We start from the raw sequence: 72,089 nt of genomic DNA, 5'->3' as shown, positions 1-72,089 counted from the left end.
TTATAGCTTGATATTTAAGAAAATATATAGTGTACTACCTTTGTAGTCAAGAAGTATGTAGATTGTACGAAGTTGCCTTCTGTAAGTCTATTTGTCCTTTTTTGTTCTCCATACTGCAAGTTCAGAAACTTGTTTCTCCCAATTCCATCACAAGTAATCAGACTCTTGGAAATTGAGCCACTTGAACTGAACTCACCAAACACAATTTTATAAACCAGAATGAGTCTAGTCATTTACACAAATGGAGAAATAAAATGTCAGCACAAGGGAATAGAACTTTATAGTTAGGCCTGCATTCGATTCCTAGCTTTCCAACTTGTTTTGAGACTAAATTCCTGAGCTGTTTTGAGAATCAGTCTTTTTAATAAAAATGAAAATAATGTTTCCAGACTCTGTAGGTTGGTGTGAAGATTAAATGTGACAATACAATATAGGGCCTCACATACTATAGGGCACTCCATAAGCAATTGACTGCTTACTACTAAACCAGCTGGATAAACGTTTTAGAACAGCAGTAGCTTCGTGATATAAAGATGCTTGGGTAACCTAATAATACTTATAGGTCACTCACTAAAAATAATTTAAAAATCAGAGAAAAGGGAATTGATCTTTTTATGGAATACTTTTCAGGAGGCCATGATAGATTGTTGTATCATCTTTCTCCACAATAGGAATAGAGCTGTCCGACTGATCATATGTAGGTCCCATTTCAGAAAATGCTCAGTTCTGGAAAATGCTGGGCCTTTTTTTTTTTTAAGCTTCCCAACACCTGAAAGTATCTTTCACTTACGTGCTGACATTCCTCACAGTTTCATCTTCTTCCCCTTTCTTTTCTCTCTTCAAGGATTTATGAAGGTACTTTAAAAAGCTCATGGAAAAATAGAATTAAAAGCTAATGTGAATCTTTTCATGAACTTTTCGAAGTGTCCTTTCACTTTATCCTCTTCTATTACTACTAGGCGGATGCTTTCTGAATCAATACTACAAGCTCTGACTTCTCTTTTGTGCTACTAAGTGCTAGGCCTTGGGGCTATATAACAGTGAACAAAGCATATGTAGTCCCTGACTTCAAGGAACTCACAATATCTGCAGGAGTGTCCCACCCAAGCCTCAGCTCAGCAGGCAAGTTCAGGGACATGGATCATGCTTTCATTAAGAACCACTCAATGATGGAGCTGAAAATGACCAACCTTTCATTTTATAATTCGGAAGCTGATGTTCATAGAAGTTTGGCAACATGCTGCCATACAGAAGTTGTCAACAAAACTGGGATTAATATTATTATTCACATATAAATAATTGTGAAAGACGTATTTTGAAAATTTTATTAACATAACCACAAAACGTACCATTTATAAAAATGGCATTAAGTTATCCCAAATAGACATCAAGGTACTTTAATTTTATTCTTTGCAAATGAGACCACAGGGAGAAGGCAAATTACTAGCTTGGAATTTATTGGGCTTGGATAGTGGGAATCAAGATTTTATTTAGCTTTTTTTCAGGTGTGTGCCTATGTGCACATGTGTGTGCATTGTATATTTTAACAGAAAGGAGAAAGAAGCTTTATTTTGAATGCCCACAATAAGCACTCAGTACACTTGTGTTGATAAAAAAGATTCTGAAATAAGACTAAAATTTAAAAACATGATTGTTATAGCCAAGATAGGGAACCAACCTAAATGACCATCAGTGGATGACTGGATAAGGAAAATGTGGTAAATATACACAATGAAATACTACTCGGCCATAAAAAAGAACAAAATTCTGTCATTCACATCAGCATGGATAAACTTGAGGAAAATTATGTTAAATGTAATAAACCAGGCACAAAAAATACCACATGTCCTCACTCATAAGTGGTAGCTAAAAAAGAAAGAAGGAAACAAGCAATAAAAGAAACCACCACCACAATAATATATTAAACTTTCAGAAGGTGAGAACAAAACTGTGGTTACCAGAGGTGGGAAAGGGGGAGGGGAAGGGGGTTAGGAAGAAATTGAGTAATGGACATAAAGAATAATTATGTTTTGTGATGATGAATATGCTGATAACCCTGATTTGATCATCCTATATTGCACACAAATACTGTTAGTCAACTCTGTACCCCACAAATATGTATAATCAATTATGTTTTAATTTAAAAAATAAAGACATGATTGTTACTAACTAAAGGATTTTAATTGTTCACTATAAAATTAGTTTATTAAGATTAAATAAAACGTCTTTGTTTTAAACGTAGCTGTTTTGTGAAGGCTCCTGAGGCTGTCTTTGCAGATTCAGCTTTTATGTGACCTCATGAGTGAAGCCTGTCCTGGCTGCCACAGGGGTTTCCAGACCCCTCCTCTGTGCTGCCATAGCACAGCCTTTATGTTTCCATTTAGCAACCCCTCTATTGTACTGTAAATATCTGTTTGTGTGCCTATCTCACTATTAGCTATATATTCCTGGAAGGAAGAACCATCATCATCTAATTAAATAAACTTAATGAAGTTATATGAAAATTCAGTGAAAGAACAGGACACAAAGTGAAGAGAAAATTGACTTCCAGTGTTGTTTTGTAATTAACACAGTGGAACTATGAGAATTTCAAATCAGTGTAATCCTTTAACTTAAAAGCTTTTAAAAATGAAGTTAATTTTTTCAGTAATTCAGCATCATTCAGTCAGCCAGTACTTATTCAGCATCTGGGGTTTGCTAAGCACTATTTTATACCATGGGAGAGAATAATAAACAAAGCGCTCCTTCATTTCCTAGAGCTTAATAAACTCAATTACATGAGGTATTGCTTGCAAAGAAAACACATTCACAGAAAGACAGGTATATATGCATGATTCAGGCAACATTAGACACATTTTCAGGAAGATGAATGATAATTGCTACATATTATTAATAAGAACCGAACTTTGGTATTATTTCTTGAACTGACACTTAATATCTAGAAATTCTTGAAGTAGGAGTTATATTCACTTAGCCAAAGGTCAATTTCACTTAGGATAATTTCACCTTATGCTTTTTTGTTTTTGCTATGACTAAATGGCTATTTAGATCATAGGTGACCCATTGTGGGGTGTCAGTGTTTCACTGGTGATACCAAGGTGGAAGGAAGAATGGGGCAGTAGATCAATATAACTGTAGGTCAATATAATTGACCCAGTTAGTTATTACCATGATAATGCTATGTAACAAGTCACCCCCAAACTCAATAGCTTAAAATAATAGGAATTTATGCTCATGAATCTGTGGGGTCAGTTAGGGTGGCTCTGCCACATGCTACAGATCTTCATGTCCCAGTGTGTTCCACATGTCTGTCATCCTGCTTGAACAAGTGGGCTAGCTGGGGTGTGTTCCCCTCCCGGTGATGAGACAAAGGGCATTTATAAACATGTTCTCCTAAGTACGACTAAGGTTCGGAACTGGCACATTTTTATTTCTGTCCACATTCTTTTGGCCAAAACAAGTCAAACGACAAAGATAAAATTGAAAGGCCAAGAAAGTACTCTGGGTTATGTTAGGAGGGTGAAGAATTGATAATCAATCCATCATAGCAATCCTGTGATTTCCTGTTGTAGAATATTAGATTAAATAAATGAGAAACTGCATTTGTTCAAGCTATACATTTGGCTCCATTGAAAGTTTTGGCTCCATGTATAGAGGATCATTTTGTAAGTTTTATATACAGGAATTAAAAAACTGATGGGAAAAATATGTGACATATAACTTCTAAGGCAGTGTTTTTTAATTGTGGCTAGTAACATTCTTGGGTTGTAAATCCCACTAATTTTTAAAAATGAAATAGAATAGAAAATAGCAGAGTGAATTAAACAAAGTAAGGGTGTTTTGAAATGAAAACTTTTGCTTTTGTTATGGATGCATACCTACATGTGTATTAAATCAGGATATAAATTGTATTTCTTCTTATATGTTGTAGTTAAAAAAAGTTTGGAAGCCATTGCTTTAAAGTATTTTCAGACTATAAGATGTTATTGGGTTTAAGTACATTATAATTTTTAAAAATATTTATTTGGTGGGTACAAGTTATCTGTTATGAAAATGAGTTGTTTTTTTTTAAGAGCTAATTATTTCCTTTGTACAGATGTCTAATACAGGAGTATTTTTCTTTCAAACCAATGAGCAACTAAGGTAGTTTTAATGGACATGAGATTTTATTTATATGTTGTTAACACTCACAACTGTGGTTGGGAGTGGCCCATGCTTGGAACTATTTTTAAAGTAATGGTAATATTTACCTTCTCTGTTTAGCTTACTCACTACTAGCTTCCTGATGCTTGTTTAGAATAAAAGCACCTCTCAGTTATACTTCTTGATAACATATGTCAGCTTGCTTCAGAAAGATTTATTATCGGCTTATCTTCTTCAGATTTTAATATTTACATCATTCTGTCTATGTTAACTGTGACCCATTATAGACCAGCAGTGGCTCTAACCAGCAGCAGGTGTACAGATTGACGCAGGTGGCCTTGGCCCTAAGGCGGTGTTCCTGCTGTCATCCAGTGGCTCTGTCCACTCTTTCCTAAGAAGGTAGGTCTGAATACACTGCACAGCCACACCCAATCCTGGAGACTAACCTGGAGGCCTAGAAGAGTCTTTTATAGGGAGAACACTGAAGACAATGAGACTTAACAAAGGCTTGATATTTATTCATATATTAATAGTTAGGATTATTTAGTGCAAGGGTTAACAAGGTCTTTGTAATTTAGTTACTTAATACCTGCTTTAGGAAGAGAAGCTAACAAAAAAGTTATATAGTTTTAAATAGCTTGCTTTACATAAGCTTTTGAAAATGTTTCTCTTTTATTAAAAAGTCATCTATGGAAAACTAGGAAATTTGAAAAGTTGAAAACCTGTTCTTTATCTCTTTCTCTTGTAAAAGAAGAAGGAATTCCCATGTTATGTACATTGGCTAGTTTTTTTGGGTTTTTTTTTCTGACTGGTAAGGGGATCGCAACCCTTGGCACGGTGTGGTCTGCACCACGCTCAGCCAGTGAGTGCACGGGCCATCCCTATATAGGATCTGAACCCGCGGCCTCGGCACAACCAGCGCCACACTCTCCCTAGTGAGCCACAGGGGTGGCCCTGCATTGTCCTGTTTTAACTTAATATAAGGAGGTTTCATAGAGATTTTAATAGGTTTTGAAATTAAAATATATTTTACTGTTACTGTATACTAAACTACAGAACTGAAATCTTATTTGCACAAATATATTTGGTTGGAAAAATCCTGGCACATTTACAAACAATCTCACTCGTGAGTGTGCGTGTGTGCGTACGTACCATATATTAGATCAATTAACTTAAGAATCTTTGAGTTTTGATTATCTCTATCTGATTTGTATTACCTTATGCATATCAAAATAGCAGAAATATTTTCATGTAGTCTATTAACCATAATATTGCTAGAGGTTGACTTTCTCCTTTATCTCTTGGTCTGTGTTGACGTACAAGCAAACAAATGTATTTTGCCACATTTCCTGTTTCTTTGCAATGGAGACAGTTGGCTTCAAATGATGTCTCATCTCAAGAATAGTGATTTAAACAATTAGAAATGCCATTTCCCCCCTTTACGGATAAGTATTTTTAAAAAAACATTTTTAGCATTTTAATAAAGATTACTGGATAAATCACAGGGCTGCAAACATATTTTTGGAGAAAAATTATTATCAAGTCCATTTCTAATTTTGTTTCCAAATGTGTGTAGTAGAACCAAAGCAGGATCTGGGTTTAATTCAGAAACTTAGCAAAATTGCAATTTTAACATGGAGGTAAAATGGATAAATAACTTATGTAAAGAATTATGCAAGTACAAGAAACACAAATAATATAAATTTATTAATAATTATTCACCAATAGTATTTTTTTAAATAAATGAAACTTAATTCATAGACAATACATTTAATTTCATTAAAATTTTTTTCTGGTTATGAAAGTGAAACATTCTCATAGTAGGAAACTTGAAATATGTAGAAAAAATAGAGGAGAATGTAAAACTTACCCATTATTTTAGCACCCAGGAAAAATATTGCTAAAATTCACATTATTTCTTTTTTTGTTATTGTTTAATTTTTTTTTTGCGTTTCAATCTTACCATCTCTGAGTAAATAATGTTGAGAATTTAAAATATACCATTCCATACCTATTTTGTATGCTTATACAAACATAAATATATGTGTGTTCCTATATATGGTATTTTAAAACACTCTGAAAATGTTTTTTTCTTTATTTGATAATATATTGTGGATATCTTTCTATATGTCTATATAAAAAGAACCAACTCATCTTATTTAACATCTTATCAAACATATATATATATATAACTGATATGAGTTCAGACTATTTTACCTTTTACTGCTGTTGCTGTTACAAAAACTATTTCACTGAACATTTGTTGGGTCAAACAATGTGAGCATTTTGAACTTTAAGAAATGCTGTTAGCATTTACATTTTAGCTATGCCTCTTGCGGTCCAGTCAAGTTTAACTTGCCAGCGCCTCATCAAACCTGACAGCAACTGGGGGTTATTGAGATAGTTAAGAATTCAAGTTCCAGGATAATATTGTATCCTTAAAATTCACTTTTTTTTAATCTCAAAATCTTTATTTAGCAGGCATTGCATTGTGTCACATTATCATACGCCTTTTTGATTTAAAATAAATCTTAAGTTAGAGAATATTACTTATTGTTCCTTTTATTTTTCATCTCCTGTTATTTAGAAATTTTTGTTTTGATTTAATTTTTACATTGATAGAATTTCCTAGAGTTTCTCTGAAGGTGGTCGTAAATGTATATATTTACTGTCTTTCTTTTACCTTCTCTTTACCTTGTTGAATTGCCATCCTATTTCCTTAATAGTTTCTAAACTTACTCCACTGCCTTCTGGTTTCCAAAATTATAGATGAGTAGTCTTATGTTAGCCTGATCCTCTTTCATTTTTAAATAAGCAGTTTTTTATATCTGAATACTTATAAGATTTTCTCCTTTATCTTTGGAATTCAGAACCAGGCTAGGTGTATGAGCATTAATTTTTATTGGCTCCAGGGGGCACAGAAATGAGTTAATGAACTCCTCAGTTCATTTGCTCATTCGTTTAATCTTTTATTCATTTTGTGCTCAGTACATGCTCTAAGCATTTTTCCAGGTCCTGGGGCTATAACAGTGAATAAAACACAGACCATTCCCTATTACACACAACTTCTATATGTTTTACTTTATATTCTTATTTTATCTCCATCTAGATCACTTTTTCTCTCCTACCTCTCTGCTTAAAATGACCCACTAGAGTGCATTTTTTAATATTGATTTAAATATATACGTATTCTTGAAAAAGTTTTACAGTGCTTCTATTTTTCCCTTAACACTCCTCTCGGATACTTACTAATTTGACAAACACTATGTGCAGGATGCTATTGTAGCCACTTTATAAAAATTAACTCATTCCAGCCTCATAAGAGCCCCCAGAGATAGATTTTTTGTTCCCACATGAGGAAACTGCAGCCTCAAGAACTTGGGTAGCACGTCCAAGGCCATGGAACCAATGAATGGCTGAGCTGGGACTTGAACGGAGGCAGCTAGGTACTAAAGGCCATGCTATTTTGCACAGAGCTCCAACCTCAAAAGTGCAAAACAGAGCTCCTGACTGTCTCCTATCTCTTGCCCTTCTCCAGTCACGATCTTCCCCATCTCAGTACCTGGTACCTCTCTCTTTCAGGCTGCTCAAATCAATTTTTACTTCCCTTGACAACTTTCTCCAAACCCATAATCAGTCTGTCTAGAATTCCTGCTTGGCTATGTCTTCCAAAGATGTCCAAACTTGACCACTCCTCTACACACTGACAGTGACCATTCTGGTCCAAACCACCATCATCTCTCAGCAGGTCATGGCAGCAGCTCCCTCATCAATCTCCTTACTTACGTCTCTGCCTCTCTGCAGTAGTCAGAGTGATCCTGTTAGAACATGTCAGATCATGTCACTGGGTTTAAAACCTCCAACGGCTTCCTGTCTCACTCAAAGGCTAAGCTAAAATTCTTAGCAACCTCTACTACTACCTCGTTCAGTGCAGCCTCCTCCTGTTTTTTGAACAATCTAGGCATGTTCCTGCCTCAGGGCCTTTGCACTTGCTGAATCCTCTATCTGGATTACTCTTCTTCCAGACATCCACACGGTAGTGCTTCATTTTTTTTAGATGTTTAATCCAGAGTCTCCTCATGTAAGTCTTCCATGGCTACCCTATACTAAATTTCAGTCCTCTCCCCAAACAGTTTCTATCTCTCTTCCCTGCTTTATTTTTTCTCCTTAGCAACCATAGCACTCTAACCTTTTATTTATTTATTATGTTTATTGTTTGTTTCCCCAATAGAATCAAAGTTCCCCAAGGGCAGGGATTCTTCTTACTTTTGTTCACCACTGTCTCCTCAGCACCTAGAGTATTGCCTGACAGAGGGAAGGCATTCAATAAATATTTATTGAAACAGAATGAGTGGATTTCTATTTCTTTATATTTTAGTTTAGTATATGTATTTCCTCCATTTTATCCACCAGATCCATGATTCAGTTTTCAGTTGTGATTATTCTCTTTTGTAATTCCTTTATGAATTTTTTATTTTTTATTTTTTTTATTTTGTTGATATACATTGTGGTTGATTATTGTGGCCCATTACCAAAATCTCCCTCCCTCCTCCCTCCCCCCCTCCCCACCACCAATGTCCCCTCTGTTTGCTTGTCCTATCAACTTCAAGTAATTGTGGTTGTTATATCTTCTTCCCCCCCCCACCCTGGTTTGTGTGTGTGTGTGTGTGTGTGTGTGTGTGTGTGTGTGTGTGTGTGTGTGAATTTATTTATTTATTTTTAGCTCCCACCAATAAGTGAGAACATGTGGTATTTCACTTTCTGTGCCTGACTTGTTTCACTTAATATAATTCTCTCAAGGTCCATCCATGTTGTTGCAAATGGCAGTATTTCATTCGTTTTTATAGCTGAGTAGTATTCCATTGTGTAGATAAACCACATTTTCTATATCCACTCATCCGATGATGGACAATTGGGCTGGTTACAACTCTTGGCTATTGTAAAGAGTGCTGCGATGAACATTGGGGAACAGGTATACCTTCGACTTGATGATTTCCATTCCTCTGGGTATATTCCCAACAGTGGGATAGCTGGGTCATATGGCAGATCTATCTGCAATTGTTTGAGGAACCTCCATACCATTTTCCATAGAGGCTGCACCATTTTGCAGTCCCACCAACAATGTATGAGAGTTCCTTTTTCTCCGCAACCTCGCCAGCATTTATCGTTCAGAGTCTTTTGGATTTTAGCCATCCTAACTGGGGTGAGATGGTATCTCAGTGTAGTTTTGATTTGCATTTCCCAGATGCTGAGTGATGTTGAGCATTTTTTCATATGTCTGTTGGCCATTTGTATATCTTCCTTAGAAAAATGCCTACTTAGCTCTTTTGCCCATTTTTTAATTGTGTTGCTTGTTTTCTTCTTGTAAAGTTGTTTGAGTTCCTTGTATATTCTGGATATTAATCCTTTGTCAGATGTATATTTTGCAAATATTTTCTCCCACTCTGTTGGTTGTCTTTTAACTCTGTTAATTGTTTCTTTTGCTGTGCAGAAGCTCTTTAGTTTGATATAATCCTATTTGTTTATTTTTCCTTTTGTTGCCCATGCTTTTGGGGTTGTATTCATGAAGTCTGTGTCCAGTCCTATTTCCTCAAATGTCTCTCCTATGTTTTCTTTAAGAAGTTTTATTATTTCAGGGTGTATGTTTAATTCTTTAATCCATTTTGAGTTGACTTTAGTGTATGGTGAAAGGTATTGGTCTAGTTTCATTCTCCTGCATATTGATATCCAGTTCTCCCAGCACCATTTGCTAAAGAGGCAGTCTCTTCCCCAGTGTATAGGCTCGGTGCCTTTGTCAAAGATCAGATGGCTGTAGGTGTGTGGTTTGATTTCTGGATTCTGTATTCTATTCCATTGATCAGTGTGTCTGTTTTTATGCCAGTACCATACTGTTTTGGTTATTATAGCTTTGTAGTATAGCTTAAAGTCAGGTAGTGTTATGCCTCCAGCTTTATTTTTTTTGCTGAGCATTGCTTTGGCTATGCGTGGTCTTTTATTGTTCCATATAAATGTCTGGATAGTTCTTTCCATTTCTGAGAAAAATGTCTTTGGAATTTTGATGGGGATTGCATTGAATTTGGAGATCACTTTGGGTAGTATGGACATTTTCACTATGTTGATTCTTCCAATCCAAGAGCATGGGATATCTTTCCATCTTCTTGTATCCTCTCTAATTTCTCTCAGTAGTGGTTTGTAGTTCTCATTATAGAGATTTTTCACCTCCTTGGTTAACTCAATTCCTAAGTATTTTATTTTTTGGTGGCTATTGTAAATGGGCAGGCTTTCTTGATTTCTCGTTCTGCATGTTCACTATTGGAAAAAAGAAATGCTACTGATTTTTGTGTGCTGATTTTGTATCCTGCTACTGTGCTGAAATCATTTATCAATTCCAAGAGTTTTTTTGTAGAGGCTTTAGGCTGTTCGATATATAGGATCATGTCATCTGCAAACAGGGACAGTTTGACTTCATCTTTTTGGATATGGATGCCCTTTATTTCCTTCTCTTCTCTGATTGCTCTGGCTAGTACTTCCAACACTATGTTGAATAGGAGTGGTGAGAGTGGGCATCCTTGTCTAGTTCCTGTTCTTAAAGGAAAAGCTTTCAGCTTTTCCCATTCAGGATGATATTGGCAGTGGGTTTGGCATATATGGCTTTAATTATGTTGAGATACTTTCCCTCTATACCTAACTTATAGAGTGTCTTCATCATGAATGAGTGCTGAACTTTATCAAATGCTTTTTCAGCATCTATAGAGATGATCATATGGTCCTTGTGTTTAAGTTTATTAATATGGTGTATCACATTTATTGATTTGCGTATGTTGAACCAACCTTGCATCCCTGGGATGAATCCCACTTGATAGTGGTGAATAATTTTTCGTATGTGTTGCTGTATTCTGTTTGCTAGTATTTTAGTGAGGATTTTTGCATCTATATTCATCAAGGATATCGGCCTGTAGTTTTCATTTTTGGTTATGTTTTTACCAGGTTTTGGTATCAGGATGATGTTTGCTTCATAGAATGAGTTTGGGAGATTTGCATCTGTTTCAATCTTTTGGAATAGTTTGTAAAGAATCGGTGTCAATTCCTCTTTGAATGTTTGGTAAAATTCTGCTGTGAATCCATCTGGTCCTGGGCTTTTCTTTGTTGGGAGCCTTCTGATAACAGCTTCAATCTCCTTTATTGTTATTGGTCTGTTCAGATTTTCTACATCTTCATGGTTCAGTTTTGGGAGCTTGTGTGTGTCCAGAAATTTATCCATTTCCTCCAGATTTTCAAACTTGTTGGCGTATAGTTGTTTATAGTAGTCTCGAATGATTCCTTGTATTTCAGATGAATCAGTTGTAATATCACCTTTTTCATTTCTAATTTTTGTTATTTGAATCTTCTCTCTTCATTTTTTTTTTGTTAGCCATGCTAATGGTTTGTCAATTTTATTTATCTTTTCAAAAAACCAACTTTTTGATTCATTGATCTTTTGTATTGTTTTTTGAGTTTCAATTTCATTCAGTTCTGCTCTGATCTTAATGATTTCTTTCTGTCTGCTAACTTTAGGTTTGGATTGTTCTTGTTTTCCTAGATCTTTAAGGTGAAGTGTTAGGTCGTTCACTTGCCATCTTTCCATTCTTCTGAGGTGAGCATTTAATGCAATAAATTTCCCCCTTAATACTGCTTTTGCAGTATCCCACAGGTTTTGGTATGATGTACCATTGTTTTCATTAGTTTCAAGAAATTTTTTGATTTCCTGCTTGATTTCTTCTTGGACCCATATGTCATTAAGTAGAATGCTGTTTAATTTCCATGTGTTTGTATAGTTTCCAGAATTTCGTTTGTTATTGATTTCTAGTTTTAATCCATTGTGGTCTGAGAAAATACATGGGATAATTCCAATTTTTTTGAATTTGCTGAGACTTGATTTGTGACCTAACATGTGATCTATCCTGGAGAATGATCCATGTGCTGATGAGAAGAATGAATATTCTGAGGTTGTTGGATGGAATGTTCTGTAGATATCTGCCAATTCCAATTGGTCTAGAGTATTGTTTAGATCTTGTGTTTCTCTGCTGATTTTTTGCCTAGATGATTTGTCCAATATTGACAGTGGGGTGTTCAGGTCCCCTGCTATTATAGTATTAGTGTCTATTTCCTTCTTTAGGTCTAATAGAGTTTGTTTTATAAATCTGGCTGCACCAACATTGGGTGCGTACATATTTATGATTGTTATGTCTTCTTTATGCATCAGTCCTTTTATCATTAAGTAGTGTCCCTCATTGTCTCTTTTTTATGGTTTTTAGTTTAAAGTCTACTTTGTCAGATATAAGAATAGCTACTCCATCTCGTTTTTCTTTTCTGTTTGCATGGTAAATCTTTTTCCATCCTTTCACTCTTAGTCTATGTGAGTCTCTATGGGTGAGGTGGTTCTCTTGAAGGCAGCATATAGTTGGGTCCTCCTTTTTAATCCAGTCACCCAGTTCATGTCTTTTGATTGGGGAACTTAAGCCTTTTACATTAAGAGTTGTTATTGAAAGGTGTTGATTTATTCCTAGCATTTTATTGATTATCGTTTGGTTGTCTTAGGTGTCTTTTGTTCCTTGCTTTCTGATTTACTGTTTGTTTTTTGTGTTTGTTGGCTCCTTAGGTTGTAGATAGCCTTTTTGTTTGTTTGTTTTCTCTTCTTGAATGCCATTTTTATTATACTAGTGGGTTTAGATTTTTCTTGGGTTTTTATGGCAGTGGTAGTTATTTTTCAGGAACCAAACCCAGTACTCCCTTGAGAATTTCTTGTAAGGTTGGTTGTGTGGTGGTGATCTCCCGCAGTTTTTGTTTGTCTGAGAAATATACTATTTGCCCTTCATTTTGGAAGGATAGCCTTGCAGGGTAGAGTATTCTTGGCTCCAATCTCTGTCTTTTAGTATTTTGAATATATCATCCCATTCCTTTCTGGCTTTTAGGGTTTGTGATGAAAAGCCTGATGTTAGCCTGATTGGGGCTCCCTTATAGGTAATTTGACGCTTCGCCCTTGCAGCTTTTAAGATTCTGTCTTTGTCACTGAGTTTTGCCAATTTGACTATAACATGTCTTGGAGAAGACCTTTTTGGGTTGAATACGTTTGGAGATCGTTGAGCTTCTTGGATCTGAAGATCTGTGATTTTTTTCTATACCTGGGAAGTTTTCTGCCACTATTTTGTTGAATATGTTTTCAATGCAATCTCCCTTTTCCTCCCCTTCTGTTATACCCATGACTCAGATATTTGAGCGCTTAAGGTTGTCTGATACCTCTCTCAGATTTTATTCAATGCCTTTGATTCTTTTTTCTTTTTTTCTTTTTTTTTTTTTTGTCTGCTTGTGTTATTTCAAACAACCCATTTTCAAGTTCAAAGTTTCTCTTCAACTTCCACAAGCCTGCTGGTTAAACTCTCCATTGTGTTTTTTATTTCGCTGAATAACTTCTTCAGTTCAGCAAGTTCTGCTACATTTTTTTTCAGGGCATTGATTTCCTTGTACATTTCCTCTTTCAGGTCCTGTATACTTTTCCTCTTTTCATCATGATGTCTAGCTGAGTTTTCTTGTATCTCATTCAGTTTCCTTAGAATTATCACTCGAAATTCCTTGTCAGTCATTTCAAGGGCTTCTTGTTCTATAGGATCTAGAGCTTGAGATTTATTATCTTTTGGTGGTGTACTTTCTTGATTTTTTGTATTTCTGGTATCTTTTCTTTGATGTTTATTCATTGTGGCAGGGAGTTTCACAGTCCACAGATCAGATGGAATGAGCAGAGTATCTTCTGTTCCACTGGGCAGTCTGATGAACACAGCAGGCAGACCGGCTCTCTTAGGGCGAGTTGGTGGGAGCAGCTGGCTGGTAAATGTCCTTCAGTCAGGTCAGATCCCGAGGAGGAGTTGGGTGGGAGGGTGTGCAAATGCAGTCCTTGGGGTCCTGGGGCTTTGGCTTGAGGAGATATTGTTGGGGCGCCTGGGTCTGGAAGGCCCTGATATTCGGTTGAGTAGGGGCCACTGCTGCCGCCGCCACTGCTGCCGCCACCGGGTGAGGAGGTGGTACCGCTGCTGCTGCCTCCGCCGCTCCAGTGCCAGTCCGGTTCCTGCTGCAGCCTCTGAGCCTTTCACGGCAATATCCTCATGGGCCGGTGGTGGGGGGTCTTTGTCCCCCTCCCCGGGGGGAAGCAGCGCCCTTCTCGGGAGCAGGGCTCAGGCGATCAAGCATTATCTGCTTTAATAGACAGATATGTAAATATGTGTAAGCTATTTCAGATCGCTGACTTTTTATTTTCTCATGATTCTGGGACAGCTGCATCTGGCATTGGCCTCAGGCTGCTTCTACTCATGGCGGAAAGTGGCAGGCAGCCGGTGGGTACAAGCAGATCACATTGCAACTGGAAGCAAGAGCTTATGAATATTTTAAAAGCCTGATATTTCTTTTGGTTTCAGACCTTTCTCTGTATTCTAATTTTATCTTCTTGGGTGTTTTTTAAAATTTTGTTCAAAGTTCTCATTTTCTTGCCTCTATCGTAGGCACCTTTTCTAATGGACTCAGTCCTTCTCTATACTGCTACTGTGTTTTCTTAAATGTCTTGCACACTTTTCCTGGTGGCTCATATCAGAGGATTAGGATTTGGGGGCATCCGGGAAGATCCAGCTGTCCGGGTCTCTGGGCTAGAAGTTTTCCTTTCACTATCAGGTCTGTTTACAATGCTTGAGTCCAGTTCTTTAATGCCAGGACTTTCCTCACTTTTGATGTTTTATAAAGGTGTATCTCTTCATCAACTGCATTTCAGTTTCAAAATAAAATTTGCCAGAATTATTTTAAACTCAACTTGATGCTTGATTTACATACAACTAATTATTAGTCTTCTGTGGCTCAGCTTCTCAGTTCTTAATATCTTAATTCTTATACCTTACTTAAGCAACTAATACTTCTCTGTAAGTAATTTGTTTTTTCAAGAAGGATACATGGGTGCCGTACTTTATGAGCCCTTGAATATGTAAGACCATCTTTCACAGTTACATGAAGGCACATTTCCTGCATTTAACTTTCTCTGGTTTCCAACTTTTCACCTCATTGTTCTGTATATAGTGATCCATTTAATTAAGGGATTCAGTGTTTCTGAGAAGTTTAAGGTCAGCTTATTTTTGTTCCTGTGAAAATACATTACTTTGGGGTTATGGATTTGTAGGAAGAGACGAAACTACAACTACTGTAAAATTATATTCTGGACTGTGTTATCTGCGAATACAAGTACATACCAGTTGCTGTTAATTAGGTAAAAGAGTAAGACAGCCATGCAGAGCAGGAGCGATCAGCAAATTTCAGCACTTTCATTTCCCCAGTTTCATCCCCCATCTGATGGGGATGCAGAGCTGGCATCCCTCATCCAGGGTAGGATCTTGCTAGTTTTGAATGTTCAGTCTTGCTTTACGCACTGCTGTTTTAGTTGAGCTTTGAAACAACTTTTCAGAAGATCTTATTCTAACAACTGTTCTTCCATTTGAAGGCATGGTTAAACATTTCATAGTTTCTTGGTTTTGGAACCAAATGCAAAGTCAGCAAGTTTTCAGTCTCACATATAGGAAGAAAGCAGTTAGGGACCAAGTGTCTCTGAACAAACATTTTCTATACCTGAGGACTATTTAACGGATTCATCTGGTGTGTATGACTTTTTTTCCTAGATACTTTAAATTATTTATCTCCTTCAAGTATTATAGACTTGTGACCTTTCATAAACTCAACCAGTTGTATTGGCTGCCAGTGTTTTCTAAACGATGGCCACAGATTGGGCAAGAACCATCTGAAACTTTAAAAGTTTACCAAAAGTTTAAGTGTAATAGTTTCTGTAGGTCCATACAATTTTTACAACATTATCTAGGATCAATAAGAAATCATGAAACAACAATATATTTGGGTTAAAACAAAGTTTAGTTGCAATTTTAGGTTCATATGACCCCTTTTTTCCCTTCTGAAAACAAATTTTTGTTTAAATAAGGGTTTAAATACATTACATAACATCGAAACTGAAGGGAAAGAAAAACCAAAAACCAGTTTGTTATTTCATATGGCAGTGGGCAGCTGTTGCTAGTAAGTTGCAAGCTCTACAGCTTGCCACGTGACTGATACACCTTACAATTTGTTCCCTTGTCAAAAATTCAACTCTGATATAGGGTTGGCCTCACATTCTGGTGTTTGGACATCCCTTAGCTAGGATGTTTCTGCTCAAAAAGAAGACCCTCGTAGCAAGCCAGATGTCCTATCACCTCAGTAGAGGGAAGGTGGCCTCTCTAAGCTCTGCTGGCCTGGTCAGATTGGAGACACTAGGGATCTTTCTTCTACACCCAAAGGCTCCCTCTAGTGGTAGAGTGCCATTGCTGCCTTACCCCCGCCTCTCCTCTCAGATTCATGCAGGGGTTGTTCAGGTGTGGCATTCTCTTGGGGCAGGGACCTCTACAGAGGGAGAGTCCAGGAGCTTCTTCTGGCCAGACACAGCCATCTGTTACCTTGGGGTTCTGGGCTTGGCTGAAACCTCACACTATTGCTTTGTTTCAGGCTGGACACTGCCAGGTGTCTACTGCTTGACCTCTGTTTAAATGAGGGACTTCAAGACTGGACAACATGGCTCATTTCAGTTTATAGTATGAAGGAGTTACACTAGTCCAAGTAAAAAGCAGACCCCAAATGGTTACATCATACAGTCTGTGAAGTTTTTAAACTTGTGACAAGGGACAGAAGGGAAATTCTACTCATTGCAAGGAAATCCTTGCTTTAGCTTCATTGAGCCACAAGTGCTTAAAGTGCATAAAGCCCATGAACCTTCAGCTGATCATCCTTGGCCAGTCCAGTCTCTTTAAGAAACTGGTGTATGTTCTTGCGCTGGTTACTCTGCAGCTGAATTACTTCTCCATATTCTGGATGCTCAATTACAGTACCATGGCAAACAGATTTCTTCTTAAACTCCTTCACTAGTTTCTTTTTATTATTATCATCAGCAATCCCTTGGACAGTAGTAAGGGTCTTCCTGCCATTTCTCTGTTGAATTCTTATATGGATATAATCCTCAGTGCCAACAGGAAGCAGGTCATCACCCTTCCTTGCATCAGCAAAAGGGCCAAAAGAGTGGAAGTTCTGGATAACAGACAGATGATACAATTCCTTTTCCTCCATGGAAATGGCCAGTGGAAGGCAGTGGCAGGGGAAGGCCGACAGGGTGGGGGACGGAGCTACGGGAAGCACAGGGGCTCGAGAGGGAGGCTGCTGAGTCCTTGGTGGTGGTTCAATGACTGGGGCTCATAAGACTTTTAAATCCCTTCCCACAAATCAATCAGGGTAATATACTTTAGAGTATTTATTATAAAAAGCAAGTACAGAATAGTCATAGAAAGCTTTAGAACAAAAAGTCAAATCTTTGCATGGATTCTAATGTCCTGTGTCTCTATCTACAATTTTGCATTATGTGGTAGCTACAAAATCACCACACAGAAGAAAAACGGTCACTTAAAACAAAACAAAAAGCAGAAATCCAAACACACCAACTAGGCTTCGAGAGTTCTGCTTCTATATGGGTCAAGGACAATTGTTTATTCTTAGTTTCCTTTAAGGTCTCAAATAGCCCCTACCTTGAATCCCCAGGAACTTAACTGCTCCACATTTTCTGCCTGGTGACTACTGCTGCATGTCAGTTTGGCGTGTGCATTCAGGTAAGGACATACACCTGGTGGGAGGCTCTGCACTACTGCAACTCCAGGCTGTTGTACTATCACTTCCTTGAAGGGCTGCCAGTTTCCTTGTGGAAAGATTGAGGCGAGGGATCTTGATCACTCCCTCAATCTTCTTTGGAGTTTGGGTAATATTCTCTTGTAGGGTTTGGGTATGCTGAGAAATTCTTCATCTAAGCCAGTACAAGCCCTGCCTCTCCCAGCCTCTCTTCATCTGGTCGCCACTGATTGCAGCTAGTTTTCAGAAGGCTTTGACTCCCCCCACAACCCCATCCCACTTTACACCTTCCAGGTCTACTACTCTGACTCTATGATTGATTTTTTTTTAGGGACACTAAAGGCCTCCTCTTCTTTTACTTTATTACTAATTCTTACACCTGACTGTGAGCAGACCTAATTTCTTCTCTGCTCAACATCTGCTATTGAATGTACTCCCCACATCTTCCATAGAATGTGTTTATATTCTCACCTTTTAAGGGAGAGTAGTGAGGAGGGAACTAGATTCCTCCTTCTTAGCTTAGGAGCTATATCCTGAAGTCAAGAATCTAAAGTAAACGGAAAAGGGAGGGAAAACAAATAAGCAAGTTCATCTTGTAACACATATAGCTTTGGAGAAACCAGGAATTTTCTGTTCTTTTCTTTCTTTATTCTTTTTTTTTTTTTTTTTGGACTGGTAAGGGGATCACAACCCTCAGCACAGTGTGGCTTGCACCATGCTCAGCCAGTGAGTGCACCGGCCATCCCTATATAGGATCCTATATAGGATCCAAACCGCGGCCTCGGCGCTACTAGCGTTGCACCCTCTCGAGTGAGCCACAGGCCGGCCCCTTTCTTCTTGTATGTCTCTAGTCCAGCAAGGTTGAATTTCCTAAAAAATAATTATACTTTAAAGTTTAAGAGTTTTGTTTACACTTTTACCAATAAAAATTTTATATTCAATCACTTTTTATCTTTTAGTTTTTCACCTATAAGGACAAAATTATTTCACAGAACCTGTCCTCTGAACACCAAAGAAAAAAAATCACCTAGCTTGAACAAATCACAGAATTCCAGGTTGGTATCTCTCTTTGCTGCCTTGTCTATGGGTAATAGCTCACTTGTTTTAAAATAGTTACCCATAGTAGAAAGTTTACAAAGCTTGATGACTCTAAGTGGGTTGTTGATTGGCAGGATGCCACCCCCACACACAGCACTGTAGAATTAGATCAAGTCCTAGGAGACATTTTGTCAGAAGTGTGGTCTTAACACAAGGCAGGAACAGACGCAGCATATCATCATGCAACTCTCCTTAGTCTCCTGCCCCTGACAGGGCACGTGGAAGCCAGTGTCACAGTACTGGCACTAGCAGTATATTTTATGCCACTGACCTTTTATTTTTTATTTATTTTTATTTTTGTATTTAATTGAAGCATATCGATTGTACATTTTTATGGGGTACAGAGTTATATTTCAATACATATATGCAATGTATAGTGACCAAATCAGTGATGTACTTAGCAAGTTCATCATTGCAAAAATTTATCATTTCTCTGTGATGAGAACATTTAAGCTTCTCTCTTTTAACCATTTGACAACACACAATGAATTACTGTTAATCATAGATGCCTAGTACGACTGCACACCAATAGAACTTACTTTTCCTGTCTGGCTGTAATTTTGTGTCCATTAACCAACCTCTCACTATTTCCCCTCCCCCCTCCTCTTTCCCAGCTCTAGTAGCCCAGTTCTACTCTCTACTTCTGTAAGTCCAACTTATTATTATTATTGCCATTATTTTCTTTAGCTCCTCCATATGTGTCACTGCCCTTTTATATTTGAGACTCACATCACCATTTTGGAAGAATTTACATAAAAAGTACCTATTCTGTGATCACTTAGGCTGCTGTTTTGGGGTTATTCTTTATGGGGAGACAAGAGAAGTTGGGAGGCTGATAGAATCATCTGGCAATTGTTGGTGGCTTGAACCAGGATGGTTATAGTAGAAATGATGAGAAGTGGTCTGATTCTAGATATATTTTTAATAAAGAGCCAAGATAATTTACTGATAGATTAGATATGTTGTTGACTGTAAGGTCAAGAATTACTTCAAAGTTTTGGAAAGAGGATTTTCAAGGATAGTGTTTTCATCATCTAGATGTATGGGGAGGAGGAGCTAGGCACATATTACAAGGGGGGTCAGAGTCTTCAGTTTGGACATGTTGACACGTCAGCAATATCCTCTAGACAGCAGGAAATATTAGCTCAGAGTGCAGGGGGGAGAGCAAGGCTGAAGGTATTCACTTAAGACTCATCAGCATATAGATTAATTTAAAGCCATGAGCCAGTAAGAACCCACCTAGGAGTAGTTATAAATAGAGAAGAGAAGCAAGGACTGAGCCTTAGGGCCAGTGAGATGAAAAAGAACCAGTAAGATGGTAAAGACCAGCCTGGGGGTCGGGGGAGAGCAGAACCAAAGAGGGTGGAGATCTGGAGCCAAGCGAAGAAATTGTTTCAAGAAGGGGCTGACAATCCGAGAAGATGAGTCCTGAGAATTTGCTGCTGAGATTAGGAATGCAGAAAAACTTGGTGAAGAACTGTTTTTATGCAGTGTTGATGACACAAGTCTCATTAGAGTGGATTCAGAAGGATGGGGAGACAGGAGTAGGAGACAGGGAGTTTAAATTACTCTTTCAAAGAGGGTGTTTTTTTTTTTTTCTGGTAAAACGGAGAAATAGGTGACCATTGGAAGGAAAGGTGTGTTAAAATAATTATTCTAATTTGGCAAACATTACTATGTATTTGATTACTGAATGTTTTTAGAAAGGAACCACTGCAGATGCGAGGGAGAGAGGAAGACATGAAGAGATGGGTACGGGCTCAAGTGCAGAGGAGCCCTGTGATGGCAGAGAGTCAATTCATTTGTAGTAACTTACAGTAATAAGAGGGTGGGCCGAATATGTGAACAGATGTAGGCTGGTGGGGGCATGTGGAGGTGGGAGTGTGAGCCTTCTCTGATTGCATCGCAGTGAAACAGAATGCAAAGTCATTTCCTGGGAGTGAGCATGAGAGAAGGTATCTGAGATTCAAGCTGGGAGGAGGTGTAAAATTTTCATCCCAGAGCGGGGAATGAAAGTAACAGGGAAATGCAACAGGATTCTTGAGCAGTTTTAATGGTCCATACTTGTCATGAATTTAAAACGAGACCGGTGTGTGTTTTCTCCACCGCATTCAGTTGCACGTGTGTAGGGGTGGAGTGAGAGGAAAACTGGATGCAACCAGGGTTCAGGTTTAGCCAGGAAAGTGTGTTACTGGGAGAGAGTTTAAAATAGTGCCAGAAAATATTGGAATCTACACTGAATAAACAGGTGGCGTGAGTAAATGGGCAGTGAAAAGGTGGTAAGAAAAAAAAAATGAGTGTTTCATAGGGATTGAAAAATTGTTGCAAAAGGAACACTAGTGGCAATGGGCTGGGAAGACAGGATGTGTGGAACTAATCATTTCGAAGGGCCTTGTTATTGATAATGATGTCCTGGGATATCACCATGGAAGTGTGAGATAAGATGGAGGGAATTACACACTTGTTGGAAGACAGGGATCGATGAACTGAATGTTTGTTACCAGAAGGATCATTTAGTTGGACAATAAAATTACTCAGACTTTTGGCAGAAGTAGCATGGAGAGAGTGACAGTAAGCCAGAAGCTAATATCTTCATGAAATACAGAGAGATGACCTGGAAGTCTGTAGATGTCTGCAGCGGGAGGAAGTGTAGATTGAACAGTGAGCTTTGCAGCTTGCAAGGGGTTGGATTTAGGAGGAAGGAGAGACAGTGATCTTTAATGGCAATGAGTGCAAGAGGACGCTTACCCTTTCTTCAGGTCATATAGGATGAAGGGGTACAGAGATGTAGGAGAGAAAACAGCCACCATAGACAAGGCTGCAGGGAAGGACATATCCTGATGGGAGACAATTTTAGTTAGAACAAAGAGAGGGGCACATTTAGAAAAGAATTTGCAGAAGTAGAATGATGACCATGAGTTTCAGAGGGCACATTTGGAAGAGTTGGGGAGTAAGAGGAGATTGGGAGGTGATGGAGTTTGGATGTGTTGTCCCCTCCAAAACTCATGTGGAAATTTGATCCCCAATGTGGCAGTGTTGGAAACTGATTGAGTCATGGGGGTGGATCCCTCGTGAATGGATTAATGCTCTCCCTAGGGGAGGGGGGATTAATGAGTGAGTCCTCGCTCTATCAGTTCCCAAGAAAGCTTGTTATATATAGGACCCTGGCACCTCCTCTCTCTCTCTCTCTTGCTTCCTCTCGGCATGTGATCTGCTTGTACCCACTGGCTGCCTGCCACTTTCTGCCATGAGTAGAAGCAGCCTGAGGCCCACGCCAGATGCAACTGTCCCAGAATCGTAAGCCAAATAAACCTCTGTTCTTTATAAACTACCCAGTCCCAGGTAATTCTGTTGTAGCAACACAAACTGACTAATACAGGAGGCAAATTTAGATTAGGAGATGCATACAGTCTGGGGATGAGAATCTGAGCAGTTAGGGATGGGGGGTTGATGGAACCAGGGACAGAGGGCATGATGGGATCACTGCTGATGGCCTTCTTTTGAAAAGTTGGGACCCTCTACCAGTGAGCGCCTACCCTGCTAGGCAGATCTACTTTAAGCTATAACTCCTACCAATATATTTTTAATTCATATGTCATTTTCAGATATTAGATGACTAGATCATTTGCACAGAACTGTTTGCTTAGCTAGGTAATCAAATTAAGATTTATTAACTTTCCATATTACTGTTGTATATTCAATCTGCATAATTTGTACAGATAATAATCATTTTTAGTTAGTGAATTCTTAAAGCTGAATGAAAAGAAACAAAAATACCATTTGCCCAAATCCTTAGATAAGCTTTCAACTCAATGTCATCGTAAGGTACTTATTTAAACAAGTAAATCTATTTAAGAACAAATTATAACACTTTTAAAAATACTCATACAAACAATGGTGTTTAGTATTCTTTAAGCTGGGCAAGCAGATTATTTCTATCAAAGTGGCCGATGGGGTGTTTCATGGTTCCTTTAATATGTCAACAGTATAAGTGAAAGAAAGAAGGAAAAGGGGGGAAATAGTCGGGGGGGAGGAAGCCTAAGAAGATTTCTAACTTAACTGATGGAATTCATGCACACTCAAATTTCATAGTAAGAAAAAGTCCATCATTCTTACAGTGAAATTTTAAATATAATTCAAATACTGCTTAGTTCAAATAACCTAACAGTTTTAGTTTGTGTTCTGTGATGGAATGAGCCTACATGTCTATTTAAATAAATCTTACACAGACAGTCCACAGTTGCTGACAGAAGTCACAAAAATGATACTAGGTGTATTAGTAGCCTAGGATTGCCACAAGAAATTACCACAAAATTGGTGGTAAAACAACAGAAATTTATTCTCTCACAGTCCTGGAATACAGGAGTCCAAAATGAAGGTGTCGGGATCCTAAGATGGCGGTGGCTGCAGCGGTTGGCGCGGAGTAGCTGAGGTGGAAAAGGCAGCCACTGGGCTTCAGGCAGCCGGGAAACTTGTGGACCTTCCTCTTGCCATCTCGTAAGGGAGAACCACTGCTGGTGGCCGGTCGTGGGGGCTGACTGCCACTTTTCCCTTGGCAGGAGAGGCTGCCTTATTTACAGGCAACAGCTTTGAAGTGTGGAGCAGGAAAAGAACTGTTTCTTAGCTGCAAAAGCGAGTCTCTAAACAGGGAACACAGTACCGGGGCTGCTGTTGACGCTGCCAGGATCCCGAGGCCAGGGCCTCGCTGAAGGCGGCCAGCTGCCCTATTCAGGATTCGAGGTTTCAGGCCGGCACAAAAGAAGATTCCTGGGAGCACCCGAGCCGTGCCGTGGAACTGAGTGAGTGGACAGACTGAGCAGCCCGAGGTGGCAGTGGCCGAAAAAGGGACGGTGATGACTTCCTGTTACTGGGAGGCAGATACCATCTCTGCGGCCACCAGTTCAGAAAAACGCCTAACCGATTTCTGGTTAGGAATACTGTGGTCGGAGAGTTCCCGAGTTCGCTTGAACCTGCCGGAGAGCTGACTGCGGGCGGGCACCGGACTCAGTCGGTGCGGGAGGGATTCAAAGGTGAACTGTGTGCAGCAGGCTCCTCCCCCAAGGAGCTCATGCTCTGGTGTGGGAGATAAGACAAGTACACAAATAATCGCGATTCCAGGAGGAAGATGATAAGTCCTGAGAAAGATCTACACAGTTCTACAAAGGCACCCAGAGCGACCGGTTGTCTGCACCTAGCAGAAACCTGGTAGACTTCCTGGGTGAGGCGGTGCCGAGCAGGGTCTTGAAGGCCCAGCTGATAGACAAGGGTTGCAGAAGACACGTCCCAGCCCAGCCCAGTGCGCACAGAGCAGGGAGACATCTGGCTAGGGAGGCAAAGATTCGACAGAAACCACACACCCTGTGGGGTCGCCACTGCGTGATCCAACAGCCTGGGCCAGAGAGCACGGAACAGGGAGAAGTCCTGCACGGGAAGTGGAAGCTCAGCAGAAACCACACACCATGCGGTACCGCCCCATGATCCAGCAGCCCAGCAGAGTCCAAGCTGACCAGAGAGGTGGCTCCCCGGAGAGGCCCAAGACCTGAGGCAACCACACACACAAGGCACTAGAGGCCAACTGAGCAGTCACGGAGGTAGCCATACCAAATTGGCAACCACAGCAACACCTTAGTCAATAGTGTCAAACCGGTGGACTGTGAAACCCCCTGCCACAATGAATAAACATCAAAAAAAAGATACCAGAAATACAAAAAATCAAGAAAGTACACCACCAAAAGTTAATAAATCTCAAACTCTAGATCCTATAGAACAGGAAGCCCTTGAAATGACTGACAAGGAATTTCGAGTGATAATTCTAAGGAAACTGAATGAGATACAAGAAAACTCAGCTAGACATCATGATGAAACGAGGAAAACTATACAGGACCTGAAAGAGGAAATGTACAAGGAAATCAATGTCCTGAAAAAAAATGTAGCAGAACATGTGGAACTGAAGAAGTTACTCAGCAAAATAAAAAAACACAACGGAGAGTTTAACCAGCAGGCTTGTCAAAGTTGAAGAGAGAACCTCTGAACTTAAAGATGGGCTGTTTGAAATAACACAAGCAGACAAAAAAAAAAAAAAAAGAAAGAAAAAAGAATCAAAGACATTGAAGAAAATCTAAGAGAGATATCAGACAACCTTAAGCACTCAAATATCTGAGTCACGGGTATCCCAGAAGGGGAGGAAAACGGAGATTGCATTGAAAACATATTCAACAAAATAGTGGCAGAAAACTTCCCAGGTATAGGAAAAATCACAGATCTTCAGATCCAAGAAGTTCAACGATCTCCAAACGTATTCAACCCAAAAAGGCCCTATCCAAGACATGTTATACTCAAACTGACAAAACTCAAAGACAATCTTAACAGCTGCAAGAGAGAAGCGTCAAATCACATATAAAGGAGCTGCAATCAGGCTAACATCAGACTTTTCATCACAAACACTAAAAGCTAGAAAGGAATCAGATGATATATTCAAAACACTAAAAGACAAAGACTTCCAGAAAAGAATACTCTACCCTGCAAGGCTATCCTTCCGAAATGAAGGGCAAATTGTATATTTCTCACACAAACAAAAACTGCAGGAGTTCACTACCACACGACCACCCTTACAAGAAATCCTCAAGGGAGTACAGGGTTTGGTTCCTGAAAAATTACTACCACTGCCATAAAAACCCAAGTAAAAACAAAACCCACTAGTGTACTAAAAATAGCATTCCTGAAGAGAAAACAAACAAACAAAAACGCTATCTACAACCTAAGGAACCAACAAACACAGAAACCAAACAGTAAATCAGAAAGCAAGGAACAAAAGACACCTAAGACAACCAAACAACCAAGAAAATGCTAGGAATAAATCAACACCTTTCAATAACAACTCTTAATGTAAAAGGCTTAAATTCCCCAATCAAAAGACATGGACTGGCTGACTGGATTAAAAAGGAGGACCCAACTATATGCTGCCTACAAGAGACCCACCTCACCCATAAAGATTCACATAGACTAAGAGTGAAAGGATGGAAAAAGATTTACCATGCAAACAGAAAAGAAAAACGAGCTGGAGTAGCTATTCTTATATCTGACAAAGTAGATATTAAACTAAAAACCATAAAAAGAGACAATGAGGGACAATACTTAATGATAAAAGGACTGATCCATCAAGAAGACATAACAATCATAAATATGTACGCACCCAATGTTGGAGCAGCCAGATTTATAAAACAAACTCTATTAGACCTAAAGAAGGAAATAGACACTAATACCATAATAGCAGGGGACCTGAACACCCCACTGTCAATATTGGACAGATCATCTGGGCAAAGAATCAGCAGAGAAACACAATATCTAAACAAGACTCTAGACCAATTGGAATTGGCAGATATCTACAGAACATTCCACCCAACAACCTCAGAATATTCATTCTTCTCATCAGCACATGGATCATTCTCCTGGATAGATCACATATTAGGTCACAAATCAAGTCTCAACAAATTCAAAAAAATTGGAATTATCCCATGTATTTGCTCAGACCACAATGGATTAAAACTAGAAATCAATAACAAATGAAACTCTGGAAAGTATACAAACACATGGAAATTAAACAGCATTCTACTTAATGACATATGGGTCCAAGAAGAAATCAAGCAGGAAATCAAAAAATTTATTGAAACTAATGAAAACAATGATACATCATACCAAAACCTGTGGGATACTGCAAAAGCAGTATTAAGGGGGAAATGTATTGCATTAAATGCTCACCTCAGAAGAATGGAATGATGGCAAGTGAACAACCTAACACTTCACCTTAGAGAACTAGAAAAACAAGAACAATCCAAACCTAAAGTTAGCAGACGGAAAGAAATCATTAAGATCAGAGCAGAACTTAATGAAATTGAAACCCAAAAAACAATACAAAAGATCAATGAATCAAAAAGTTGGTTTTTTGAAAAGATAAATAAAATTGACAAACCATTAGCATGGCTAACAAAAAAAAGAAGAGAGAAGACTCAAATAACAAAAATTAGAAATGAAAAAGGCGATATTACAACTGATTCATCTGAAATACAAGGAATCATTCGAGACTACTATAAACAACTATATGCCAACAAATTTGAAAATCTGGAGGAAATGGATAAATTTCTGGATACACAAAGCTCCCAAAACTGAACCATGAAGACATAGAAAAATTGAACAGACCAATAACAATAAAGGAGATTGAAGCTGTTATCAGAAGGCTCCCAACAAAGAAAAGCCCAGGACCAGATGGATTCACAGCAGAATTTTACCAAACATTCAAAGAGGAATTGACACTGATTCTTTACAAACTACTCCATAAGATTGAAACAGACGCAAATCTCCCAAACTCATTCTATGAAGCAAACATCATCCTGATACCAAAACCAGGTAAAGATATAACCAAAAAAGAAAACTACAGGCCAATATCCTTGATGAATATAGATGCAAAAATCCTCACTAAAATACTAGCAAACAGAATACAGCAACACATACGAAAAATTATTCACCACGATCAAGTGGGATTCATCCCAGGGATGCAAGGTTGGTTCAACATACACAAATCAATAAATGTGATACACCGTATTGATGAAGTCAAACACAAGGACCATATGATCATCTCTATAGATGCTGAAAAAGCATTTGGTAAAATTCACCACTCATTCATGACAAAGATCCTCTGTAAGTTAGATATAGAGGGAAAGTATCTCAACATAATTAAAGCCATATATGACGAACCCACTGCCAATATCATCCTGAATGGGGAAAAGCTGAAAGCTTTTCCTTTAAGAACAGGAACTAGACAAGGATGCCCACTCTCACCACTCCTATTCAAAATAGTGTTGGAAGTACTAGCCTGAGCAATCAGAGAAGAGAAGGAAATAAAAGGCATCCAGATTGGACAAGATGAAGTCAAACTGTCCCTGTTTGCAGATGACATGATCCTATATATCAAACAGCCTAAAACCTCTACAAAAAAACTCTTGGAGGTGATAAATGATTTCAACACAGTAGCAGGATACAAAATCAACACACAAAAATCAGTAGCATTTCTGTTCTCCAATAGTGAACATGCAGAACGAGAAATCAAGAAAGTCTGCCCATTTACAATAGCCACTAAAAAAATAAAATACTTAGGAATTGAGTTAACCAAGGAGGTGAAAAATCTCTATCATGAGAACTACAAACCACTGCTGAGAGAAATTAGAGAGGATACAAGAAGATGGAAAGATATCCCATGCTCTTGGATTGGAAGAATCAACATAGTGAAAATGTCCATACTACCCAAAGTGATATACAAATTCAATGCAATTCCCATCAAAATTCCAAAGACATTTTTCTCAGAAATGGAAAGAACTATCCAGACATTTATATGGAATAATAAAAGACCATGCATAGCCAAAGCAATGCTGAGCAAAAAATATAAAGCTGGAGGCATATCACTACCTGACTTTAAGCTGTACTACAAAGCTATAATAACCAAAACAGTATGGTACTGGCATAAAAACAGACACACTGATCAATGGAATAGAATAGAGCATCCAGAAATCAACCCACACACTTACTGCCATCTGATCTTTGACAAAGGCACCATGCCTATTCACTGGGGAAGGGACTGCCTCTTCAGCAAATGGTGCTGGGAGAACTGGATATCCATATGCAGGAGAATGAAACTAGACCTATACCTCTCACCATATACTAAAATCAAGTCAAAATGGATTAAGGATTTAAATATACACCCTGAAACAATAAAACTTCTTAAAGAAAACATAGGAGAAACACTTCAGGAAATAGTACTGGACACAGACTTCATGAATACGACCCCAAAAGCATGGGCAACCAAAGGAAAAATAAGCAAATAGGATTATATCAAACTAAAAAGCTTCTGCACAGCAAAAGAAACAATTAACAGAGTTAAAAGACAACCAACAGAGTGGGAGAAAATATTTGCAAAATATACATCTGACAAAGGATTAATATCCAGAATATATAAGGAACTCAAACAACTTTACAAGAAGAAAACAAGCAACCCAATTAAAAAATGGGCAAAAGAGCTAAGTAGGCATTTCTCTAAGGAAGATATACAAATGGCCAACAGACATATGAAAAAATGCTCAACATCACTCAGCATCCGGGAAATGCAAATCAAAACTACACTGAGATACCATCTCACCCCAGTTAGGATGGCTAAAATCCAAAAGACTCTGAACAGTAAATGCTGGCAAGGTTGCGGAGAAAAAGGAACTCTCATACATTGTTGGTGGGACTGCAAAATGGTGCAGCCTCTATGGAAAATGGTATGGAGGTTCCTCAAACAATTGCAGATAGATCTACCATATGACCCAGCTATTCCACTGTTGGGAATATACCCAGAGGAATGGAAATCATAAAGTCGAAGGTATACCTGTTCCCCAATGTTCATTGCAGCACTCTTTACAATAGCCAAGAGTTGGAACTAGCCCAAATGTCCATCATCGGATGAGTGGATATGGAAAATGTGGTATATCTACACAATGGAATACTACTCAGCTATAAAAACGAATGAAATACTGCCATTTGCAACAACATGGATGGACCTCGAGAGAATTATATTAAGTGAAACAGGTCAGGCACAGAAAGAGAAATACCACATGTTCTCACTTATTGGTGGGAGCTAAAAATAAATAAATAAATTCACACACACACACACACACACACACACACACACACACACACACACCAAAAAAAAAAAAAAAACGGGGGCGGGAGAAGATATAACAACTACAATTTCTTGAAGTTGATACGAAAAGCAAACTGAAAGGACATTGTTGGGTGGGAGGGAGGAGAGAGAGGAGGGAGGGTGGTTTCGGTGATGGGCCACAATAATCAACCTCATTGTATATTTACAAAATATATTTAAAAAAAAAAAAAAGAAGAATTTCTAGAACAATATTGATAATAGTGGTAAGAGTCATCCTTGCCTTACGTTTACCTTAAATTACTATTCAGGCTTTAATACTGATTCCACATTTTTCTTGGGACAAGTTCATGACTCAAATAATTCTACATTTTTCACTCAGTACTAAAGCACTTACAGCCTTTCTTTCTTTGTAGGCTTTGTTTTTAATATTCATAATAAGATATAACCAAACGTCTCAGCAAAACAGAAAGAAAGGCTTGCGTTGTCTTTCTATATTTTCAGATTTACTTAGCTTCCACTTCTTCATGCTGAGATATTTTTGTTTTTCAGTCATCTAGAGTCCATTTCCTCTTGAAATCCAATTAGCTTTGAGAATTTTCTCATTCCAACTAGTTGTAGTCTCTTGGAACTACATGAAAGAGACAGACTAGCCCCTGCTTCTTCAACTAAACAGACGAGGGGATAACTCAAGCAAAAATTTTTAGGTTTTTCTCTAGAATTTGAATCCTTAGCAATGGGGAAAAGACAGTGTGATCTTTAGCAGAATCATTAGCACAAAACAATGAAAACACGTGGGTTTCCATGCCATGCATGTGGAAGATCATGACCAGACTGCTGTTGGTACTGTCAGCGTTCTTGCTTCCTGGAACTTCCTGCCTGCCTGTCCATTTCTCAACTGAGTTATTCAGCATCTTATGAATTTCATGAGCCCCAGATAGCCTTCTGCTGAGTTCCCTCTGAAAACAGTTTTTGCTTGCATCCACAGGAAGGACTTAACTTGATAGACAAGATTATGGTAAACAGCGGGAAAGCAATTCCAACAACATGACACTCCTTCTCTGAGGCAAAACAGTTTCCAATCAGAACAGCCTCGTTTTCCACTCTACTGTGAAAGAGAAATATTCATATAAATGTTCACTCAGGATCAGATAAAAAATGTATTAGCAAGGAACTTTGTTGGAACTGATTCATTAATGATAGTAATAATGCCATCTTAAGAGTGAACTGGAAGTTCCATCCTGATTTTAAACTTGGTTCTTGAAGTCAATAATCCAATCTTTGGAGAGTTGCAGATATTTACTAAAAAAGTAGGGCAAACCAGATGAACTCCAATCCATTGTGGATTCTGGTGAGCCACAGTTTCTGTTTAGTTGTACATTGTCATCAAGAGCTTGAACATTAAATGTGCAAAAATACATAAAGAATGATTTATATTTTTAAATTTAGCAGACAATAAAATGTACCAATAAAATAGCTATCCAGTAGTTGAGATATCCACTCAAAGAATCTAGATGATGTGAGAATCATATTGAGATTTTCTTTTTTGCTTGTTTATTTTATTTTTGTCTTGCTTCTTCTTAAAAAAGATGAGATACATATGCATTTTTCAAAGTGTTTCAACATAGCTCATTGAGTATATGGTCAGCTGTAAAAAATATTCAGAGAAAGTGAATTTGACTTTGACAGGTCCTCACCTTCTTTTCCACACCCCTCCTCCTCATAAAACCCCTTTCCTAAGCCTCTAAGCTCCAGTGAATTTATGCTGCTCTAACATTCCAGCTAGATCGTTCCATCAAGGCTGGTTCTGTTCTTAGTCACATCAACCCCAGATTCATTTCTGTCTTTGATTTTTTATAGGAGGAAAACATCATTGACACACAGATTAAAAAGGTCTTCTTAATTTAGAATTACATTTAATTCCTTAAAATGAAGCAGCTTACAGTGAATCTTTTATCTACTTTCCTGAAATTCTGATGTTAAATGTGTATATGAAAACCTGCTAAAACCAGCTTTAAATAAATGGTTCAGAAACATCAGTTTAAACCTATGTAAAAGTCAATGATACATTATTTCTAGTTCAGAATTAAGTGTAATTTACTGAAATAAAGCAGCTTAAAGTGCATCTTTTTAAAAAAAGAGTTCTTAACTTATTAACAAATTAAAGTGACACAGGAGCTTAATGTTAATCCACTCACACTGATTTATTGATGGCAAGCATCCTCTTAATAAAGTACAAGTTAGATAAGCAATAATTGATATGATAAACTCTAAAATTTGTTTGTTGGTCAATGTTTTCAAAATGTGATGTGGTAAAGTAGTGTCTCTCAACTCTGGCTGTTCCTGGGGAGCTTTTAAACAATGTGGATATGCAGGCTTTATGTCAAGAACATGATCTATGGTGAGGAAGGCAAGCTTGGGAGCCAGATGCCATGGGTTTAAATTCTGGCTCCAATATGTACCAGCTGTTATTTGGACAATGTTACTTAAAACTCTAAAACTTAGTTAACTACCTACAAAACAAGGACAACGATATTACATAACTCAGTAGATTATTATTAGATAAGAGATACTACCTAGCATGGACCCTTGCACTCAGTGAATATACATTCAGTGAAAAACACTGAGTGAATATACATTATTCGTATTATTCCACGTGATTTTATTGGTGGTGCTAAGGTACTGCACACAGAGAAGTTGACATAGGCTGATATCACATATTGGCTTAAAAAAAAAGCTAGTGCAGAATTGCAGCATCCTCTTTTTTAGCAAATTTCCCAATTACAGTTATGCAAAAGGATAGCAGAAAAAGACTTATTCCAAGGTCTATGCAGAAAAAAGTAATCTGATGATACAGTAATCTGTTAGCCTGTGATGTGTTATTTGAGAGACTAGGGATTTTTATTTCTCTAAAAAATAATTTATATAATATGTATGCATACACAATAAAATAATTTATATAAATAATTATATTTATACTTATATAATATATACATATTACAATTATAAATTATATATTATAAAAATAATTTAATATCTATCTTCAAACATCTATCTATTATCTACCTGTTTAATGAAATGGAATGAAAACTTTGTGTAACCCCTGAAGGCATTAGTACAGAGCAATGTCTGAAGCACCCTGACATGAGGGACTACTCAGGCTTTAGAACCAGACAGGCCTTGGTTCCAATCCCAGCTCTCTTTGTAGTTCTTGTGCTTTCTATTCTTTGTGCCTTTGCAATTGCTGACCCACGTGACTGAAATGCCTCCTGACCACTCTCCCAATGTAACTGGTTGACATTTACTCATTTAAAAAGACTTATTTTGAAGATTATCTCTCCAGGAAGCCATTTATAATCCCCATAGGCCAGGTAGGTGTCTTTTTCTGAATTCGCAAAATATCTCCTTCACTTCCCAGTCAGAGCACTTACTGATTATGTTGAAAGGCCCTCTGCCCCCACTGGGCTGTGAATTGCAGAAGTTAGGCACTGTGGTTTAATTCACCTTTGTACTCCTGCACTCAGCACCACACCTGGCACTGAGAAGTTATTCTATGCATGTTTTTTTAGGTGAATAAATGAATAAAGAGTAATAAGGTGTCCAAGAGGATACAGCTAACAAAAGTTAGAGACAGGATGTGAGCCCAGGTCTGTCAGGCTATAAACTCTAACCTCTTCCCTATTTCAGAAGTGAGGACAACTCTGGGGAAACTATGGGGATTCATAGTTTTATCCCCAGCCAAGTCTAAACATACATGCCTATATAGGTTTAATTTTGGCAGTAAATGTGGATTGTTTACTAATAAAAAAAGATTTTAAAAACTAAGTTCTAAAACCACTAACTAGATTTGGCTTATGGCCTTTTAACTAGGCCTATGTTAGAAGCCCTAACTGCACTGAATAATTTGAGGTGATTCGATTGAGACTCAGAAATTTGCATTTTCAACCAATAACACAGGGTCTTTGGAATGAGTACATTTCTTCTAAGCACCATTGACTTTGATCTTTAAGTAAAAGGAAATCTACATTTTTCAATTTATACAGGAGGGTGAAATTTTAGGGGAGTAATGAATACTACAGCTTATCTAAAACTGAGCTCCAAAGCCCTACTTGTGAGCTCCTAGGTCAGGCCCCATTCATTTCCAGCTCCCACCACAGAGCCTGGCCCAGGGCAGCCACTCCATGAACATTTGCTCAAGGAAGGGAGAGAGGAAAGATTACTGATTAGAAAGGTAACATTTTTAAACCAGCAAGGGAAAAATTATTTCTAAGGTTATTTCTTGTAATTTAGGTTTTTTAATGTCATTTTCTCAAACTGAAGGTACCTCAACAGTTAACTTGGGATTCCCAATTTCTCCCACTTCGAGGATTAGTGTTAGCTATGACTAACTTGTTATAGGTCACTGTAGTGTGAGAAAATAAAAACAATGTAATGAATTTTTATTTTTATTGGAAAATGTATTCAATTTAATAGACTGTCTTTTGTCTAAGATTATGTCCTTGCTAAATTTCCAGGATTTAGATGTTCTTTTCTTTTGGGGAAATATAGTAATAATAGGGAGAGTTTTTAAAAATGACCTTATTTGACAAACCTATGTTTGCCCCCCAAATTTTTATTTATAAAATGTCAAAATCCACTATTACAGCTTGTTACCAACCCTAGTAGCAAGAAAGGTGTTTTTGGCAACATGGTCTTATGGTTGGTTTGAAACATACCAGGGAGGTATCTGGTCAGCTCCCATCACTGAAGAAAGTAAAGTCATAAGGACTACTAAGAACCCAGAGTCACAATCCAGTGGAAACATATGACAAAGACAACAGCCAAACACAAGTAAAATAATTTTTACTACTAAGAAAAACATTGCCCTTGCCCTATATCATTCTCCTTTTTGACAGAGGAGCTTTTTATTCCAAGTGTGCGATTTACTTACAATTTTGAAATTTGAAATTGCTGTTTAAGGGACAAATAAAATGAGTATTTAATTAAGAGTTTTCTTGTATCAGCCAACCAGGGCTGGGGTGTGATGTTATTTGGATGGCTTTCCTGAGACTTCTGAGTCTTCCAGATAGGTGACTCCTTGTTTTTTATATACATCAAATAAGAAGGTAGACTAAGGCACAAATTTCTGTTTTGCTTCTCTTGCATCAGCTGAAGTTTTCTTTCTCAGATTTACACTTGGCCTTTGCTTAATAGTCTAAGAATTCCCCAAGCATTTGGTTCCTCACATAAAGTTCTTGATAAATATTTTCCTATCTCCACTAAGCACAGCTACTTCCCCAGCGACTTATAGTGTGAAATTACTGCCCATCATGACCAACGCAAAACAGCAGATGTGTTAATGATGCCCGCTGGTCTCTATATACTCAGAAGTTTGGCAAATTATAGCAAAGTTCAAGGAATGCTACTTAACACTTGTCTCTAGGCTAGGGGCTCACATTAACCACATTGCAGTTCGAAAGTGTCAAGCTGTAAATAAAGCACAGAAGGCATTGAGAAATAGCCAATCAACACATTTAATTACTGTTATTAGCAATTCTCTCAAGGTTTTACTTTTAACAAACAAAAGGGTTTGCAAACAGTGATTTCAGATGCTTGAAATGTGTTGATAATTTTATTTTTAAATGGCTTAAAATTTTCATCTTGTCCATATATTCTCCTATACACAGCAAATTGTAAAAAGTACGGGGAATAAGGAAAAGCACATAGATAATCAATTGATTTTTCTTATCACTGGGAACGGTAAAATAAAACACAACACAACAGATTGAAACATCATAGTAATGCCTGTTTTACTACCACATGGTAGACTAGAGGTGGAATTACCACAATGCTATGCTAGAATACATGTACAGCTAGATCATAGGTTAGCTCTATGTAAAAAAAAAAAAAAAAAGTGAAGTGAAAAATGATGGTCATTTCCTTTGGTGGGACATTGAATCATCTGAATTCTCTTCTTTATCACTTCTATTACCGCCATCAAAAATTTTTGTTTGACCACAAAGAAAGGAAGCCACAATCATTGCTTGTGATGTACCCTGGAAAATAAAGGCCTGAATTTGTATTCAAACACTGGCTATTATTAGCTGCTCAGCAAGGTTCAAAGCAGAAAGAAACTTACTAAACCTCTTTAAATGTCTGTTTTCTCATTTTCAAAATGGGTAATATATAACTTTCAGAGTTGTCAAGATTAATTCATCCATTAAGTCATGTATTCATTCACATAACATGTATTTATTGGGCATCTATTATATGCTAGTCATTGTGTTAGCTAGTTGCTAAGGACACCAGTGTGAACAAGACCAGTGTGTTCTGTATCCCTCTGGAATTGTCATGGGAATAAAATGAGGTTTTCTGGGAATGAAATGACATTATATTTGTCAAGTGTTTGAATAATGTACAGCACATAGTTCATAGCACATGGTCAATAAGTTAGATTCATCCTCATTATTTTTTACAATTCACTTTACCATTGTCAACCTGGTTTATAGTTGTAGAGATGGAATTAAAAATATATATCCCTGCCTGTCAATTTTGAGCTCAGACCACAGCACTGTATGTCACCCTTTCTGTTTAACTGAGATAGCAAACTGTGAAGGTCATTGCTGAGATCATACTCTTACTGCCTTCTCATTTCTTTTCTTGTTGGTCCAACTCGCATAAAACACACTAGTGTTTTTGTCTGTCTATTGGGCATCTTTTTTCAGTAGGCACCCAACATTCTGTATGTGCCAGACTAAACTAAATTATCCCATTATCCAACGTTCTCTTATGTTCTCTGTTGAATGACACTACTATCCTTACAACTGCTCAAGCTGAAAATCTGGGAGTGAACCTTGACCCCCCCCTTCTCCTTACACTCCACGTCTAATCACGTCTGGGCAATGCATCTTCATTAAAGTCATAACTTCCCTCCAATGGACTCTGCATAAATCCCACAAATCTTGACCCCTCTCACCCATTTTCCACACAGCAGCTACTGATTCGTCTAAAACCCAAATGCCTTTCTGCTGTTTAATAGCCTTAAATGGTTATGTATTATTTAATGGATTACACCATAACGTCCAGATTTCTTGGCTAGCCTAAAAGATCTTCTGTGATCCTGTCCTGCCTACTTTTTTATCTGCATATTCTACCCCTCTTGAACAAGCATATTGCATTTCAGCCATACCAAGTTAGCTAAATTTCCGGAAAACTCCGACCCTTTTCATAACTCCTAGGCTTTGAACAATCTCTTCCTACTGTTCAGTATGCTCTTCATGACTTGTTCGCTTACTTGTTGAAGCTTTTCTTCAAGCATAATTCTTTTCTGAAGCTTGCCTACTAGCGCCCCCCTCAGGCCTGGAAGAAGGTACTTCCTTCTCTGGTCTTCCAAAGCAATTCAGGCATATTTCTATCAGTGCAAATGACATTGCATTATGATGCTTTGTCTACAGAAAGGTGGTTTTAAAAGTAGTTTTTAATAAATATTGAATAGAATGTGTAACAGAATATATGTAAGGTATAAATGTTAGGTATGAAAATCACAACGAGCAACCTTGCAGCCTTCACTCAGTTTAGGAAAAATAACATTATCTTTTTAAATATTTTTCTTACTGATTTGTAGTTCTTTGCATATCCCTGCTAACTCTTTGTCAATTACTTTTGTAACATATATCTTCTGCTGGTTAGTAGCTTATTTTTACATTCTCTTATGATGAGTTTTGCTAAACATAAATTCTTCATCCTAATGTAGTCAAATATATCAATCTTTTTCTTTATGTTTTGTGCTTTTTTGTGACAAGTAATTCTTCCCTACTATAAAATCATAAAGAAACTTCCCAATATTGTTTTCTAAGATTTTATAGTTTTGCCTTTCACATTTAGGCTTTTAATTCACCTTAATTCTGGAATTGATGTGTATTGTGTGAAATGCAATTCAATTTCATTTATTCTTTCTACATAGCAGTTGACCTAGCACCATTTATTGAAAATTCTAACTATTCCCCATTAATCTTGTTGTTGGTGATATAATAAATTTTTTCCATATACACAGGGGAAAATATATGAATTTTAGGCTCTTTAAATATCCATTGATCTATTTATTTATCCCTCTGTCAATACGTTATTGTCTTAATTACTATAATTTCGTATGAAGTCTTGAAATCAGGTAAAGGAAAATTTCCTTCACTTCATTTTCTCTTTCATCTCCTTCTATTCTTTGTTTATTTCTTCATCTGGAGAGTTTAGGTTTATGTGACTTGTTGTAATTCCTCATAAATTTTTGAGACAACCTGTCAAATAACACACACACACACATCCTTTGAGATTTTGATAGTCAGTGCATCAAATCTACAGATCAGTTTGGGAAAAATTTACACCTTTACAACGATGGTTCTTCCAGTCCCTGAATATGGCATATTTCTTCATTTACTTAGGTCCTAATTTATGTCTTTTGATAACATTTCAAACTTTCCGTGAAGAACTTGCACATCTATTTTTAAAGCTACTTTACATTTTTTTATTATGTTATAAAGATAAACTTTTTAAAAGTTATAACTTCAAATACTTTATTGTTAAATAGAAAAGCAATATGTTTCTGTGTGTTGATTATTTTTAACTAGCAAACTTGCTAACTCTGTTATCGATTCTAAAAAGGTATATGTTTTGGATATTTTATATAGACATTTGTATCATTTGTCAATAATAACTGTTTTCCTTCCTTTCTAATCCTTGTTAATTTTTCTCTTGCCTTTTTACACTGGCAAGGGCCTGTGCCAGCTCCTGGAAGATAATATCAAATCCAGCTGCAGCTGGGAGAATTCTATATATTGACCTTTAACAAATCCACCTGGTGCAAGTCATTGACCACACCCTCCTCCGTTCTTGCAGATTAATTGTTGCTCCTATTGGACAGAAGGTCAGCCTCACGAATGTTTTCTCTTGTTAAGCCCTCCAACTCCCATCCAGTTTTAGCCGGTCTGTTGGTCTGTGCACAGAGTGACTTTTGTGCCCTGTAGTTACCTTTTGATGTAAGGAGCCAAATTCTACCTTCTTTTAATACTAGATCTCCACTCTAAATGAACACACGAGGTTTGTTACCATGTATGTTTACTCATTGCCCTGGTACATGACTTCCCTCATAAATATTCATGTACTTCCCTGAACCTGCTGAATATGTAGGTAATGCTAACCCTGCAAGACAGAAACTGCATCTTTCCCCTCCCTTCTTTGGAATTGGGAGATTGCATTTTCCCAATCCGCAGATTGTTTCTTTCCTGGAAAATAGTCTCCCTTTTTCTCTCTAGTGGATCTTGTCATCCATTATTGTTAAAACAGATTAAGGAAATTATCTTTTTTCCTAGTTTGCTAAGAGTTTTTTTCTCTTTTATCATAAATAGCTTTGAATTTTACCACACGTCTGTTGAGATAATCAAATGATTGTTTGCTCAATCTGATGTTATGGTAAATCATTCTAAGTGACGTTCTAATGTCAAAATATTAACCCATGCTTTCATCCCTGGGGCAAAACAATGTAGGCATAATTAATCTCTTTTTTCCCTCTTAAATAACTCAGGAGTCTATACACAATTACCTCTGTGTTTATGAGTAAGATTAAACTTTAATATTTCTATTCTGTGGATCCTTGTCAGGATTTGTATCAAGTTTATGCTAGCCTCATAAAATCAATTGGCAAATTGACCATTTTCTGTGTCACGAATAGTTTGTGTAAGATAAGAATTATTTGGTCTGTGAATATTCAGTAGAACTTGCCACTGAAACGATCTGTGCCTGACATGCAGTTTTATTTATGGGGGACATTTGAAACCATTAATTCATTTGTAATGGTCACAGACTAGTCACAGGTGTTTTTGTGTTTAACATAATGTGTGGGTGCCTTAAAAACCAATGTTCTTAAAGTTGTGCACTAGGAAAAATGGAGTTAATGTGAAAAATAGGATTAATGGTAGACCACCCAAGCGCTGTGTAGACTGTAGCTCTGTAACCAAGGCTCTAACAAAAGCAATAATAAGCCTAACAAAAACACTAGCAGAGTAATTATCTTTTGGATTTGCACCCAGCTTCTGTATTAGTTCATTCCTGTTGCTTATAACCAAATACATGGAACTGGGTAATTTGTAAGAAAATGAATTTTATTGCTTATAGTTTCTTAGGCTGGGAAGTCCAAAGCCCAAGGAACACATCTGGTGGCAGCAACAGTGACCCAGGGGTCTCACATTGCAAGATGGTGGAGGCAGAGAGAGCAGAGAGACAAAGACAGACTCCTCATCTTTTAAAGCCCACAGAACTACGCCCCTGACCACCATTTTTAATGCATTCACTACTGCAGGGTGCTACAATCCAATCACCTCTTCAAGGCTCCACCTTTCAATTATCATAATAGGATTTCCCACCCTCTTAACAGCCACAGTGGGGGCTAAGTTTCTAACACATAAAACTTGGGGGACACAATTCAAGCTTCAGTAAATTTTGAGGGGACATAATTCAATCCACTACAGCTTCTTAGTCAATCTTGTGAAGCCTGGGCCTCACACTTCTTCAAACTGTGGGTCCATTAGAGTATTTGCTTCTGATAGAGATCAGTTTAAAAAACAAAATCAAAATACAAAAATCTAACACAGGGCATGCCATTCATCATCAGCCAAAAAAACAGAGGAAGAAATGCTTTTGCATCTTCTCCATGCACACTGTCAGCTTCACCAGATAGTGGAAAGCTGGAAACTAGCAGTTTTCAGAGCCACCAAAGCAGCCACTACTTGTAGTTTAGAAAGACTGTTAAGGTTTTCATGTACAGGATGAAGGAAGGCTCCTTCAGTTGTGAGAAAGTCTGGCATAGTCACTTCAAAACATTAGTGCATTGGAGAAAATGACATAAGAACCAACATAATTCTGAATTATACTGAAAACATCCTCCTATGTGCCAACTGGGTATGAGCTAATTTGTGTTACAGAAATACACACTTTAGAGCCACAGACTGTCTTCCGCTTCTTCTTGAGTCAGTTTTCATTAATTATTTTTTTCTAGAAATTTGTCCATTTACACAAGTTATCAAATTTATTGGCAAAAATTGTTCATCACATGCTCTTCTACCTTTGTAATATTTGTTAAATATGTAGTTATGCCACCTTTAAAATTTTTAATATTGTTTATCTTTCCCTGCCTCAAACTGTTTATCTCAAGCTTTTAAAAATAAATTCTAGGCTTTGCTGATTCTTTATATTGCATGTTGTTTTCCTGTGTCAATTACTGCTCCAATTTTCTTTTGTCCTATTTCTTTGGGTATTACACTGGTTTTTTTTTTTTTTTTCCTAACTTCTTTTTTTTTAAGTTTATTTATTTATTAGTTTTTTTTTTTTTTTTTTACATTCTATGATGTTGTTGCAAATCAGTTAGGGATGAGAGGGATAGGCGAATGGGGAAGTAAATAGGGTGGGAGCAGGAGGAAGGAGAAAGGGTGAAGTTGAAGCCTGTGGCACCCCTCATTCCTTCAGGGGAGACCAGGGGGCTTCCAGTGGTGGCTTGGTCATTGCTGGGCTGGGTGGAGATGTCAGGGGGATGTAGCTGAAGCCCTTGTCCCCCACAGCCCTAGCTAATGAGCCCAGGGCATTTCCCACAGCAGCTCGGTGATCATTGCTGTGCTGGTTGTGGGTGTCCGGGGGCCATGGTGAGACCCTCAGCCTTCCCCCTTCTCTGGCTTGGTATCCCAGGTGACTTCTGGTCCTTCTAGATTTTATAGGTGTTCTTTGGTGATGTGAGACCTTTACTAGTCAATATCAAACTTTTTCTCTGGTCTGTGGATATTTTGTTTTTTCTTCCACTTCTGTGTTGGATTATTCATTATTTCCACCACTTAAACTCTGCACTAGAACTAATTTGTTGTCCTTTGCTTACTTCTAAAATGGGGGAATTTCCTGTGGGGACCATCACTTGAGCCCTGTGGTTGAGCTAAGTTGCTGCTTTGCTGCTGATTCCCTAGGGAAGGCTTTTCGTGCAGCTCAGGTTTTAATGGTTGACTTTATAGGTACTTCCGGGTCTCGTTTGATCTGGTATGCCTGGGTTGTGTAGAAACTCTGCTCTGGGCCTGAGTCTTTTCAGCAAACTGTACTCCCTACAATTTTATATTCCTGACCAGTCTCCTCTGAGTGGTCCTGTGCTGATTTGGGGGCAGATCAGCTGTCCTTGCTGTGCCCCAGTGTTCTCCTGGTGGGCCCGTCTCCCCCACCACCCATGCTCCAAGCACTTCGCATGGGAAGGGCCATGCTTTGGTCCCTTGCGATGACTCACTGGCTTCTGAGTGGCTCCTTTTTTTCAGTTGTTGTGGCCCCTTGCTCCTATGTGGGTCCATGGGAACCCTCTTAGTGGTTTTGTTGGCCTGGGGCCATCAAGGCCCTCTTTTCCCCAGCTGCCCCCAAGCCACATCTGTGGCTCCATCTGAAGCCACAGCTGTGGCTTTTGCCAGCTCCTGCTCCATGTGCTCAGCAGCTCCAGCCTGGAAATGGCCAGGGCTCTCTCAAAACAGTCGGAGTGGTTCTTTCTTTCTCTCATCATGGCTTCTCATGCCTTCATGCACTCCATAGGTCTCTCCCCCTCTTCCCCTGAGCTCTAGCGGCCCCAGCTTGGCTGTTGTTGCTTTTTTATAGCTGTAAATTTGTTGATTTGGGGCAGAGAGTGATGCTAGGGACTGTCTATTCTGCCTTCTTGACCAGAATCCTCTAATTTCTTAATTTAGATGGTTATTTAGTTCATTTTAAGACTTTCTTCTTTTCTAATATGAGCAGTTAAGGGGAAAATAAACTCTCTCAGTTCTGCTTTAGCTGCCTCTTTCAAGACTTAAGAGATTTTTCATTGTCTAGTTTAAAATTTAATTTAATGTTGATTCTTTCTTCAATCAGTGAGTTGTTTAGAAGTTATGTTTTTTAAAATCCAAAGATAGAAGTTTTTCTAGTTACTTTTTTGTTACCTATTTCTATCTTAATTGATTTGTGCTCAGAGAACCTATGTATGATTTCAGTCCTTTGGAATTAGTTGAGACTGTATATCCTAATAATTCATCAATTTTTGTAAATGCTTTATTTATGTCTGAGAAGACTGTGTTCTGCATTGTTTCATACAATGTTATATATATTTCTGTTAGGTCTAGTTTATTTAAAATCTTATTGATATTTAGTCTACTTATTCTATCAATTATTAATAGACATATGTTAAAATCTACTACAATGATTATGGTTTTGTCTGTTTTTCCTTGTAGTTCAACCATTTTTTCCTTACATATTTGGAAACTCTGTTATTAAATTTAGGAATATTATATCATCTTGGTAAATAGAACCCCTTTTATTATATATCTCTTTTACTAGTAATGTTTTTTGCTTTAATATTCTTATATAAAAAACAAACCTATATTATTAAAAAATAGCATTACTAGTGAAAAGGACACATATGATATTGATACTACTACATACACTTTTTTTTGTTTTGTCTGGTATATGTTTTTCCCTTTTTTACCTTCAACTTTTTAATATTTTTATGTTGTAGATCCATCTCTTTAAAACAGCTTATAGCTAGATATTTTTTCTATTAAATCTCATCTTTTTCTTTTCTTTTCTTTTTTTCTTTTAAGGAGAGGAATTGTAGAAGTTGAGGTGAGATAGATGGCTAGGGGCCAGACCACTCAGGCCTTTTATGCCAAAGTAAGGGCTTTTCTTGCTATTCTAAGAAGGAACGCCATTGGAGAGCTTTGAGTCATATCATGCATGTCTCTCTCCTTCCATGCCTCCTTTATTTCTTTTCTTCCTTTCTCCCTCCCTTCCTTTCCCTTCTGTTCTTAATTCTTTAATTCCTTTTTTCCTTTCTCCCATAATTTCCTCTCTATTTTTGTGGTATAAAAAGTTATTTTAAAATAATCTACCTTTTCAGTGTGTGACTGGAGTAGGGAGGAATATGGGCAAAAATAAAGTGAGAACCAGGTATAGCAGTGCAGTGGAAACTAAAAATCTCAATAAGGAGCATATGAGTGACTAAGAGAGCTGTCACTGTGAGTGCTTTAGTAATTCAGAGGAGTAAGAAAGAAGTCATTATCAGAGTGAGTTGACACTAACCCCATTTTTTGCAGATTAAAATGGTCAATACATATTTTAAAAATATTTTTAATGTGGATTAGACTTCAGAAACAGGAAGAGACATTTCAAGCCAAGTCTCAGTGATTTGACTGGGTGATAAACTGTGGTATTTTCTAGAAATGGTCATAAGCTAGAATGAAAGAGGCTAATTTGGGGGGTGGGGGTTGAAATAGAGACTGGCAGAAAGAAATTCCCAAAAAGTTTTGAACTATGATATCACTAAAAGATTTTAAATGTCATTAGAGGTATAAGTGAGTTTTTTTAAAAAGCAGTTTCATCATCTTATAATTATACCTCAGTCAACATCATTCCAAGGTATTAGTACAATATATTAAGAACAAAAATTGAAGGCCTAAAGGATTGGACAGGGGAAAATAAAGCTATAATATTTTCAGATGATATTACTGATTACATAGGAAACCAAAAAGAATCTATAGAGAAATTTTTTAAATAATAGGAGAATTCAACAAGTTACCTGGATACAAAGTGGACCAATATACAAAAATTCAATTGAATGTCTGCATCAGTAATAAGCAAATAGAAAACATAATTTAAAAAGACACAAGTAAAAATTATGATGTCCCTAGCAATAAAAGCATTAAAACATGTGCAAGACCTATTTGTACAGTATTAAGAAAGTTTACTGAAGAGTATTAAGAAAGACCAAATAAATGTGGAGCTAGTCCAAGTTCATGGATAGGAAGACTTAATATTGAAGAGACAAGAGTATTAATGCTATCCACTCAAAATTCGATATAGTATTTATGGAACTTGGAAAGCTAATTAATATAGATGTTTTAAAAAGTAAAAATAGCCAGGACACTTTAGGAAGAGAGGAAGAGGAGAAGGAGGAAGAGGTGGCTGTAGTGGTGGCTTCGTCTGTTAAATATGAAGAGTCAGTTTGAGGCTATGGTAACTAAGGCAATGTGGTATTCGTATAGCATTAAACAATTAATAAATGGAATTAGATAGAGGGCTCAAAGATATACATGGACTTTGATATATGGCATATTTGTATGGCAGATCCATGACAAAAGGAGGGTCTACTCGATAAATGGAGCTGGAAAAACATGGTTTATATGCAAAAATTAAATTATATTCTTACTTCACACTATACATTATTCCAAATAGATTGAAAACTTAAATGTTAAAAGCAAAACTAAAATTTTCAGTAGAAAATAGGAATGGATATTTTTCTGACTTTGAAGTAGGGAAAGACTTCTTAAATAAAATCACAAAAAAACATGTAGAAGATTAATAAATTGAGCTATATGAAAGAACTTTTGTTTTTCAGAAAAAATGCCTGAAAGGAAAAGAAAATGCAAGCTATCCACTGAGAAAACATACTTCCTACATGCATAACTGATAAAAGGTTAAGGATACAAAAGTAATTTCTGTAATTTAAGAAGAAAAGGACAATGTGCAAAAGAAATGACAGCATTTTATTGAAGGAGAAAAATATAAGGACAATAAACATGAATAAATGTTCTACCTCATTGGTAATCAGGAAAATGCAAATCAAGACTGTAATAAAACACTATTTTTCACTCATTAAGTTGTCAAAATTTTACCCTGACAACACTATGTATTGGATGTAGGTCAATAAAATTTCCACAGTTTGACTGTGAGAATGTAAATTAGTACAGTCATTTGGGAATTCATTTGTTTTTGTCTTGTAAAGATGAATATTCATATTCTTTCTCACTTTGCAATTACTTTCTCATGTCTATTTCCAAGAAAATCTCTTGAATATGTACTCCAGGTGACTTGTACTAGAATGTTTAAAATAGCACTGTTCATAATAGCAAAAGAACTGGAAACAATCCAAATAACTGTTGATAGGAGAAAAGAAAAGCAGATTATTATATGGCAACAAAATGAGTGAATTGCAGCTATGTACAACATAAAGAGCAAAACAAATTCCAAGAGACAACAAAGAGCATGATACCCATTTTATAGTGCTCTAAAAACAAACCAAAAATATTTTGATTTAGTTATACAAATATATATAAAGCTATTAAATGAATACAAAAAATTATAAACACAAAATTCAAGGTGGTAGTTAACTGGGGTGGTGGGCAAAAAGCAGCATATAGATGTATGTAATCTATCGTCAATCTAGTTCACAGTCACGGGTGTTCATTGTGTTATGAAGAAACCAACAAAGCAAGACATGCTTGGCATAATTAATTGTAATTAATTTAAATTCTGCTCACCTGAGTTCCATTAAAAAATGTGAACACATGTTAGTGATTACATCCCTTTTCTCCAGCTCAAAGGTACAAAATAACATCTCTTTTAGCACTTAAATTAATTAGCCAGTTTCCCAATTGTCTTTTGGGTCTTCTCTTTTGGTTATATTCTCTTGGAATTGAATCCAAAGATTCAGCTCTCCCAGGCTGCCATAAGGTGCCACTGTTGAACATAGGTACTCGTCCAGTTTGGTGACACCGTTCTGGCTATTATGTCTATCTGTGGTAGAGATAAGGAGACTGTGAGAGGAAGCTGTAGTTTCGAAGGGCTTAGAAAGAAGACAAGTGAGCTAGCGTTCATTACATTTACTTTCCCACAGAGCTGTTATTCTTAAATCTTGCCCTCAGGTTTATAGAGGCTGGTTCAGAAGAGTTTTCCAGGCCCAGCCATATACTGTTTCAGGCTCAGCTATATATGGTACTGTTCCCAGGCTTTGGTTTTGACTCTGCATCACTGGTCCTCTTTCTGTCCTCCGTCATGGTCTGTCCTACTTAGGAAAGCCCTAGTGCCCTTTCTTGTCAGCTGGCCTAAAATGGTATATTTCAGTTTCTTAGACGTATTCTAATAGCAGCGAGCTTCAGAAGGGGAAGGGGGCAAGATTTATTCCCTTTGCTCCATGTAGTTTTCTTAACTTTTTTTTTTTCAATTGATTATGCATATTCATGGGTTATAAAGCTGAACGTCACCACTTGTGCCCAAGATGTGATGGCCAGATCAATACTATCAACATGCCCATTACCACAAATTGTGATTATTCTCTATGTCCCCCACCCAATTTACCCTCGAATTCCCTCCCCTTTTAAGTTCTAACTTTTGCCAACTACCATCTCCCATTTACACAATTAAAAGAGATTGCTTAGTAATTCTTTACAGAGCCAAGAAATTTTGTCCAAAATGACTTTTGTCTCTCCCAGAAGAGAAAGAAGTTGCTGCAACTTTAGAGTAGCAATGTCTTTTGCTAATTATTAAAAAATTTAAGTTTTACCTTCTCGGCAAACAACTGTGTTAATTTTGTAAAACTTTCTTTAAAGATATTTTCATGTCCAGTTTCCCATCATACCATAATACAAATATGAATATGCTCTGAAATGAAAAGAGGGTTTCCCCCCTCCTTCTCTTCTTCAATGAGAGCTGCTAAGAGAAGTTGAGGCAGGACCAGCTACGTCTTTTGTGGGGCCCAGTGCAAAATGAGAATGCAGAGCTACTTGTTAGAATATTATTAAGAATTTCAAGAGGGCAATAGCAGAGCGCTAAACCGAGAGTGAGCCCTTAACAGTCAGTTCCCCGCGTGACTGCACAGCTCATGCTCATGCAGTGGGCCTGGGCCCAGCCGCCTGAGATCACCCAGAGTAGCTATAATTATAATTCAAGCAGGACCCTGGTGTCTTCTACTGACCAATGTTGTACTGTTTTTTAATACTTGGGAGTATTCTACCTCCCAAGTCAGTCTCATCAGTGCAAAATGACTTTTCACATTCCAAAAGAACACAAACAAAATAGTAGGCCCTTAAACAAAATGAGTAGATTTAAACAAGCAGCGTCTGCGAAGATTTTGGCATAATCATGTGAGTTACATAAAGAGATTCCGGCTCTGCAATTTCTCCAGGTCTGGGAGGGTAGATGAGATTATTATTTATTTATTTATTTATTTATTTCTGCAATACATCAAATGCTTTATTATTTTAGGAAGTGATTTTTTTTAAAGATAACTTTTTTTTAAAATCTAGCATTCATTTTATTTTATTTATTTATTTATTTTAATTTTTATTGAATCAAAATTGATTATACATACTTTTGGGGTTCAACATTGAGATATGTTGATCAAATCAATATTATTAGCATATATATTGTTAGAAATCATAATTATTCTTTATTCCCCTTGTCTAATCTCTCCCCATTCCCTTCTCCCTCCCCTCTTCCCCCTCTAATTACCCTAGATTTCTTCTCTCCTTCTGAAAGAATAATGGTTACTCTGTGGATTTGCCTAGATGATCTGTCCAATGCTGGGAGGTGTGATCAGGTCCCCCAATATTATCATAGAGCAGATGCTTCTTCTGTCACTCTGGAATGGGCTTTGTGGAGAGAGACATCCTCTTCTTTTCTTTATCTCTGCTGGTGACTCTCCTTGTGTCAATGCAGTCTACTGGTTGGCAGACCATCTGCGTGGTGGTCATGGCATCTAGCTGCTTTTGCGGCAGCCATGGTTATTGTGGTGGCTTTGGTGGGCCACCAACATGGAGGTGATGTTTTTGGCATGCTCCTTGGTGCTAGCAGTGTGCCTGGTTGTGGAGAGTATCTGATCACTGGCTCCATGACTTGGGTCCCAAGATGAGCTCCAACGTGCTGGCGTGGTGTGCCTGGTTGTGGGAGGGGGGTCTGATCCCCTTCTCCACACCTCAGGTCCCCAGGCAGGACCCATGGTGCTGGTGCAGTGTGCCTGGGTGTGGGAGGAGGGTCTGGTCCTCTTCTCCATGCCTTGGGTCTGGGACCCTGAGGCGCTGTCACAGTGTGCCTGTTTGCGGGAGGGGGTCTGGTCCCCAGCTGCTAGCCCCAGGCTCCTGGGTGGACCCCAAGGCATTGGTAGTGTGCCTGGATGTGAGAGTTGTGTCTGGTCCCTGGCTCCAAGCCTCGGGTTTCTGGACAGGTCCCGAGGTGCTGGCGGTGTGAGTGGTTGTGGGTGGGGGTCCTGCTCCATGCTTCGTGTCCCCTGGTGGGCCCAAGGCATTGGTGGTGTGCCTAGGACAGAACTAATTTTTTGTCCTTTGCTTACTTTTAACTCAGGGGAACTTCCTGTGGGAACTAGTACTTGAGCTGTGTTGTTGAGCTAAATTGCTACTTTGCTGCTGTTTCCCCATGAAAGGCTTTTTGTGCAGCTCAGGGTTTAATGGTTGACCTTATAGGTACTTCCAGCTCTCCAAAGACTAGGTGCACCTGGGTTGTTTAGAAACTGATCTGGGCCTGAGTTTTTTCATCAAACTGTAATTCTGCATTCCTGACCAGTCTCCTCTGAGTGGTCCTGTGCTGATTGGCAGGTGAATCAGCTGTCCTCGCTGTGTCCCAGTGTTCTCCTGGTGGGACTGTTTCCCCCACCTCCTGTGCTCCAAACACTTCCCATGGGATGGGCCCTGCACTGGTCCCTTGCATTGACTCAATGGACTCTGAATGGCTCTCATTTTTCAGTTGTTCTGGCTCTTCACTCCTGTGTGGGTCCACAGGAAACCTATTAGTGGTCTTGCTGTCCTGGGGGCCACCAAAGTCCTCTTCTCCCCTGCTGCCTCCAAGTAACTCCATCTGAAGGGCACAGCTGCAGCTTCTGCCAGCTCTGGCTCCACGCCCTCCAGCCTTAAAGCAGTCGCAGTCCGAAATGCTGAGAGCAGTTTTTTCTTTCTCTCTTCATGGCTTCTCCCACCTTCATGAGCTCTATAGGTCTCTCCTCCTCTTCCTCTGAGCTCCAGAGGCCCCAGTTTAGCTGATGTTGCATTTTTATAATTGTAAATTTCTTGATTTGTGGGAGAGAGTGACGCTGGGGACCGTCTATTCTGCCATCTTGACTGGAACTCCCAAGATATGTTTTTAGGTCATATTTATGCAAAGAAAAAAAGAGAAAAACAATGGGTGGTCAGGTGTCTTAGTGATTGGAATGTAAGACAAAATATGGACTATGACAGTCTCAGGTCTTCCTAAAGTGATGGAGGACACATTCATTTTTCTACTTGAACCACTGATCCCATCCATCCATGTGTAGCTAGGATTGGGTCCTGTGGGACCACCTATGACTCAATGGTTCATGTTTGCTTTTATAGCCTTTATGTAACAGTGGACTTAGGGCCTTCAGTGCTGTAGGTGATAAAAACTTAGGAAAGCAGAGACTCCTGAGAGAATGCTGGAGTGGTTTACGCTCATTTAGCTGTTAAACTTAAGAATGGCAAGGGTTTTTTTTCCCTTCATTTTCAGATCCAATTCTCTTGAGATTAATTGTTAAGTTATATAACAACACAGTTCAAATAGTTCAGGTCCTCTAGTTCCATATAAACATGCACAGAAATTAGAAAAGAAACAAAGAAATAAAGGAGCTAACAATGGCGACTTCTACAGGGCAACAGGTATGTGCAGAAGGGATTAGAAAGGAAAGATCTGTGTTTTCTCTATCTTGAGGTTTTTAAGAAGTAAACTGTCAAGCTAATATGAAGTAACATTGTTGGTGCATGGTCATCCTTTTTGCATTTTGGTCATGTGCAGGGAGAATATGTAGGAATGTGGACCATTGTAGAAGGTGTAGGACTTCATATGAATTTGTAATAATAGGCAGATCCATTTTAGTATGTGAACAGTTTAATGCACTACCTTTTGGCAGTACAACATCTTTCCTAGGAAGAATATTTAGAATCCTAGAAAGGGTTACCTCATCATAAGTGGCTGAGTAAATTATTTATCACAGGTGTTCACCTAAGAGAAGAGGAGGACTGAGACAGTTACCTGAGCTTTTTACACACAATCCCATTCCTTTACTTTCTTAGGAGAAATCTTTTCTGGTTAAATGTATTCTTGAATGTGGTGTTTATTTCCAAAAAGGAAAGTAGCCTTTGATAATGCTTATTACATACCAGACATTGTGCTAAACCTGTTCATATATATTATTTAATATTTTCATATAAATTATTTAATATTAAATTTAATATTTAAATTTATTTGCATATTAAATATGTAAATAAACATTAATATTAATATTTGTTATTAAATAAACATATTAAATAATATTATATGATTTCATATAATATTATTTAATGTTTTTTAAATATAAATATTATTTATATTTACCATTTACTATTATTATAAGAATATAATAACATTATTTATTATTTAATTATAAATTATAAATTATAATTTAAAATTTATAATTATTTAATTATAAATAATATATATTTAATATTATTAATATATATTATTTAATAAGACTAATTAATATTAAATACTTGATAGAAATTGAAAAACTGAAAGAAATCAGTGGCTTAGGTAAAGGCAAAACGATGCACGGAAAGCCAAAAGAATGATGAACAGGAAAAGCAATGTAGTAAAGTCCCTTAAAAGTTTTAAAAGTGGTTACTAATGCAGAGGAATATTTAATAATGAAGCACTAATCAAATTTAATGACAAGGTAAAAAGAAATGAGATCACATTAGAAAAATCAGGGAATTCTTTGTCATTGTGGTCATGGTCTCCTGAAGTTTAGAATAAAGTTTAGTTGTGGTATTTATTTATAAGCTGAATGGGCACATAACTCATTATGTTCGAAATTTTTAATTTTTGAGCTTCTTGTAGAAACATAACAGTAACAGAGAAAGGGTCAGACTTTCCATTTAATTCTGTGGCAATCCACACAGCCATACACGCTCACATTAATAAGTTTAAAAATAGAAAAAGTGACCCTTGAAGAGGATAGCTTTGAAGGTACTGTTTTTGCGTTTAGCTTCCCATAGGTAATCAATCTAAAAGATGTAAACGGGTTACACTGATGTTAGATGTTTCATGCAGGAACTATGCCAAATACACAATGGAGAATGGTGATGGATTTAAATGGATATTAGACTATTGTTTGATGAACTCATCAAATAGTCATCCAGTGTGCCCCTCCCGTCTCAGTGGCAGGTGTATGAGGCATACAAATAGGAACTTAGGCATCATATGATGTGCTTCAAAAAACTTGATTCTAGTACTTAGAGCTAATTAAATTTCCTGACTGCTGAAAAGGAAGGGAACAGTACCCCATGATCTGAGACCTAGAAGGATTCAGTATGACTTTTACAAAAGTGGCATAGAAGGATGATTAATAATATCAAAGTCACTAAGCCAGGAACACAAAGAATTTTGCAATTAAATCTTAAGATGTATCGTTGTGGTGGAGTTGCCTTTAGCACAAGAATGTTGTATGTGGATGTGCCATTTTCATTAAAATGAAAATATTTGTTATTTCTCTTAGCTTAACTTCCTAAAAATTAGTGATTTAAAAATAAACCAACACAATTTCCTTTGGATCTCTCATGCTCTTTAATGAGCATACTGAAGGCAATCAGAATCTTCCTTTCTTTTTCATATTACTGTGTTTTCTCCCAGTATTTTCTTCTGTGGTGATGCTTAACTGGTCAGCAATGGGTTAACAAGGAATGGCAAATAGCTGAAAAACAGGGGGAGGAATGCTTCTCTTTTTGTTTTTCCCTATCTTTTTTTTCTGTAAGAATGTTAAGAGGAACAGGCATGAAATGCTATGCACGTATTAGAAACCCTCATTTTAGCTGCTAAAAATGAATACAGTTTGAGACTTTGTTGTACATGTTTTAGAAATTTTTGGATAAAAAGTTTTGATGGAACCTTTCAGTAATAAACCTGTTGTTTGGTAGTGTTCCTATTTTGTGGTGTGTAATCACCCAGGTTGCAGATGTAATAATAATGGCTCCTTCCTCCATCTTCAGTCCATTTCTAAAATGTGACCTGTCACAGAGTTCGCTACAGGTGGGGACTAGTTCTCTGTTCAGGGACCCAGAGTAGAAAAGTTAAGAAGGATAAAGTTGCCTGGGACTTACCACTGGAATCAATTGGAGAAAGCTCTTAATTTCAAATCTGCATTCACTTTCCTATAGCTAACTTAATTACTTTATTTTTTTTTTTAAATCACCACCCAAATTTAAGAACAAGTGGGAAATCTCTTTAGACTATATACCGGCTGAGAACACTGGCTTGGGGAATAACAGTGAATCTAGACATTCTTCCTTCTCTCACCCTTTCTTCTCCCCAATCCCCTATTTTCTCTATTGTGTTTCAGAGATCCCTGAGGATCACCTTTAGAAGGTCCCAGAACATTTACAACCTCGGGTTGTCTCTTCATCCTACCTTTTCTTTCGAAGAGGCTTTTTTCTCTTCTGTTCAAATTCTACTCAACCACTGAGACCCACGTCAAAAGTCAGAACCTTGCTGAAACATTCTTGTCTAGCCCAGCCTGAAATTATCGCATCCATTTTGGCTCTTTGGTGGTACACTTTGCTTAGACCCCTCTTTCGGCAGTTAATTGCCACTGTTGCTTTTATCTGAGGTGAGGTGTGCAAGTGTTGATGTGTTTTGTCTCTTCAGCTGTTTTGTAGAATCTCTGCAGCCAGGAGCTATATTTTTTCTTTCTTGTTCCTTTCATTGTGCTTTGTATATTGTGGGCACTCAATACATATTTCTTGCTTGATTTGTGATGTGCTCTTATATCACAGAGGCTAAGAATTTATTGGTTCATCTGTTAGTAGCTGGTCAGGTCTGAGATGTGTGAGGTCGTTGAAGGCCAAGGACTTTTCTGCAATATTAACAGTTATGCTTTGCATTTAGGTAGTAGTGCTTTTTCCCCCTAATGTACATTTTTTTAAAAAAATGATTCTAACTCAAACATGTTACATTCCAAATATGCATGCAAATGATAATAAAATGCAGAATTTTATATGAAAAATGAACACCCTGGGCCAACACAAGAAGGGCATGTGCTTGATGTTTTCCTTATATGGAAATGGCTTGCTTTCCTAAAGCTCCCTAACCCCCTGCTCTAGCCCTCTGTGTGACCCGCACACCAGAACTTGTCTGGCTGTCGTGAGTCACATGTAGCTCTGAGGATAAACACCAGTGAGGGGCACTTGCTCTTTACAAACAAGTAAGGCTAGTCCAGTTTTGGGCTCTGCCTACCTCTGATCTACCTGCTCTGAAAGGTGCGATGTGTGTCAAGGCTTCCTCATTTGCTGAAGAGCATGACTCTACCAGATAATTAGGGGTTCTAAATGATTCTTCCCTTTTAAAAAATATTAGCATGAAAAAAAAATCAAAGGCAAGGTGAAGATAATAGAACACATGAGTGAAACTATTTACAGATAATAATCTCCTGATCCCACAAGGCAGGAGACCCCAATCAAATCAAATCTGATCATGTATTTCAGACTCATTTGAGGAAGAATTGCGTGTATTACCTAATAGATGTCTATTCTTCCTATGCTCATGAGGAGAATCAGTTATAGTTAGTTCAACAATGAACTTCTTTTTTCTTCTTTTTTAAAAAAGTTTCAGGCCTTGGCATAATGTAAGAACTTACTAAATAATGGTAGTATAATTTGAATAGAAGAAAGTATAAAATAAGTAATAATTGTTTAAACCCAGTAGGTTAGAATACTAAGAATTACAAATAAAGTTAAGGTAAATGAATGGGAAAGATCATAAGTAAAATTTCAGCATAAACTCTCTTCCTTGAGTCTTCCATGTCTTTCTTGAGTTATTCTATGAAAGCAGATACAAAATATAAAATGTTTTATTTATTTTCTGACAAAATTTTATATGTTCTTGCTTTTCTGAAGGAAACATTTGATTGCTCTGAATATGGAAATGGATCTTGCCCAGAAAACGAAAGTTCACTGGCTATCCGAACTGCCATGTACTCGTTTATGGCAGGAGCCATATTCATCACAGTATTTGGCAATCTTGCCATGATAATTTCCATTTCCTACTTCAAGCAGCTTCACACACCAACGAACTTCCTTATCCTCTCCATGGCAGTCACTGATTTCCTCCTGGGATTCACCATCATGCCATACAGTATGATCAGATCAGTGGAGAATTGCTGGTACTTCGGGCTCACATTTTGCAAGATTCATTATAGTTTTGACCTGATGCTTAGCATAACATCCATTTTCCATCTTTGCTCAGTGGCCATTGATAGATTTTATGCTATCTGCTACCCTTTACATTATTCCACCAAAATGACAATTCCAGTCATTAAGCGGTTGCTACTTCTTTGCTGGTCAGTCCCTGGAGCATTCGCATTCGGGGTGGTCTTCTCAGAGGCCTATGCTGATGGAATAGAAGGCTATGACCTCTTGGTTGCTTGTTCCAGCTCCTGCCCAGTGATGTTCAACAAGCTCTGGGGGACCACCTTGTTTATGGCAGGTTTCTTTACCCCTGGGTCTATGATGGTAGGGATTTATGGCAAAATTTTTGCAGTATCCAGAAAACACACATGTGCAATCAACAACTTGCCAGAAAATCAAAATAATCAAATGAGGAAAGATAAAAAAGCAGCCAAAACTTTAGGAATAGTGATGGGCATTTTCTTATTATGTTGGTTTCCCTGTTTCTTCACAATTTTATTAGATCCCTTTATGAACTTCGCTACTCCTGCAGTTCTGTTTGACACCTTGACATGGTTTGGCTATTTTAACTCCTCGTGTAATCCCTTAATATATGGTTTCTTCTATCCCTGGTTTCGCAGAGCACTTAAGTACATTTTGCGAGGTAAAATTTTCAGCTCACATTTCTATAATACTAATTTGTTTACTCAAAAAGAAATGGAATAGACTTATTCTGTATGAGTGAATTGAAGCAAAAGGACTGGAACTTAGTAGAAGGAAGTTGATTAAAGTGTGTGTTTCGGCTAGTGTGGAGAGCTCTTGGTTTCTAAGATTTCAGTAAAAAAAAAAAAAAAAAGGAATCTTCCCTTTGGACCAAAACTCCCTTCAATTCTCTTCAGAATCCTTCATACACCCACTACCTCCAGGTAGAGAGAAAATAAGAATAGTTAGAAAAATAAGAAGGTAGAGAAAAACCAGCAATGAAGACAAGACGCACAAAAACTTCTATCCTGTTTGAAACAGATCAAACCATGAGCTGAGCTTGAGGGATGCTGTCTCTTCTCACCACACACACTTTTGTGTGAGGTTTCCATTTAACTTTTGCTCCTCGGTGTCTGATCAGATGTATTTTGAAAGATCAACAACTAAAAATTATAAATGAATATGGAAATAACTTCAAAAACTCCTATTCTGTTAGGAAGCAGTAATTTGTTAGCTGAGATGAAGCTTTTCCTAGATTTTACAATTGTGAGATGAAACGTTTTTAAAATAAAAGAAGAAATGTAAAAATGTGTAACTGAGGCCACAGATTCCATCGAGTTTTCACTGATGTATCATCTTAACTGTTTCACTAGTCGTAGAATTCTATTCCGTGCGTTCCTTTCTTTCTTAGGCTTTATCCACACTTTGTATCGCTATTTGATGTGCTGATGTTTAATAAATGTCAATATCTACCCAAAAAGAGTTGTTTTGAATTCATCATTCCTTTTTGCTTAGTATGTATACACATATTTTTGAATAATAGAGAAGTGGGAGGGGAAGCAAAGAAATATTTATGGGGAGGGCTCTGGGTACTAGAAACTTTGTATATGTTATTTAGTGTCCTTTTAACTGTAAATTGAGACCCATTAATAACTTGTAAAATTGATTTTAGTGGGCTGCAAATCAGTGATCAGCAGTGTGCTAGTAAATATTTAATACCTGCCTCTCAAAAAATTTTCTTTACTTTTTTTATTGAAACATAATTGATTATACATATTTGTGGGGTACAGAGTTGACTATCAGTATTTGTGTACAATATGTGATGATCTAATCAGGATAGTTGGCATATTCATCATTACAAAATACACTCATTCTTTGTGTCCATTAACCAGTTTCTCCCTAATCCCCTTTTCCTCCCCCTTTCCTTCCTCTAATAACCACAGTTTTGTTCTCTCTTTCTGAATGTTCAAAATATTATTGTGTTTGTTGTTTCTTCATTTCTTTCTCAAAAAAATTTTACGGTATATAAATAACAAAAAATCTTCCCTTATCACTGATACTAAACTATTAATGTAATGTCAAATGGCTCTCAGAATCCTTGAAAAATTAACAACCTATTCTTGAAAGTGGACGTGAGTGGTTTCAGTATACCACTGGCTGCAAACAACACTTTCAGCAAAAAGCAAGTTAGAATAGAAGGAATCGATAATATCAGAGAATATCACTTCCATTGAAGGTAAGTATTGTCTTATGAAGTTTTAATTTCATAAATATGACTGTGTTTGTGTGCATGTGTTTTTACATGTATAAGTAAACTGTGTTACTGAAATATTTTTGTTTACTTTCTTCATTTGCATTATATCAATTAAAAAAAATTTTTTTCCCGTAATAGTCTACAAGTTTGCTTTGATTTTAGTTCATTACATAGATTACAACTAAACAGTGACCATTCAGCAGTCTGCTTAAGTGTTAGTCTGGCCCAAATATACCTGCCTAAAGATGGATTGCCACTTCTGCGGCCACTCCATCCTCGCTGTCCCACTGATAGGTTGGTCCCTCCCTGTAGCCTATAGGGTAGAAGTGGAATTAATGGAGCATCTTTGAAGTGGTGACAGAAACTACAAATACAAAACAAGAAATGGAAAAAGAAGTTTCCAAGAAGGGAGTAATTAAACCAGGTGTAATCATGAGGTGTAATCATGTTATACTGGATACTATTGAGTTTATTTGGTAATTTTGGAAATGGTGATGTTTATGTTGTTTCAGTATTCAAACATACACACACACACAAAATACTTTTTGTCTTTATTTTAAAAGACCTATTGCTAAAAAAAAGAAAGATTTTTAAAATAGATTTTAGCCTTAGTATAAAATAGAATTATTTTTAATTAGTATTTATTGAATTTACTTCTCAATTCATTAATATGTGGCTTTGGAAAATGAAACCAAATATCCCAGCAGAACGTTGCCTGCTGTCATTTCTTGGAAAGTTTTTGACTGTTTTTTTTACAGAGTGATGACATATGTGATGGTGGTGTTTATTTATGCTGGTGCTTACAGACAGACAAAATAAAAATTTTACAACCCTCTGTGGGCCTTGAAGTTTCTTACAATGCTTCTTCTCTCTTTCTATTAGAATCCTATTAATATTTTAAGGCATCATTCAAATCGCTCCTCTGTAATGTTCTGCTCAGTGATTCTCCTTTCATTGAAACAGATGATTATTTCTGCTCTTTTTCACTGCACGTTTTAATTTCAGAACTTAGTTGTCCTGCCTCTATTGCTAGTGAAGGCAACAGAGGGCTCCGGCTCCTGTGTGCTGGCTGCTTTGCATGGTTCATTCTGCTTTCATTTCCCAGGGTTAGTAAAGTAATTTCCCACCCTCCACACCCAGGATTTTGTGAGACAGATGAGAAAACTGAGCCTGGGTAATTTAATGATTTATCCTGGATTACACAACTAATTGTTACTGAAGTAGGACCAGAACCTAGTTCTCTTGACTTCTTATTCAGTGTTCTTTATTTACTGAACTAATTTTGTCAAGATTTGTGACACTGTAACTGGCTTTTTAAAAAAATTTATTTTACTAAAGGTTTTAGTTAAACTTGTACAAATCACTGAAGCAAAAGTAACTATTTCCATCCCACTCCAATATCTTCTCATTACATTCGGGAATCGAAGTGTAAACAGAAACCTTTTATGATTTAGGCAACTATTCTTCCCTTGGATATTAGCCAACATTTAGCCAACATTTAATTTAGCCTACACATGTCCATGTATTTTTAATATTATATTATTAATATTTTTAGTAAGTTTCAGTACATTATCTTCCCCGAATGAAGCCCAAATGACCATGAATTCAGATATGAAATTATTGTCCTTCATTTGGAAAAAAAACAAACTCAAAACTATCTGGGACATGAAAAATACACAGAATATTTCAAAATCCCCCGAGAAAGAGTTAAAAGGGCAGTTCCACTGTGACTCTGCAGTTAGTGCCTCTCAGAGCTTCTGGATCTGAGTTCTCCACAGTTCTCTTGAGAGCAGAGATAAACTTATAAGAATCAGATATCTTAATCCTCTACACGAAACTTTGCAGGATTTCCTGACTTCATACCTGCAAAACCGCTAGAAGAAACTCATTAATTCACAACTAACTGTTCAGGAACAGGAAGGTACTGGGTCAACAAAAAGAATTGAAAATGTACTATCTTTTTTTTATCCTTTTATTTATTTCATGGTTTATTTCTTCTTTCAAAATAATTGAACAGTGATAGTTAAATTTTAAAGAGAATCAGAAATTGTAACAACTTCATTGTAATAGAGAAGGTAGTTTTTTTTTTTTCCTAAGAAATAATTATTATATTTCAAAGATCTTAAATTTTCCATCAAAATTTGTTTGGCAAGGTATGTAAATTTCTATGTACTGTCATATGAAAAATGTTTTTGCAAAGTATAAGGATATGCAAGGCATGACTTAATAAATGTAAGGTGCTTAGGTATTTCAAAAATACTAAAATGCACTTTCCTCTTTGGCATTATGTCTTAGTAACAAAATCCTTGATATATTCTACTTTAAATCACTTCCAGATACTACATATTTCATTTTTGGTATTTTTCCTTTGCAAGCAGCATTCACTTAAGATATTCTGTTTCTCTTTGCTCTTCAGAATTATTCCCTCATTTCAAATACAAACAGCGCCTAAACTAAATATATAGTCTCGCCATTGTCGAGAACAGTCCTTAAATTCAATGGGTGTACAAATAACACAGGTATCTTGCTAAGATGTACATTTTGGGATGAGTCTGAGGATTTTCATTTCCAAAAGCATTCCCAGGAAATGACAATGTGGCTTGTCCACAAACCATACTTTGATTAGCAGGGACTAGATGGAAGGAACTGTAAGCATCTGGAGCCATAGACTTTCTTGCTGTCCAAATAGATCAGAAATGAACTGTTGCCCATTACTGGAGATGGTACGGAGTGGCAGAAGGTTCACTGGAACAAAAGCCAGGAGACCTGGAGTATAATGCTGATTCTAGCATTTAGTAGCAATGGCTACCTCAAGATCTGAGTTATTTACTATACATGAAGAAGTTGGAAGGATGCAGTGAAAATGTGCTTGTAAAGTAATTTAGGAACTTTAGGACACCCGGAATTTTGGTGGTAACTGGGTTTCATTTGTAATAGTTTGTTTTGGAAGAGGATTCACTAGCTACTTTTGAAACAGCATTTTCTGTTTTCCTAATATTTTAATCTTTCCCAAACCAGACGTCTCTAATACCGCAAGACAAGACATCTATTAACTAGGTTTTCATGATGTATTGTATTTAACTTCTTTTTGCTTAATTCAATAAATGTGTTTTGTTTAGCAGTTACCTAACCAGCTGAAATACTTTAGACTTCAGTCTTAAATTCCAGGAAGCATGGAGCAATCAGAATTTAAAGAAGAAAAAGGAAGCATATTATTTATGACATTATGCAAATTTGTGTTGAAATGAAAAATCTTTAAAATTTGCTTTGTAGTACATAGGTAACCTGCCATGTATATGGCCATGTGCTAAGTGTCACAAAGTTAGCAGGTTAATGGGATGTTATCTCAGTTCTTAAGCAATTTACAGTTAAGGTAGGGCAGTACGCTAGAAGAAGGAAACAAAGGTATTTGATATCATAGTCATCAACAAAATGAGGAAGTAGAACCACTATCTCTAAGATCTTTGGCCACCCTAATAGCCTATAATTTTATGAGATTAACTTCAACTGGGAGAGTCAAAAAGGCTTCTGGAAGGAAATGATATTTGTGCTAAGTTCTGAAGGGGGCAGAGATGAGGGGACTAACAGTTGGATGGAGGAAGGACAGTTGGCCAAAGCTCAGAGTGAGCATTTGCAGGGCAACACCGTGGCTCAGTGTGGCTGGAATATTGTAGGCCGAAGAGAGAAGAGCCTATAGCCAGGGTTTCCATGCAGACAGATGCTAAGATACACCTACAGCATGCAAGACCATGCTCTGATCTTCTAGCCAAGGTGTGTTTTCCCAGGCCCTTTCCCTTTTAGCCACCAAAAAATGTGAATGTGGCCTTTTTAAAAAATTTATTTTTTATTATTTTTATTATACATATTTATGAGATACAGAGTTGTGTAAATGTGGTCTTCGTAAAAGATTTATTTAGATCAATTCCTCCTGGTCCCCCCACCTCTAACACATTCTCTGATACTTCGTTTTGGTAGAGATTGCTCTCCTGCTAGTTTTCAAACAATACCATGACTAGTAGCTAACTATAACAAAGATGCTTTGGTTTTCATTTTCACTCACCTTTCTGCTCCTGCCCTCTGAAATAGAAGTTGCTCTGCCTGTTCTGTGCATGTATTTACTGTCACTTAAAATGTTTTTCCTGTTCCCAGCTGCCTTTAAAAAGACAATATTACCTCTGTCCATTGCCAACTGCCGTGTGCTTTTATAAGACTTACTTATGAACTATGAGCTATTTGGTATAAAGTCACTTATGTGCCAGATACTATTTTTTACGTTTTAATGTTATGATGTTTAAACTATTATATACAGTTATAAAGTAGATTTATGGGAAAAAATGTGTTTTCTTTGTTTATCTCAGTTTTTAGTGTTACATTTGAATGTAGTCTACTTATTGTCAACCCTGAAATGGCTTCCAAGTAGTCTTTGCTATTAAAGTTTTTAAATATTTATTGTTGTTTATATTAGATATTAGAGAATTAACCAGAAAAAATCCAATATCATGAACTTTCATAAATGTCAAACCTTTATCTTTTCTATTGTATTACGTAGACTGTTTATCTTTTGAAGATTTTCGCCTTGTACTAGTCCAAAATTATGAAATTACTCGTCAAATTGTACTATTACCCTGTTGTCTCTATTTTAACAAGTTTAACTGAAAATTTACACAAATCTGCTCATTGGATGAAATTTGCTTTTAGACCAAGAATGATTTTGGAACTCTAAAAATAGAATTTATATTTGAGAGTTTGTACTTTAAGATCAATTTTGTAATGAATTATATAAATATTGGCAATAATTTCTGACTTGTGGTGAGAGAAACAATGGAGCAATCATTGTTAGCATGCTTTCCAGGTCCTATAACTGGTGCTGGTTTCAATAAGAGACTCTCCCTTCTACCTGGAACACTCCAAGCAGGCACTCAGAAGAGCCTATGGTTTGTAGAGGCTAGTTGAAATTGCATGTGTTTGTGGTAAGCAGTTAGCTAATCAGCTAAAATACCTTAGACTTCAGCCTTAAATTCCAGGAAGCATGGGGCAATCAGAATTTAAAGGAGAAAAAGGAAGCATATTACTTGTGACAATACAAATTTGTGTTGAAGTGAAAAAACTTTAAAATTTGCTTTTTAGTACATTTAGTTTGATTCAGTATATTAAAGAATTATAATATTAATTGCTTATATTTTTCTGTGCTAATCGTTCTTATCTGATTTTTTTCAACAAATAAAAAAGGGAAAGAAATCACAATTTGAATTAATTTATGTATTTATACATACATACACAGGTGGTAATGACAATTTTAACTTCTTTACCCAAATACAAGATTCTAAAAGAGGGGAACATGTTTTATGGCAATAATGACATGTATTATTTGGTGCCTTACAGGTAGCGTGTACAAATATTTGCCACCTCTGTTAGAACCATGGATCATAGGTTTTCATTTTCTACTATAGTTTATATTGCATTCATACCTTAAGACTCCTAACTTAGAATTTGCTGTTAGGACACCTCTGGCTCCTCCTGAAATGAATGTGTCTAGCCTACTAAAGATTCTCTTCAATAAGCTTTAGCTCCTTGATATAATCTGGCATTGCAAATTTGACTCTTTGCAAATATATGTGTCTGGAGATATGCCAACCTTATTATAAGTCAGTGCATGAAACTGAAATTTGAGGGGAAAGAAGAAAAGATCCCAGTGGGAAATTATTTGAAATTATTAATATTTGAACATTTTTAACTTGCAAAAATGGCAATTTCATAGAGACTATGTGTTTCAACATAATAGATCACATGAAAGATTTAAAAAAAAAAAAAAAGCGAAATTGAAGAAGGTGCCATAATTCTTACAAGGAAAAGCAGGGAGGAAAGTAGGCACAATGCTAATGACCTCAAATATCTACACAGGCAACTCCCAAACATAAACAAGTTGTAAAATAACCAGTTTGTTTGCAAATCAGTCATTTGGAAATCAGAATATAGTTTTCCTGAAGAACATTGTTAGTTTGTTACAGCTGGTTAACATGGGCTTCCTTGAATGTTTACTAACAGTTGTCATGTTTTTCATATATTATCTCCAATCTTTTCTGTTTGTTTTTGTTTTTTGCAGCTGGCTGGTACAGGGATCCGAACCCACGACCTTAGTGTTATAAGGCTGTGCTCTCACCAACCGAGTTAACTGGCCAGCCTTATCTTTGATCTTTAAATCAAATATGTGAAGTTGGGTGTATCCCTACTTTATGAAAAAAGAAACTGAGGCTCAGGGACATTGAGCCATTTGCCCAAAATAATACGGTTAACAAGTTATAAAACCAGTAATCAAACACAAGTCTGCGTGATTGCAAAGCCATACCATGGAATGTAAGATAGAAAACAAGTTGGAAACCACCTCATAATAAATATTTGTAAACATTTCATTTGAGGTCTTCCCCAGTTCTGAAAGTATAGTACAGTTCTGAATTTTCCCTTATATAAATAGTAAGTGTACATAGTGGAAGATTTGGTCTCATGTTGAAACACCTCATAGAATTCCCAATCTTTAAAAAAGCAGGGGAGTTGCCTGTACGCAGTGCATGTTTGAGGTTGTTTCAGTGTCATGCCTGTGATCATTAAGATCATATGGGCGATTGGGGCATGGCAGAGAATCTCCTGGGTAATCATATACCTTAACTGCAAACTCGTTCATCAACTTAGATACTGTGTAAGTTTAATTGTAAGTCAGTGCTCTCCAAAATAGTATTTTCTTTTATTTTTGAAAGTATGTGAGTTTCAGCTGGAAGAAAATCTCCAACTCTCCTAAGTGGTAGATGAGGTGCTAAGCAGTGCATAAGAAACTGAAAAAAGCCAGTTTAACCCCATCTTCATATGTCCATGGGACACTGAGGGGTGTCTTATGCCACCACCACCTCTACCTCCCAAGTACATTTAGCTGAAACATTCAGCAGCTTTGTCGTCTTCTACTAGCACCTTTGTATTTCTTTCCAGACTCAGCATCTTTGGTTCTCTTCTCACTAGCCTGAGAGATCAGTCAATTACTTAGAGTCTACACCAACTCTCTCAGCTCTTCCTGTCTTAATGCTGCTCTGGGAGGAGTTATAGTAGCATCAGAAACAATTTAATCCCAGAAGATATTTTCATGAAGTGTGCTACAAGAACTAGTTCATCCATTCGCAGCAGCGTTTTAGCACATGGAATCAACTGCTTTTATTGAAACAATGCAGATTTTTTTTTAATGACCATAATTTGCTATTTATTTGTATATTTATTCATTCAAAAATATATATCTAGTGTCTACTACAAGCACTAACCTAGATACTGAGAATCCAGGAGTGACCAGGATAGACAAGTTCCGTGTCTCATTGTAATGTATCAAAAAAACATGCCTAGTAAGATGCAGCTGTTGCTTAGAGTTTGTTTTAGGAGGTAAAGGCAAGAAAAGACAATATATGAGTCTGGGTATATTTTAACAAGCATACTGCATTCAACAGTTATTTACTGAGTGCTGTCACTTACATGCTAAAATGGGACTCAGGCTAGATGCTCACAACCTTTCCTTGGTGAAAACCAAGGAAAAAAGAGAGGCTGTAAGGAGTGGAGGAAGATCATAATGGAGAGAAATACATCCTCAATATTGATCAGACATGTCTCAGGACTCAAAGTACCAGTCAATGAGTCTCTGCATTGAACCACGACTTTCTTCCATATCTCTCTTTCATCTTGTTTCGCTGCTCTTCTGTTTTCTACTTGTTTGTAGAAGATGGTTTAAAACTAATAACCTTTCAGTTACCTATGATTCACAGACTTTTAGAGCTGGAAGGGCCTGTAAGGCCCATCTAGTTCAGCACGCCTCCTGTTTTCCTTTTTTTAATGAAACAAAAATATAGTCTATTAATGAAATCAACAGATATTATATAATATTCTTTTTTTTTTTTTTTTTTTTTTTTTAAAAGATGACTGGTAAGGGGATCTTAACCCTTGACTTGGTGTTGTCAGCACCACACTCAGCCAGTGAGCGAAACGGCCATCCGTATATGGGATCCGAACCCGGGGCCTTGGTGTTATCAGCACCGCACTCTACCGAGTGAGCCACGGGCCGGCCCTTATATAATATTCTGACACTGAAAAGTGACTTCTAATAAAAAACAAATGGATATACCCAAAGCATAAATTCACTAAGAGGTGCAAAATATAAGTAATAAATAGTCTTTGCGTTATAAACAAATTAATGAAAAGAAATGAATCATATAAATACATTATGAAAGGATTTAAAATTATGGCTGAGTTGACATGACATACTGCTATTGACAAAAATAATACAAAACTCATGATTAAACATTAAAATATAGATATCGACAACAAACCAGCTAGTTCATCAATTTAAAGAGTATTTAAAATTAATCAGTACAGAAGAAAACTTAAAATATCTGAAATCTTACAATTCACATAATGTGTTTTGTTTTGTTTTTTTTTTTTTGCTCACTTCAGAATAATTACTATATTCAATAATATACAATATCATTGCTACTCACGGCCCTTTACCTATTCTTCCCTCCCCTCTGCCTTCCCAATTCTAGTAACCCCAGTTGTCCTTTTGAAAGTTTAATATATTATTGGGAATGTTGTATCTTTCTTTCTTTCTTTTATTTATATGTTTATAATTTTGGCAGAACTTGAACCGGGAGAAAAATTTCCAGTCCAAGGCTCTTTGGATACATCCTCTTTGGAAGTCAGTGATGTAAACCCTTAACATAGAGCAGACTGGGGAGTCACATGGAACAGTTAGCTCAAAAATAGGCCCTCCTAAGACTTTCCAGTGAGAAAGTTTCCTGCAACTTGGGAATAAGAAACTTCTCTAGCTTACATAATATGAGTTCTTTTGTCCCTACAAGGTTTCTTTTCTTCCTCCCCAGTCAGGAGAGAATGATAGAATCAAAAGGGATGAGGGGAGCTTCTAACATCTTGAGACAGGGAAGGGAACTTTTTGTGCTCTTTCTTAAGGTTCTAAAGGAGAACCAAATTGAATCTGCCTGAATAGATAAACCTGCTAAATGTACACCGCAGTTGAATCTTTATGGCTTGGGAGAATCCAATATAGATTCAGAGTGTCTCTTGTGTCTAATCCATTCAAGACTCGGCCCGTGTTTCTGTAGCTCACTAAGTAGACAATACTTCGTTGTAGGCACAGTGTCAAGCTTCTTTAGAGCCTACTGGTGAGTGGATTTTCAGGGTGCTGTATATCCCAAAGTAGATAGCGAAGCAGGTATAATAATTTATTGAAATTTGGATTTATATAATTTGTTCATCCTGTCTTATTCAACCCACTGTGACCAATAGGAATCACCTGAAATTTGAGTGGCTAGGTCTGTGACTGTGAGATTTGTAATCCTTATGGGTCATTTAAGGATAGAGCATATGACATGGCTCCACTAGTTAGGATCTCAGATAAGCTGTAGGACTCAAGAAATACAGAAAAGGAAAGTGAAGAGAAGAGGACAGAGGAGAGGAGAGGAAGGGCATAGAAAGTAGAGAAGGTATGAATCCTTGACCCAGGTCCATGGTTTAGCCCATAGGAACATGGTACTGTATATTCCAACAGCAATATACCTTTTATTATTAAAAGCAATATGCTTTTTACAAATGAAGATTTCTAGTTATTGAAAGAATGCGTAAAGAAACACAGTGATTTCACTTAGCTTTTGTGTATCAAGTATTTTTATGGTGAAAGAGATGTTAGCTTCTTGTAGTTCAAAAGAGTTTCTAGGAAAGTGGCTGCTCAGAGTGAAAACTGACCAAACACCCATGAAAGTCATCTAATACATTGCCAAGAATAGAGCAGTCAATAGATAAACCCATGTTGAATAAATGAATGGATAGACAAATAACCCAGGAAGATAACAGAATAGAATAACCTCAAAAAGAATAAGCTGTTGAAATTTTTTATTCTTCTAATGCAGAAAATAACTCAGAAAGCAAACACAGTTGATACCATTTTAAGTATTTAAATAAATTACAATTGAAGTAAACTAACAGATGACTTTGAGCTTTATTATATTCTTAGGCACTGAAATTTACTGGAATCATTTTAAGAAGAGAAGAACCATTAGCATCCTCCTGGAAAAGAATTTGAAGTGATAAAGCACTATGGATCTAACTTATATTCCCAAAGACTTATCCAGTTGTGCAAAATTTGGAAATAAATCCTGTCCTCCCACCAATCGCCCTTCTCATGTCCGAGTGGTAATGTATTTGGTTATGACTGGAGCCATGGTTATCACAATCTTTGGAAACTTGGTTATAATGATTTCTATATCACATTTCAAACAGCTCCACTCTCCCACAAACTTTCTGATCCTTTCCATGGCAACCACGGACTTTCTGCTGGGTTTCGTCATTATGCCATACAGTATGGTGCGATCAGTGGAGAGCTGCTGGTATTTTGGGAATGGCTTTTGTAAATTCCATGCAAGTTTTGACATGATGCTGAGCCTGACCTCCATTTTCCACCTCTGCTCCATTGCTATTGATCGATTTTATGCTGTGTGTTACCCTTTACACTACACAACCACAATGACAACCTCCATGATAAAGCGACTGCTGGCATTTTGCTGGTCCGCCCCAGCTCTTTTTTCTTTTGGTTTAATTCTGTCTGAGGCCAATGTTTCTGGTATGCAGAGCTATGAGATTCTTGTTGCTTGCTTCAATTTCTGTGCACTTACTTTCAACAAATTTTGGGGGACAATATTGTTCACTACGTGTTTCTTGACTCCCGGCTCCATCATGGTTGGTATTTATGGCAAAATCTTTATCGTTTCCAAACGACATGCTCGAGTCATCAGTAATATGCCTGAAAACATAAAGAAGGAAGTGAAAAAAAACCTATCTAAGAAAAAGGACAGGAAAGCAGCTAAGACCCTGGGTATCATCATGGGGGTGTTTCTAGCTTGCTGGTTGCCTTGTTTTCTTGCTGTTTTGATTGACCCATATTTAAACTACTCCACTCCCTTAATAGTACTTGATCTCTTAGTGTGGCTTGGGTACTTCAACTCCACTTGCAACCCTCTCATTCATGGCTTTTTTTATCCATGGTTTCGGAATGCTCTTAGGTACATAGTGACAGGAAAAATATTTAGCTCCCATTCAGAAACTGCAAATCTGTTTCCTGAAGTACATTAATAAAAAACCATTATGAAAGTGATATTGAAAAGGAGATTGTCATTACTTTGACCGGCAGCACATACCTTCCATCCTCAGATCACTGCAAATATCATACTATTAAATTTCATTTTACATTCACCTCTGAGTGGTGGAAAATGTGCAAAAGAAATATACAAAGCAGTTCAGAATAGGTTGGCCTAGATTTACATACACGGGACAATTAAAGACCAATATAAGAATAATATATAAGAACATGAAGTGTTAATTATTTTGATTCTAATCTGATTCCTCTCTAGGAATTCAGAAAGAGAAGATCATTGTGACCTGTGGATCTATGGAAGAAGTGTGACTTCAGGTTGGCCTTTATTGTCAACCAGCAGTCCACCTTAATATTTGGCTTGGGAGAATCGTTAACCATCATTATATAAACTACTCAGTTATTTCCTGACACCCTAAAGCTCACTAAAAAGAGTTGCCGAGAGGAGAAGCAGGTTGATTAAGAATCATATGCAATTTGAGCTTTTGCCCTTAGGATTTTTCACTTAGTGGTTTATATTTGCACTGACCTCCTATTTCCCGTGTCTCTGGAATCTTAACCTGCATGTTATGTCTACACCACCAGCCAGCAATCACAGGCCTCTCCTTGTACTTGTTTCAACCACTTTCTCTGAAGGTCTCCCTAGGACCCCGCCAAACAAATTTCATCCACACCACTATGCCTGTGATTTAAGACAGATCATTAACATTTGGTGTAAGTCCTTCCAGTGATTTTTCTGTGGAACATTGAGACAAACAGAACGCTTCTTTTATTTCATCTATTGGGAAGTACATGAGCGCAGGTAATGACCATGTCCCCAGCCCCTCATACCTGGACTATGTTATGGGAAGGAGAAGAGGAGCAAAAGGAGGTAGATTTTTTCCTCTCTTCCTGAATCCAAGGTCAGCATTATGTCAAACTTCGAGATAGGAAATTTTAATTTTGGGGTTTTCCCGTCTCTGTTCTAAACCCTTCTCTCCCAATACCTAGATTCTCTTTGTTCTAGATCCAACCATGGAAAATCACCCTGGCTCAACTTATGTCTCGAAGGGCAGTATGAGTCAGTAAGAACTATCTCCCATTCCCTCTGCTTGTTAGGAAAAAAACAAATGTGCCTAATAAAGGCATAATTGATAGCCATGAAGTATTTTCATGTAATCTGTAATATATGCATCCCTTCCCATCCATGTTAACTAGTCTTCTTACCTCCGGTTTTACAGCTTTCCAATCTACTCTGCACAGTTATCTGATGTTAACACTTTCCTCTAAAATTTCTTAGATAGTTTCAACGCTAGATCCCTTCTGTGTGCCCTGAGTTCTCTACCCACTCTGTGCAGCAGGCTGATCAGCACAGGCTGGATTAAGGAGCTCTCCTGCCTGCACTTTCCCAGTGGCATTTTACCAATGGGAAGCACCTGCAGGTGATCAGAGGGTGGAAGGAAGGTGAAATCAGGGTACTTATCCCAGGCAACCTTTCTGCCAAATCACCTCGGAGCTGGCTGTGTTCCTCCAAGAAAGGCCCTCTGGAGTCCCTCTGGAGTCACAGGGATTCCTGTGACTGCCCCTCTCCTTGCCACTTCTGGTCTAGCGAGGGTCGTAGTTTCTTGCTACAATGCTTCTGGGAACTAGACTGTTTCTTTCTGGTTTCCTTAAACCAGCTGCCCAAACACACCTTTGAAAACAGTCCTTTTATTAAACTCTCCTTAATCATCCAGGTTGATTGTGCCATCTTTTTCCTGATGGACACCTGACGAATGTAGCTTTGCATTGCTCTGAGTTAAAGTTTTGAAATTCCTACCAAAGGCATCGAGTTCTAAACCAGCCTGACTTGGTCTTTCTTTGTATTTCCACATTTGATCACTCTTCTTGGCTCCACACTCCTCTGAATGAATCATTGCCCGCCAATAAATCACTCACCCCTGTTTGCCCTGTTTGGGTGCTTCTTGCCCTCCTTCCCCACTTGGCAAACTTCTTTTTATTTTTAAGATCTATTTTTAAGTCTGTCAGCTTGAGATTTCTGGTGTCCTTTCTGCATATAGAAAAGATTCTTCAAGGTAATTTCAGCTTTTAAAATTAATATTCCGGGCAAGCCCATGGCTCACTTGGAGAGTGTGGTGCTGACAACATCAAGTCAAGGGTTAAGATCCCCTTACCGGTCATCTTTAAAAAAAAAAAAAAAAATAGAATAAGTATTCCATTTATAAAATAATATTGAAAAACGTAACTCTTCCTTAAAATGTTATTTAACTTATAACTTTTAATTAATTTATAATTTATAAACTTCATTTAAATTATAAATTATAACATAAATAGAATAGAAGTTATTCTATTTATACACTTAGCAACTTTTAACAAGAACTTTTAAGGGGACATTTACAGCCTTGTTAATTGAATTACCTTAATATTTTATCTGTATTTATGAAAGTTGTCACAATCAAAATGGAGTCACTTGTGTCAAGTCCTGACAAAAAGGAGCCAGGGATGGCCATAAAGAGAGGCTTCTCGTTCATGTATGCCTGATAACAAAACTATCACAAAAGACTCTGCAAAACTACAACTTTGCACTAAGGCCAGCGTAACTTTACACAGAAAATACTTCTGCAAATATATTTGTCCAACAACTTCCTGTCCAGCCTTGGACTGATGCTACCTTTGTAGCCAAGGATAATTGATTCAAAACAGCTTATGTAATCCTCCTCAGTTTGCTTTTAAAAATTTTTTTTGCCTCAACCTCCCTGAATATGCACATAGTTTACTATGGCATGCTTATTTCCATTGCAATGCTACTCCCAAATAAATATCATTTTCTTTTAGAAAGTCTCCCTCTCTGTTACTTAGTTTGACATATTTATCAAATTAAAATGTTCAAGTTCCCCTTTTTGATAATTTGTCAGATTAATACATAAAAACTTCCTCAATACTTAAATAACTTGTAAATTTAATAACTTACAAATATGGTGAATTGTAAGATTCTTAAAAATTGTAATATCATTTATAAACCTAGCAAACTTCTTTTGTGCCTTTCAACTGAAAAAAATCACATCTAAATCAATTATTTAATAATACATTCTACGTGGGAATCACAAAGCTATTGTAGTAAATACTCTAACATGCTAAATTCTTTTAAACATTACAAATATTAAAAATAACAAATACACAAAGATTATCTTTAAACTGAATACAAGCTGTCTTAATACTAAGAGTTTGATTTCTTTTTTTTAGATCACATGCACACAATGTATTCCTACCCATGCAGATATCCTTAGATTTATACTTTAAAAAAATTGGTTTTGATTGCCCATACATTCTTTGGAATAAAGTAGAGTACTAATTTGACATCATTACATTTGTTACTGAGAGTTGCTTTTCTGTGCTCAGTTTATGATTTTCCTACCTCCCACTGTTGTGGAACTGGAGCAGGACACACTTCTCACTGACGTATTATCTGAAACATCTCCATGAGGTTGTCTGCTTTCAGCTTTATGAGCTCTTTAATCCACATACACTCTGCTCTTCACTTTAGTCCCTATGAAAATAAACAAAGCATTTTTTTTTTAATCCATAACCCTAAACCCTTCTGATTAGTACTTATCTTTTTGGTGACATCATTTTTTTTTTTTTTTTTTCCTTCTAATTCTACAGGTCTTACAGCTCCAAAATGTTCCATGTTTTTACTTGTATTTTGTCATTTCTATATCTAATTGAAAGCCATCACAAACATAAAGATAAAAGTTCTTCAGACTCTCCCTATAGCTAAAGTTTTCATTAAATTAAGTTAAATTAAATAAGTTTTTATTCTTTTTCTTTCTTTTTTTTTTTCCTTTGGCAGCTGGCCAGTACAGGGATCGAACACTTGACTTTAGTATTACCAGCACCATGATCTCCCAAGTGAGCTAAACGGCCAGCCCCCAAATAAGCTCTTATTAAAATAAAAATAAAATTTATTTTTTTAAAGAAAGCTAACAATTCAAAATTCAAAAGGAACCAAAGTCCACACACTAAAGTCACCTT

The 72,089-nt window shown here is 37.2% G+C and overlaps 3 protein-coding genes across 3 annotated transcripts; 2 read left to right on the top strand and 1 right to left on the bottom strand.

Moving 5' to 3' along the window:
• Positions 1-16,938: 16,938 nt before the first annotated feature.
• LOC134379160 (eukaryotic translation initiation factor 1-like) lies at positions 16,939-48,713 on the bottom strand. The gene is made up of 2 exons (XM_063098364.1): positions 48,494-48,713; positions 16,939-17,369 (listed from the first exon to the last, which is right to left on the bottom strand). Exons 1-2 carry the CDS (start codon positions 48,711-48,713, stop codon positions 16,939-16,941), a joined length of 651 nt encoding a protein of 216 aa, XP_062954434.1.
• LOC134378627 (trace amine-associated receptor 2-like) lies at positions 47,468-55,383 on the top strand. The gene is made up of 2 exons (XM_063097923.1): positions 47,468-47,514; positions 54,384-55,383. Exon 2 carries the CDS (start codon positions 54,463-54,465, stop codon positions 55,381-55,383), a length of 921 nt encoding a protein of 306 aa, XP_062953993.1. The 5' UTR covers positions 47,468-47,514; positions 54,384-54,462.
• An 11,644-nt stretch (positions 55,384-67,027) lies between these two features.
• LOC134378623 (trace amine-associated receptor 3) lies at positions 67,028-68,059 on the top strand. The gene has a single exon (XM_063097920.1). The coding sequence runs from the start codon at positions 67,028-67,030 to the stop codon at positions 68,057-68,059; it is 1,032 nt and encodes a 343-aa protein (XP_062953990.1).
• Positions 68,060-72,089: the final 4,030 nt, after the last annotated feature.

Source organism: Cynocephalus volans, chromosome 5 (genome assembly GCF_027409185.1).
Source record: "Cynocephalus volans isolate mCynVol1 chromosome 5, mCynVol1.pri, whole genome shotgun sequence".
NCBI lineage: Eukaryota > Metazoa > Chordata > Mammalia > Dermoptera > Cynocephalidae > Cynocephalus > Cynocephalus volans.
The sequence above is the reverse complement of the archived record's forward strand: the minus strand, read 5'-3'. Positions and strand labels throughout refer to the sequence as shown.

Coding starts and splice junctions, on each gene's coding strand:
- LOC134379160 (XM_063098364.1), bottom strand. CDS start 48,713: ATGGAGCAGGACCCCCACCCACAACCACTCACACCGCCAGCACCTCGG. Junction 17,370..48,493: donor CTCAGGGTCCCAGACCCAAG/GCATGGAGAAGA, acceptor TGCTTCCCGTAG/CTCCGTCCCCCACCCTGTCG.
- LOC134378627 (XM_063097923.1), top strand. CDS start 54,463: ATGTACTCGTTTATGGCAGGAGCCATATTCATCACAGTATTTGGCAAT.
- LOC134378623 (XM_063097920.1), top strand. CDS start 67,028: ATGGATCTAACTTATATTCCCAAAGACTTATCCAGTTGTGCAAAATTT.